General features: G+C 41.4%; 5 protein-coding genes across 8 annotated transcripts in view; 3 read left to right on the top strand and 2 right to left on the bottom strand.

Moving 5' to 3' along the window:
* Positions 1–20601, top strand: part of phactr3a (phosphatase and actin regulator 3a) — a 47526-nt gene extending 26925 nt beyond the window's left edge. Inside the window, exons 2-12 of one of the 2 annotated variants that reach the window (XM_050066151.1) lie at positions 832–996; positions 5764–5931; positions 6489–6701; positions 9554–9782; positions 10019–10269; positions 12088–12241; positions 18047–18102; positions 18541–18602; positions 18754–18894; positions 19206–19282; positions 19731–20601. In XM_050066151.1, the coding sequence (XP_049922108.1) occupies positions 832–996; positions 5764–5931; positions 6489–6701; positions 9554–9782; positions 10019–10269; positions 12088–12241; positions 18047–18102; positions 18541–18602; positions 18754–18894; positions 19206–19282; positions 19731–19746 (1532 nt within the window). In that variant the 3' untranslated portion in view covers positions 19747–20601. Of the gene's footprint in view, positions 1–831; positions 997–5763; positions 5932–6485; positions 6702–9553; positions 9783–10018; positions 10270–12087; positions 12242–18046; positions 18103–18540; positions 18603–18753; positions 18895–19205; positions 19283–19730 lie in introns of both variants that reach the window. The other variant, XM_050066150.1, reaches the window with a different exon arrangement.
* A 16075-nt stretch (positions 20602–36676) lies between these two features.
* Positions 36677–38797, bottom strand: LOC126403108 (protein phosphatase 1 regulatory subunit 3D-like). Its single transcript, XM_050065569.1, has 2 exons — positions 38544–38797; positions 36677–38221 (listed from the first exon to the last, which is right to left on the bottom strand). The coding sequence occupies exon 2, from the start codon at positions 38191–38193 to the stop codon at positions 37282–37284; it is 912 nt and encodes a 303-aa protein (XP_049921526.1). The 5' UTR covers positions 38194–38221; positions 38544–38797; the 3' UTR covers positions 36677–37281.
* A 230-nt stretch (positions 38798–39027) lies between these two features.
* Positions 39028–42901, top strand: fam217ba (family with sequence similarity 217 member Ba). 2 transcript variants are annotated; one of them, XM_050065567.1, is made up of 4 exons: positions 39028–39509; positions 39607–39753; positions 39892–39956; positions 40063–42901. In XM_050065567.1, the coding sequence occupies exons 1-4, from the start codon at positions 39438–39440 to the stop codon at positions 41486–41488; spliced, it is 1710 nt and encodes a 569-aa protein (XP_049921524.1). In that variant the 5' UTR covers positions 39028–39437; the 3' UTR covers positions 41489–42901. The 2 variants fall into 2 exon arrangements, with proteins under 2 accessions (XP_049921524.1, XP_049921525.1); XM_050065568.1 differs by having other exon boundaries at positions 39030–39544; positions 39654–39753.
* Positions 42902–43214: 313 nt separating this feature from the next.
* ttll9 (tubulin tyrosine ligase-like family, member 9) lies at positions 43215–48443 on the bottom strand. Of its 2 annotated transcripts, XR_007571268.1 has the most exons (15): positions 48326–48443; positions 47943–47989; positions 47763–47855; positions 47563–47674; positions 47236–47421; positions 46656–46724; positions 46455–46545; positions 46266–46306; positions 46093–46180; positions 45792–45850; positions 45502–45698; positions 44935–45048; positions 44463–44587; positions 43487–44305; positions 43215–43314 (listed from the first exon to the last, which is right to left on the bottom strand). XR_007571268.1 is itself a non-coding variant. In XM_050065208.1 (14 exons), the coding sequence occupies exons 1-14, from the start codon at positions 48338–48340 to the stop codon at positions 44235–44237; spliced, it is 1308 nt and encodes a 435-aa protein (XP_049921165.1). In that variant the 5' UTR covers positions 48341–48443; the 3' UTR covers positions 43264–44234. The 2 variants fall into 2 exon arrangements, 1 of the variants encoding a protein (XP_049921165.1); XM_050065208.1 differs by having other exon boundaries at positions 43264–44305.
* A 12736-nt stretch (positions 48444–61179) lies between these two features.
* edn3b (endothelin 3b) lies at positions 61180–69909 on the top strand. The gene is made up of 4 exons (XM_050065052.1): positions 61180–61600; positions 61690–61894; positions 66352–66510; positions 66703–69909. The coding sequence occupies exons 1-4, from the start codon at positions 61561–61563 to the stop codon at positions 66755–66757; spliced, it is 459 nt and encodes a 152-aa protein (XP_049921009.1). The 5' UTR covers positions 61180–61560; the 3' UTR covers positions 66758–69909.
* Positions 69910–70851: the final 942 nt, after the last annotated feature.

Raw genomic sequence — 70851 nt, 5'->3', positions numbered from 1 at the left:
CTTCAAAAAGTGGTCTTGAGACCGATCATGAGTATTACAACACTGGCTCATCATCCTCAGACACACACTATCACCATGGCTTTGTGGGATGAAATGATCCAAACACGCTGCATGCTCCCCATGTTTGGCTCCTGTTTCAGAGGCATCATGGAACATATTGCAGAGATATGTGCACCTCCTGACAACACTGATCACTTGACTGAGAGCTGGGACAGAGAGCATAAATATGTAGCAGAGGAGAGAGCTGTACATTAGGAAAAATAAGGCTGACACAATAAAACAATCAGTTCTTTTTTACCAGGCAGCCGAGTCTAATGCTGTTTCTGGGAAAGCGTCGAGGCTGGCACACCTGTTGGTCTCTGGGGAAATGCATCTTTTTGTAGTGTTGTGAGGCTGTCTGTGTCTGTGTCTCTTATGTTCCCTCCAAATTTGGACTGTGAGGGATATTTATTTTGATACGTGACGCGTGGCTCTGAGGGAGGGGATTCGCGGGGATATAACAGCCGTGAGGGAGTGTGCCTTGATCAAATTAGTCTTTCTAATTCAATCTGTTCAGCACTTGGAGTCCATCATGGTTTATTCAGTAAGGTGAGCATACTAATTGTGCTCTCTCTCTCTCTCTCTGTCTCCTCTCACGCTCCATTTTTCTTTCTTCATCCCTGTATTCCCACCTTCATACTCTCTCTCCACTTTGTCCTCTCTTTGCTCTCTTTCCCTGCTTTTGATCCCTCTCCTCTACAAACCCACACCCACTCTTTCTTTACCCCATCTCATCCTCCTGCACTTCTTTCTCCTTCTTTCTCCTCTTTCCTAACTCCACTGTCACTGCAGTAGAGCTGGTGGACCAGCAGAGGGTGCTGAGGACCGGCTGCCTGGTGACAGGGGTCCACACTCCACCCATCCGACGTAACAGCAAACTGGCCACCCTGGGGCGCATCTTCAAGCCCTGGAAGTGGAGGAAAAAGAAAAATGAGAAGCTCAAGCAGAGTTCCACAGGTAAAGTGTGGGATGGGTGGATGGTGGGTGACATTAATGGAGAGGGGCTGTAGATTTCCTGGTTCACATCCACACACACACATTCAAATGCCCACAGTTCTCCTCATCTCCTCTAATGAATTAGGTTAGGAAGAGATAACGAGAGGGTGTGGGTGAAAAGATGTGGCAAGTCATGCTTCAACTGTTTGAATTAAGTCAGTCCTCTACAATTTATAATGATGTCGGAAAAGAGTTTTATACTTTGTTAAAGCCATTGAGATGCAGCACCATATTGTGCACATAAAAAACTGAGAAGAAGCCCCATCTCAAAATGTAGCACAATGTAGCAAATCTACACAAAATCACACATACTGAAATTTAAGTTTTTCGCCATGAATTATGTTCCAATATTATATGTTTCATCAGACACAGCTGCTGTCTCTCATGTTTTACTATTACATTTGAGTCACAAAGTTAAGTATCCAAATTTAAATAATAAATAACCAGCAAACTTTGAGATAAACATAAGGTTGTTTACCTCTAATCTTATCTACACTCTGAGGGTATTTCCAGATCCCAAAAAAAGGACTTGTTAACCATCTGTATATATATATAAAATATATATATAAAATATCTGGTGAGCAACACAAAGGATTTTTAACCTGTTTCTTGAGGGATTACTGCACATACAAAATGACTACTGTAAAACTTCAATTAAAAGCCTAGTCCCAATGAAATGCCCAGTCCCTTATACTAGCCCAGTGTGGCTACACATTTTGACAAATAAACTCCTGGTTGCCATGCAGTTCATTTTTATAAAAGTTCTTCAGATGTGTAAAAGCAGGTTGTTGGCTACCTCAAATTATGTGTCCATTCCTTGATTACCCTGCAAGTTATTCATATTCCTTTAGTGCGTAAGGCTCCTCAGATCTAAAGAATCTAAAGGGTTTTTCATAAAAAATAATCCAAGTTGTGAGTACTGTTTCAACAGGATAAGTGGTGTTGTGTCGGTATGTCAGGTGCCGTAATCCTAGGGGGCTGTAAAACGAGTGTTTCTCTCTCTCTGATGTGCTGTCTGTCAGAGCTGGATAAAATGAATGATTCATGATTGATATTTTATCTGAAGCCTAATTCTTAGACAAGTAATATTCATACTGGTATAAATGATTGTGTTTCCTGTACTTTGCTGAGCAACAGTTTTGTGTGACAGGAAATAAAAGCCTGTCCCATGTAGACTCCTGTCCCAAATATAGGCCTGTTGATTTCAGTGATTTAAGCAAATAATAGCCCAGGCTATTAATTGAAGTTTTACAGTATTTACTCATTCTGTGTTACGCCTTATTTGGGAAGAAAACTTGTTTTTCTTGCATGCCTCCACAGTGAACGAAAAATCCAAAAACAGATCAAATTCTTGATGAAATGCTTTTAACAACAGCAAAACTGTATGAAAACATCTGTCGACAAACTGTCTCACAACTTGTTCAATATAATCCAAGTCTCATTTATCCAGTTGTATACTAAGTACTTCCTAAACACATGCATTTTCACTAAAGTCTTACTGTTTTTTGTTTTTTTTAACACTTTCGCATCTCACGCACGCACAAGTGGTGTGCCTGGCACATGTGTTTGAACTCCTGGGCGCTTGCATATTACTGGTATGTGAAAGTGTTTTAAATACTAAGGTTTAAGTAAAAATGTATGGTAATTTTGTTGGTGAAGTATTCCTTTAAGTTGTGACACTATTTCCTGTCCACAAAGTCAGAAATGACATACGTACTTACTATTTTTTGGACAATACAAGTAAATTATTTACACATTATTTGCGCTTGAAAATATGGCATACAAGCAACCAAATGGAAGAAGCTTTACGTTTGATTAAAGTTGTACAAAATGAGCATTAACATATGTTGTTTCCGGCGAACACCTTTGTCTGGATTAGTAAGCAGTCACAACTTGGAAGAGGGGATTGAAAAAAAATGCATCAAACTGAACAGTTTTTCATCCAGCTGGTTAGACAAGTCTTTGAGTATTCTGGAAACACCCTCAGAGCCGCAGTAAGCCTTCTTAAACGACCTTTGGGGCTTTTCAAATGTTGCCTAGTATTTATTTTTTGGAAGATTGTATGCTTAGCTCTGTGACTGGAATGTAATGGTAACAGACACAAGCTATCAGGCTAATCTTAACTACTGTGCTCTTTTAATCATTATTATGGACAAATAAATTCTGTAAATGATAAAACACTATCAGATCAGATGGTCATTGTATAAGTCACCTTGTGTGCTTGTGTTTTAAAGCAGTCATAGCAGGTACCTACAGTGTGTTGGGCTTATATTTGCTGAACACATGGCTTAATGTGATGCTCTGGCTGTAATGGAGAGTGCTATCACATCAAGGTGACATAAAGAGTCATTTCATGAAATGATGACAGTTGGTCACATCAGAGGTCTGTTGCAGCTTGTCTCAGTCTGTCCTCCCAGTAGCTGGACCTGCCATGGCCTAATCCTCCACCACAATATATACATTTATTGAAAAAAAAAATCATTTACATATCTATTCATTAAAAGGTCTGGTGTCACTTCCAAATCAAAGTGCAAAAGGTGGAAATAAATCCTCAAACCAATAAACCATAATCTGTTATTTCTGAATAGCAAACTGCTGCTGTGGACGCAGCTCTGATCACGGCAGCCCACTCACTGTATCCTGTACGCTCGGGTTGGCTGGCTCTCTTTACAATTTCCTAGACTTTTTCATTGGTATTCTCCTGAACACAAAGCTCTTCTTGGCCTACTTCCAGCATACTTATGTGTTTACATCAAGCAAAAAATTGAAAATGGCTATGCTCTGCGTTCTCAAAACATGTTTTTATTGTCTGTGCCGAGGGTAGGTACGGAGTTTGGCAAGCTAGCATTTATGTATGCAGCTAAAGTTGCACTCTTTGGTTCCTTTCAGCCGTTTCAAAGCACTGTTGCAGGATTTTTGTACACAGTCTTCTATATGCCAATGTCACGGTGCATCTCAGCTGGTCTTTGTCATCATGTGTAGTTGCCCTTTTTGCATTTTTATGGTGCACTTCTATTATATATTCACATGCTCTTTGGCTTTTCTATGTAGTAATCCTATTTTGTGTTTTATATTGCTTGTTTTAAAGCTGTACATTTTTATTCTGTGTTTTTGTTCTATGTTGTCTGTAACATATATAGCTGCCTGTCTCGGCCAGGACACTCTTGTAAAAGGGATTTTTAATCTCAAGAGGGTTTTCTGGTTAAATAAAGGTTATATAAATACATACATAAAGAATGAAAGAAACACTGGCATTGTACATTTCACACCACATATGTTACATTTGTACATTTCATATGTGTCATATCAACATTTCTAAAGTGCCATAGTATATGAGCTGAGTTTGTCATGTGGAGGTGGAGGGGGTGGTGGATGGCGTGACACCTGACAAGCTGCAGACCATTGTTTGAGACCACAGATAACAAAGTCAGTTGTGTTTTATCGACCCATCTCTGTTTTTCACTGAGAATAGTGCCATGACAGCTGGTATTTAAACCAAATCAGGATGTTTTCTTAACCATAACCAAGTCGCTTTTGTGCCTAAACAGATAACATAATAACATACAAATGTAACCTATATGTGGTTTGCAGAAATGTAATAATAATAATAATAAACTTTATTTATATAGGACCTTTCAAAACACAGTTACAAAGTGCTTTACAAAACCAAATAAAAGACAAAGCAATAAAACAACATAAAATCAATAGTAATAGAATACAAATAACATAATAAAAACACACAATAATAAAAAAAGTTAAAATCATTGAACAACATTTAACATTTAAACAAGTAGGTTTTTCAGAAGTGATTTAAAAGATGAAACTGAGTTTGCGGCCCTGATCTCCTCAGGCAGGTCATTTCAAAGTCGAGGAGCTCTGACTGCAACGGCTCTGTCAATTTTGTGAATTAATCGAGACCTTGAACAACAAGAAAAGATGCATCTGAGGCTCTCAGGGTGCGAGACTGAACGTAGGGCAGTAATAGATCTGTTATATAACTTGGAGCAAAGCCTCTCAGGGCTTTGTAAGTAATCAATAAAATCTTAAAATCAATTCTAAAAGCAACAGGTAACCAGTGTAGGGAGGCCAGGGTCGGTGTGATGTGGTCATGTTTTCTAGTGCGAGTCAAGGTTCTGGCAGCAGAGTTTTAGATTAGCTGGAGGCGTGAGAGGGATTTTTTTTTACTGATGCCAGAGAGCAAATAATTGCAATTATCTAAAAGACTGGTTATGAATGCATAAATAACAGTGTCCAGATGTTTGATGGAAATGAATGATCTGATTCTGGGGATATTTCTGAGATAAATCAATTAAATAATTTTTAAATAAAATGTGTCAAATTATTGATTTATTTCTTACGTAGTGGTGTAATAAGTAGGATAATGTACAGCTAGCAGGTCATTTTTGCTAAAATAAACTTTGTCAGGGTGTTGCAGGATCCTGAATCATCCTAAAGGGGTTTATATTATCCCTTACTTAAATAATTCCTTCCCAATTTAACAGGCAATACTCACACAGAGGAAGTAAGATGGTCCCAAAATGCTGTTTCACTGTAACCATATAGATCGGCTGTCTGAGAAGAGAAACATAGAAAGAGATGAGATTATTAACAAAAGGTTCAGCACCAATATGAGAAATCACCTTCTATTCCTGGAGATAATTCATATTTATTTTGTTTATCCACAACACAGAAATCATGACATACGTCTCTACCCTTACCCTCTCACAGATGTAGCATTATCCAGCGGTCTTCTATGCCACGACCCCAACTCCCCCACCCAGGGCTGCTGCTCAGACGGTGCAGTCCTGCTCGGAGGATTCGGGGGACCCTTGAACCCAAACCTCACAGTGAGCAGTGTGGAGTACCTTGGTCCTGAGGAGGAGCTTCCCCCTCCAGGTAAGGACGAGCCCTCGCTGTAGTCAGAGTCAGCTGATCAATAAACATTACAGAGCTGCAAAAGCAACAGATGAGGGAAAAATGGATTAGTAAAGTGGCTGAGTGTCTTTTCCTCAGCTTAATTGTAGATCAATATGAGAGTGTGTAAGATTGCTTTGAAACCAATATGAATGAAGATGGAGAGATTTTACTGTCATGATATAATTTAATAAGGTTTAAATGTATGTATCATAACTAAGGGTTTGAATTAATTAATGGTGTGCCTTTTTCATTTTTTATGTAATCCACAAAGCTTGATGAAACATGTGTGTGTCAGTTGTCTACACATATACCATTAGAGGGCAGCAAAGACATTTCAATGATGTTCTTTGCCTCAACTCCTATCTGCCGTAAGAGGTCTACATTATGCATATTTGTACACAAAACCAGCACAATACAGTATGTTCCAGTGTGACATATTAAAAAATGTCACAATGCAGCTTGGCGAAATGTTGCAGCCAAACCAATTATACCTACATTTTAACTGCTTTTTCCCCTTTGTTTATGTACTTCAGTAGCTGCCCCTCTTCAGGACTGTGAACGGGTGGAGGAGAATGTACCACTAACGGAGGAGGAGAGAGGCGAGGAGGTGCACCCTGAAGGAGATTTACCTGAGGGGCTGCAGGACATGGGCGAGCAGCTGGAAGACAGACCAGAGGAAGAGATTCCTCCAGGAACGTCCCCACCACAAGTACCTCCGAAACTTTTGCCCCAGCTGAGTGCTGGAGATGGTGAGTGCTGAGAGGTTAAGGACAGGTCATAGAGTAAGTGTGCATTCACAGAGAAGCTGTGTAAAAACTGTTACCGCTCAGTTTGAACTACAGATAGATGAAAAGTTAAGAAATGCTGAATAAATGAAAAGAAAGATAACAAATGCAAATGTTTACATACAGAGGGTCACTGGATGGTTTAATGTGTATGAAAATGATATAAGTCATACCTTGTGCACATCACCAGATCTCTGCTTAATGTAACAGCTATTTACTTAAGTTACATAAGTAAAACCACAATGTAAAAATACTCCATTACATGTAAAAGTCCAAATTCAGAATTCTGCTCAAATGAAAGTACAGATGAGCAAAATATACCTAAGCTATCAAAAGTACTCTTTTAGTACCCCTGTGACAAATATATTATAATTAGATTGTTGATACTGATACATGAATGTATAAGCAGCATTTTACTGTTACTGCGACTTAAAACTATACAGTTTAGTTTATGCAGTTCAGTCCAGCGGTTTCTAAACTGGGGGTCGGTAAGATAAATCTGAGGGGTCATGAGATGATTAATAGGAAGGAATAAAACAGAAATTAGGTCTGCTACGCAAAGTTGTACTTATTAATGTGGACTTTTCTCTTATATTTGCTTTTTGGGGGCATCAGTGGCTTAGTGGATGGAGCAGGCGCCCCATGTACAAGGCTGTTGCCGCTTCGAGTCCAGCCTGTGGCCCTTTGCTGCATGTCATCCCCCTCTCTCTCTCCCCCTTTCAAACTTACCTGTCCTGTCCATTATTAAAGGCAAAATGCCCCCAAAAATATCTTTAAAAAAATAATAATAATTTGCTTTTTTGTAAACTATTGGACAGTTTGACCTCTTTGGGCCTCGAACAATTATTTTCAGAGGAGAAATATCACTTCTGACATCTGAAATTTAACAAGGAGCCCCAACTAGAAACTGCTTCAGATGAAGAGATCACAAGTCAAAAGGGTTCACAACCACTAATTTAATGTTTAACAATGTGCTAGGTTTTATAAGGTTATCACTTTTTATTGTCAGATCTTAATCTGAAAAAATAACTAGTAACTAACAGGTGTTAAATAAATTTAGTGGGGGTGAAAGTTCAATAATTAAATGAAATGTTGGCATGAAATGGAAATGCTTATATAAAGTACAAGTAAGACAAACCTTTATTTCTCCCAGGTGAAACTGCTGAAACAGATATTTGTTTTGTATAGTATAGAGAGAACTGGACCCAAAAGTGTGAATCAGACAACTGTTTAGTTTAAAGTGGATTTATATTCAATAGAGCAAGAAGGGGTGTCTTGGGTCGATCCAGGGCAGGCAGGCTGAGCAGGGCTGGAAACATGAGGACTGAAGGAAAGGCACAGACTGTGACAATATAAGGAATCAACAGCTAAGGCACTGCTGGGATATGAACCCATGATCTCCGGTTTATTAAACAGGAATTTAATTTACCAACTAAGCCACAGCACCTCCCATAAACTCAGAAGTGTACTTAAAATTTAACTTTTGTATTTTTCTACCTGCACCTTATTTCCCATGTTTTGTGTCAAAGTGACTAATGGGAACAACAATTTTTGAAACTGGTTCAGGACTGAGTGAGAGGGCTGCAATGTAACCACTCGGGGCATGTTCACCTGTCAATGTGCATCCACCAAAAGTTCTAGTTTTTGCCACTGACATGCTCAGATTACAACTATAAGCCTCTACATTATGGAAAGGATCCCTACAGAGATAGACCCTTTTGTTTAAGAGTAAGATCATTTTTGTTTATACACAACAGCCCCGAGATCACCATCACCAAACCCACCACACTCTATTTAAATCAACAATAATTTTAACGTGTATAGAGTCAACATATTTTCACATCCATCTGGGTGAATTAAGAGTTTATTTCGACCAAACCAGAAATGGCGATTGTTGGAACAGTTGAAAGACGAACCAAGAGAGCTTTTATGAATTTTATTTTGCTTTTGTTGACTGAGTAAAATTACTGATTGTTTGTTAAATCGAGTCTCTTGAATTTGGCAAAGGCGATTTTGGGGCTGCTTTCTGCTTAAACAAAAAGAATCTTACTCTCAAATCAAAAGCTCTATCTCTGTAGGGATCCTTTCCATAATGTTGTCAAACACTTTTAATAATAATCTCAGCCTGTCAGTGGAAAAAACAAGCACTGTTTTGCCGCTGTCGTCTGTAGCCCCCTTGCTCATTACTGGACCAATTTAAAAAATCTTAAAATACCAAAGTTACCTTTAAGCACAGCACTGGAGTAAATTTCTTCAGTTCCTCTCCACCACTGTCTAAAATCTAAATGAGGTAATATCTTTTGGAAGAAGGATGTTCAGCCCTCCAGCTAGAATTCCAGAGCTGCATTAAGCTGCTCTGGCTGGTCACAATGGCTCAACATGTTACTAATTGTGTACTTTGACAAATTCTAAATCTGGTACCACTTTGTTTGAAAGCCAAAGTTGAAGTAACTCAGGTTAGTATAGCCTCCTGTGCACACACTGACTAGGTTAAGCCACACTTTTAATAGAGCATAGATACTGTACATACACTGCAGATCATAGATTGGGAGAGTAGTTTGCTCTCTCGTTTCTCTGCAAGAAAACTGGTGGAGTTTGTTTCCCCTCATATGAAGCAGATGTGCCAGTCAGGTGTAGTGGAGAGTCTAAATTCCCCTAAGTAAAAATGTAAATGTGTTTCCCAAACTTCAGCTCAGTATCAGTACGATAAACTCCAGCCCTCATGAGCCTGCAGATGAATATCAGGATAAGACAATGACAGAAAATAGAGAGAGATTGTGTGAATTAACCTCCAGTGTTTATCTGCTCCCTTTCAGATTCAGGCCCTGTGTCACTCCCCACTCACCTGCCCAACTCCTACCTCCCCAAGGAGCCTCCACCCAGGGCCACAGAAAGCATGGTTTCAATGACCCTGCCGCTACGAGGGCCCCTGGCCAACACCTCAGGGTCCCCACATTTAGGCAATATGATGCACCCTCCCATGCCCCCTAGCTGCATTATGGAGGAACTGCAGAGAGCCTTCGCTTCCAAGAACAGACAGGAGAGGTGAGTCCTCAGGTTGACCCCACACATCTGTTCTTATTAGCGTCCTCACTCTGACATACTGGGACTGGGAAAAACAAATATGTTGCTTCTCTCAGTCTGAATGGTGAAGATATTGCTGGCTTTGATGGATTTGGTGACTGTAATGAAGTTTGCTCCGAACTGACACCCTTGAAATCTTGTATATTTAATCATTACTACATTAATACTATGTTTCCCTCCTCCCTGTGTCTCCTCAGTGTCCACGAAGGGTGTGAGCAGGGCTCACCGCCAAGGCTGTGGTGTTCAGACGGCCGGCTCTCTCGCTCCTGCAGCTCTGACAACCAACACACATCACCTTTTGGGGGCGGTTGTGTGGGGGGCGGAGGGTCTGACTGGCCCAAGAAGGAGGCGGAGGAGAATAAGGAGAACATGCGGCTGGACCAGTGCTTCTCCAACACCTCAGGCCTCCCCACCGACTTGGACGGCTGGAATGACTCCGTCATCTCTGGTGGGTTGGAGAGCTTAAAACTATGAATCACAATGCAGTCTGTGAGCACTTTCACGTAGTTTTTGTTTTAGTTCTGGCTCTTTGCTGCATAAACTGGATTTAAAGTGGAACAATGGCTATGAGGTTACAGTGCTGAGTTTCACTTAAATTTGTGAGAATTTTCACATAGGGAGAGAGTGTAGTCCACCTGGTTACTACCGTCTCCCGTCAATTAGTTTGTGGAATTTAATTAAAACAAAAATTTGTTTGGAAATCTGCACAGTATAAAGCGGCATGAATTATCTCATCAGTGGATGAAATGGCTGTTTTCAGACTGAAAGTGAAAGTGGCCCAAATGCATGTAACAGGCAGAACTTGACACTGTGTCCCAGAATGTGAACATGGAAAGTCCATGACCAAATGTCAATATGTGACGAGGTCGGAGAATGTGTTGTTTCTGTGATTTGGGCCACTGTGGCTATGTTCAGACTGAATGCAAATCAGATTTGTTTCTCAAATCAGATCTTGAAGACAGACCGTCCAGACTTTGCAATTAATCAGATCAGATTTGTGTGTCCAGACATCACCAACCTGTCTGCATGAGTTGCTGTGGTAACAACAAAGGTGTCAGTAGCTTCGTAGCAACACTAGTGATGCTGCTTTCCAACACAGACACACAAGAAATGGAGGTCCATTATTTCTCCCTACAAAAAGTGTTTCTGTCTATAGACTGTTGTTCCTAGTGTTTGCCTCTTTAGTGCTGTTGATAGCAGCACGGAGCTGCTCAGCTCTTCTGTCACTCTGGATTTAATGTCGTTGTTATGTGTTGCGTTCAAAGACACTTTGAAATCTGATTTGGACTGCAAGAGCACCTGTAGAAATCCAATCTGAATCACAAACGTCTAAATGTGGTTTGTCCAGACTTCCTAAAATCAATGTGGCTATAATCTGGATATGCCTAAAAGCCATTTTGTGTGTTTATATGTTTCCTTAAATTGATTTTTTGCAGTCCTTTCAGAATTCACGCAACTTTTACGTCACTACAGATTGATGTTAGTCACAACTCACATCATGTGTAGTCACACTAACAGACGTAGTTAAATATAACCCTTTACATCCTGAAATTTGGGATGAAATCAGTTCCTTTGAAGCCATTCATGTCACAATCCCACTACTGCTGGCTCCCGCTCCGCATACGCCCACACCTCCATACAGACGTAGCAGCCATTGCTCAACAAAAAGCCCTAATTAAAAATTCAGCACTCTTTCTCCTCATCTTCATCCTCATTCTCATCTGCTCACGAATTTGCTGGCTTCATCTGCACATCAACGTATAAATGCAACCTTAACTGACAACATAAGTGGCCTCTGTGTTTACGTCCGTACGACAGGAAGCTGCATGCGATGTCCTTGTCATTGTTCTTTTGCACATCCAGCTCAGTTCATAATCATGATCAGTTTACACAAGAATCTGATATAAGCCGCACATTTAAAAATAATTACCTATAAAAGGGGCCATGAGTGGTACCGTTATATAGATGTGAACACTCTCAAATGTCCTTAAAGTTGCGAGCTAGCACTTACTGTAATCGTCATTGTTTAATTCCACATCCAATTTGCTGCAGCACAGAGAAACAACAACAGAAAACACATACGTGTAAGTGACAGTCACATGGTGTGGATGTCTGCTCAGATTAAATGGTCATGGACCCTTTTGTGATGAGGAATAGGAAAGATGATTTCATTCATTTACATCATGATGTTCCATACATAAAAATGGAAAGAAAGGGTGATAACAGAGTTTCCTGTGTGTTCACGCGTGTGTACGCATGGTTGCAGGCACACTTCCTCGCAGGCTAAGGAAGGAGTTGCTGGCTGTCAAACTACGAAACAGGCCCAGCAAGCAGGAATTGGAAGACAGGAATATCTTCCCGGCCAGGAGCGACCAGGAACGCCAGGAAATTCGCCAGCAGATTGAAATGAAACTTGCCAAGTAAGACATAAAATCTTCTCTACATGTCTCTGAAGTATTAGTGTGAAATGTTTTAATAATATCAGTAACAGAATTCCTCTTTGTCCTTGCTTAAATATAATGTTACTCTGCAGTTGGTTAAAGGGGACCTATTATGCTTCTCCTTATTTTCTGTTAATGTATAATGCTACAATGTTGAATGTTCATGTTAAACAGGGCCAAAATTTCAAATAGTGAGGTAAACATGTGCTATGTAAAAATAATCCCTGTGACCAAAAACCTCAGGCTTCGGACGAATTTCTTTATATGGTCATCTGTTCCAGGCACACTACTGCACGTTAACATTACATACACTGCTACATGTGGCTACATGCTAACATCAGGGAAACATGTAAACTTGGTTGCAGATGTTTATAATTTCTCCCAATTCCACATCATATTCCTGCTGGAACATGTCAGGTTATGAAGATTTTGATTATTATAGGTGATGTGTCATGATAATAAGTGCCACTACACCCTGTAATAGTCATTCCCCGGCTGCAACATGGATGTGTAAAGAGACCTGATACAGCATTGGAGGTGCCCCCCCGCCCGTTCATTCCTGCGCATGAAGCCAAAAAAGCTCTATTTCCGTGGTTTTGAAATAACCCGGATCTTTTGCAATGTGGGGCCAATAGAGCAAGCGCACTAGAGACTTACGGCAACTGAGTGCAGCTGAGCAGCTAACTTCCGCTAGCCGAACAGCTAACTTCAGGTTTAGCGCTCTGCTAACTTAAATGGGGATAAAATGATTTTATCATGTGGCTCTTCTAGACTTTCTAAATTTTATCGGACCGAATGGATCAAATCCTGACAGTAAAATGAATCATTTTGCAGGAGTTGTGATGCCCAAAAAAATGTATCCACTGATTTACAGACGTCTGTTTCCCAATGTAAGTCTATGGGAAAAACTCATTTTGGGCCCAATGGCATCACATGATGGACCTTCATCGTTCATATTCTGTAACCGCTTATCCTGTTGGGGGGTTGCGGGGGGGTGGAGCCTATACCAGCTTACATTGGGCAAGAGGCAAAGTACACCCTACACAGGTCACCAGACTATCACAGGGCTGACACATAGAGACAGAAAACCATTCACACTCACATTCACACCTACGGACAATATAGAGTCACCAATTAACCTGCATGTCTTTGGACTGTGGGAGGAAGCCATAGTACCCAGAGAAAACCCACACTGACATGGGGAGAACATGCAGACTCTGCACAGAAGGGCTCCTCCGCCCCGGGTTCGAATCAGGAACCCTCTTGCTGTGACACAACAATGCTAACCACCGATTCTACCGTGCTGCATGGGCCACATGATGGACCTGTATGGTGTAACTCCACTTTTGGCCACTATGTAAAATTGGGTTGAATTGGAAACGCTGACCAATCAGAGCAGACCAAGCTTAAAGAGACAGGCACTAAATTGGAGCTTTGTCAGAAGGAGGGTGAATACAGGTGTTCCAGTAGGGGGGGAAATAAATTGGTTTTTGAACATTAAAGCATGTTAACATGTTGTAGTAGAAACACAAAATACAAGTGAACCTGAAAATGAGCATTGTAGGTGCCCTTTAATGATGTGTGTGTTAAACACGGTGCAACACTGCAAAACTGGTTCAGGTGATGCCTTTTGCATGGTAAACATGTAAGCTTAATTGCTTCAGTTACATAATATAACAGTAGGAGGTGAGATAAAAAAATGACCTAAAGAGATTATCTCATTGTTTTGCACAGACTTTATGTTGTGTAATCTGCTCAGAGGAGACTGTTTGGGTGTAGGCCTAATGCTTTTTACTCTGGGCCAATCCTCATACTTGGAATCCTTTATTATTTTCCAGAATAGCACTTAACCACCAAAACTGACAAGATTCCCAAATGTGGGAAATGGTGTATCTATTCAAACCACTGAGGCAGACAAATGGATTTAAGTCCCAGAAGTCCTTTGGCGCACACGTTCTAAATAAACACCTGGATGCTTTCAAAAGAACAACACTTGTTTCTGTAGTGCAACACGTACAGACACATGCTGCTTCCAGGAAAACTCCCTATTTAAGATGCACCGCTGGTGTTTGTATCTGCGCTCTCCCCTGCCAGGACATTAATAGAACAACTGGCTTTTCTAATACAACTGAGAAACTTGACATGCAAAGACTGATGGCAGCAGTCTCGTGAGCCAATGTGTCACAAGACCCAGGTTTTTTAACACCAGCGTATCAAATCAGGGGCACACCACCGCATTACATAACCTGCTGTGCAATAACTCACAGACAGGCAGTGAGTGCCGCCCACACTTTCTAGAGAATGAGATCTATCGTCTGCCTGTGAGACAACTAAGAATACTGACTCTCGTCTATTCTTAGACTCACTGGAAGAACATTTTTTAATTGTTGTTTGTGAAATGTATAGGTGTTCACAACAGCTTACATAAAGGTGAGGACGGAGCACGACTGTGTCTTGCATAAGAGTCAGCGGGGTCTGTGTGCTGAAGACAGAGGTTCCACATATAGCACAGCAGCGAGAGAAGCTGCTCGTTACATAAAGATCTGGATCTATGGTTGTTTAAGTGTCAGAGTAATAGATCTGAGGATCAGCGATGATTCTTACAGCAGCTCTGTTTGTTTGCTTCATGCTGATGATGCTAAAAAAAAGCCTTAAACATTTGCTGCATGATTACGGAGGCTGTGGTAAATGTATGCACATGTGAAAGCCATCTGGCCGCTGTTCAAGTTTGCTGCTTTGTCTGGTGTTATTATCTGTAAAGCCTGAAGCTCTAAATAACTTATTTGAATATTATTACTTCACCCACGGTGTCAAGCATATGCAAAAAAGGCCTTTTCATCCTACAGTGTGCATAAATTGAAGGCATACTGCACCATTTTGGAGGGAACTCCTAGCTAAATATAGCTCAACATGGTAAGGAGGAGGGGAAAAAAGCTTATTTCCCTGGAGTATTCAGAGTGAATGACAAAACAATCCATCACACAATCCTCTGGATTTCTCCGGTTGACTCCCACCATAGATTCAATCTGCTCATTTTCCCATCCTATCTGCTGCTCACAATGAAATCCTACTGATACGTTTGCTGCTTATCAAGCAGAAAATCCCATCAGGACGTGTGGCTGATAATGACACCTTGTCTGTCCATTGTGTCAGTGATAGATGACCTTTCTATCTTTAGAGACTCCCCACCTGGCACTGCTGCAGTTGCACTCCACTGTTTCTAATCTTAGTTCCTGACACTGTTCAATAATGCATTTCACCATGCACTCCCTTCTCTCCACAAATGTGTTGTCAGGGAGTTATATCAGCAGAAATAAAAGTGTGGGAGGAGCAGGTAGGGACCTGTTACCGTACTAAAAGGAAGAAAGCTGGGAATGGCCAATTTTATCTCCTTGGCAGCTGAAATAGAAGAACAGACTGAGAGCCTCTGCCACCCACTCGTTGCTTCCTTATTCCTTTGTTTGGATTCTTCATTCCTCCCCTGGCTGACATAGTTAGATTCTCTATTCTAACTCATTTTGTTGATGAAACATCCTGAGTGGGAAATGGAAACCCTCACGCCAACAGGCCTTTATGCGTCATCATGGTATTCTGGGGATACCTTTTCAAAATCTTATTTGTGAAATCATATCCTAAACCAGGATGTAGAGACACAGGCACTATGAGTCAATGTGTGGCAGTGATAATCTCACTTATCCCAAATAAACCATCTTCTGTCACCTGAGAGCAGCACCGTAATGGGGCTTTGTCATCATGTGGCTCACAGAGAACATCTAACTGTGTTACGAAAATAGTGTCAGCGATCTCTGATTTATTCAGCTCACCAGCAGAGAAAGTGGTCCCTTTCTAAAAATAGCCACAGCCTTTCAGTAAAGCACATACAGCTCTGTGTGCAGTAGTGAAATCCCCATTAGTGTGTTGCTAGGGAGAAGTGAGAATTTCTGCGGGAAGACTCTATTGTCTCGAAGATACCGAGTGTAGTTGCTAAGCAACTCAGCGGCCAGGTCAATAATACAGCGGATGGTTGTATTCGCTGGGGCTTTGGAAGTGATTTTCTGTTTCATCTGTTTAAAACGTGTTACTGTAACAGCTCTGAGAACACCTCGTCCCTCAGTCGTGAAGCCAAAGAGTCGCTGTCGTCGTGCTGGGCTGTTCCCCACCTGATGAGATTTTAAGATAGCAGCATAAAACATGCCTGGTTTGATCAAAAAACTGCTTTGATGAAAAGGGGAACTTCACAGAGAAGGAGGATAAAAAGCCAATAGGGAGAAATGAGTCAAACTCCCACCTGCTGATTACGTGCTAAATGCAGGAAATATTCAACACCACCTTCTGGGTATTTGTCTTCCTTATTTCCCAGAAGAGGGGAGTCAAACTTTTGAATTATTCCTCATGCTATTCCGGGATGTTGAGTCACACATGTGTTAATTAACACAGACTGAATTCTTGTACTCATTACTGTATGGATAACTACAAGTGTGATTCTGTGTCAGTGCAGCCAGCTCTCTCTCCTCTGCCAGTGTAGAAAAAAGAATCTAAGACAAATGCTTATTACATAACACAGTGAAGCACTGATGCTTTTTTTGTTCTGCTGGTGGCATCTGTTGTCACACAATTATGGTTTTAACTTGGTTCAAGTCCCACTGAAACAGTTTTAACAGGGCTTAAAAGACTAAAATGGTTTTAGTAGGTATTCAGTGCCCATGTTCCTAGTGGTATACACACACACACTGGGCCACATGCCTTGTGGGTGTCCAGGTCTCAGTCCCTGTGACCTAACTTTGATCTTTTTCAGGACAGAACTATAAAGTGTCTGGTGTCATCTTGGGTGATGGGATAAAGAGAGTCCTGCTGCGTGGCGGCATTCTGCCCTCTCTGTCCTTTCCACCTCTGGAGGTGTGCTGTGGAGTGTGCCACATGCTGTCTCGGGGCTGGGCTCTGTTGTGCAGCTCACATTTATTATTTATGTGGAGTATGAATAGTTCACACGCATGCAGGCGCCTCCAGGAAAACATTTGATTTCGGAGACCTTTTGGATGCTTTGATGGAGAGGGAACATGACAGCTTGAAATGAATGTAGGCTATTACTGTAAGTGTGATGTGAATATTTAAACTTGGTCATTAGAGAAAGAAAGGAGATTGGAATTGTATCAGATCATAGATGAGGCTACAGTGTTTTCATCCATGAAGTGTTCTATTCCCAGTTTGAGATACATTATTTCCCTGTCTTTAAAAAAGGTGTATTTTACTTGGATAAAAATAAACTGGTGCAACAACGTGGGTAAAAATGACTGTGCCACTAGCCCAGAGTACACCAGGAGGAGGTTGGGGATACCGTGAGTGGGAGCCTGCCAAGCTCCGCCTCCAACAAATTATGCATGCAGTAACCGGGGAAACTAGAGGAGTCGCGCCCCAGCAGCCCATCACGACCCAGTTGAAAAGCGCCTGTACTGTAGTCTGTGTCTCATAGTAGAGAGGAGGCACCTGAGATGCAGCAAACTGACATCGCAAAATAATTTGGTGGGGAATTCTCAAACGAGAGAATTGCGCTTCTGCGACTATTCCAGATGTGGGGAGCGCCTCTGCCCAAGCATCACAGCCGCGGTTTGGATGCGAGATGGAGACGTAGGGGATTCCTCTCGAGAAGGCACAGTGAAGAAGCTACAGCCGGTTTACAGAGGACAGGACAGGGACAGGGACAGGGACAGGGACAGGGACAGGGACAGGGACAGAGACAGCTCAAGCCACAATGGTTCAAAACGTGGTTTTGGTGTTTCTCCGCAGGAGGCTGAGCCAGAGACCGAATGTGGAGGAGCTGGAGAGTCGGAACATCCTCAAACGTAAGTTCACTTTCTGTCTCCAAACTACCATTTCTTCACCCAATTACTCATATTTATGATTAAAAAAACATAAATGTGAAAAAGATCCGCTCAAACACAGCCAAACCAGGGCAAGATGATGCATTAATGACTGCACAGTGTGGTACATTATTCAGGAGCAGAAGAGCGCATGAGTGCACATTTCTTGTCTTGGTAGGGACTGAATTTGTAGAGACTCTGCCTGTGACTTATAGAATTTGACACCAAATTTATCAACATTATTGGTGATAAATCCACCCTGCAGTGCCTTTATATATATATGTATATATATATATATATATATATATATATATATATATATATATATATATATGTAGATGTATATGTATATTTCATGTTTAGGCCAACTTGCTGATGTAGTGTAAATTTCTAATTTCCCTGTTTTGCTTTTTTCCCCAGAGAGAAATGATCAGACAGAGCAAGAGGAAAGGAGAGAGATCAAACAGCGGCTAAACAGAAAGGTACATTGTGTGTTAATATATTTTCCATTTATTTAAAAGCATTTGTTTCTGATAACACCAAAACACTATCAGCTCAGTGAACACTGTGCACAAAGCTCATGGAGACTCTTCTAGCAGCCTGTTGTAAATGTCCAATATCTTGTGTATCCAGCTCAACCAGCGGCCAACAGTAGACGAACTACGAGACAGAAAGATTCTGATCCGCTTCAGCGACTATGTGGAGGTGGCCAAAGCTCAGGACTATGACAGGAGAGCAGACAAGCCCTGGACTCGGCTCTCAGCGGCTGACAAGGTGTGTATTAGTGTGGAACACAGAGACAAATATTTACCAGTGCCGTGAAACATCTGAACTTATCACCTTAATGCAAGCTCAGCATTTAGGCCAGTCTGATAACACAATTACCCAGTCTGTGACCTTTTCTCATCAAGACTATTTGCATGGGGATGTTATCAGCTTATCTCCCCAAATCCCCTGTTCTCTTTAGTTTTTTAGGCTGAATATAAGTCCTCTTCCTCCTGCTGTCACTTTGCTGTCCAGAGGTTGCAGCACCCCGATGGCTCAGGATGTACTTAGAACTAATGTTGTTTTCCTCTTTCCCACAGGCTGCAATCCGAAAAGAGCTCAACGAGTTCAAAAGCACGGAGATGGAAGTGCATGCCTCAAGCAAACACTTAACGAGGTCAGTATTCTGTATGTTGTTGTGTGTATGTCTGTGTGTATGTGTTTGGGAATGCATGCGTGCTCTATTCTGGGCAGCAGTGGTCTAAATTTAGCTCCCCTTGCTCATCCAGAGAGCACCGAGGAGCTAAAGATAGATGGGAGTGCTTGTAAACGGGGGGTAGGGGAGGTCGTCCTCTGAAGGGCTCGTACAGCCGAGCAGAGAGAAATGATAAAACGCCACGGTGTCCTTGGCTAAGCTTGTTTATAATTGTTGTGAGCTGTAACAGTGACCCAGAGGGAGGACTGGATGCGAGTACATGTCCAGCTCCTCAGCACATGTAACCACTGAGCTAAAAAAAAAGCCCCACAGAACTGCTAATAGCTGCAATAATAGCTGGATGACAAAGGCACCTTCTGCTCTCACGGTTCCCCTTTCTCACACGGTCTCTACATGTTTGTCTCTCCAGGTTCCACCGGCCATGAGAGCGGAGAGTTTCTTCTGTGAAGAAATGCTGAGCTTGGAAATGTTCTGAAGCTGCTCAGCGGTGGACAGTTCAAAGAGCCTGGAGCCTTTTCGTCTTCAGCGTGTCTTTAGCATTCTTCCAGCACCCTCGACTATCATATCATCTGTGTGAGGGCACAGGGTGTGGGAGAGAAGATGACGGTAATGTTTGTGGCAGTGTGTCCTGGAGACTACTGAACGTTGCCACATGGAAGCTGGCTGCTGGAAGAGGACTCTGGTGGAGCTTCTGACTCTCAGGTTGAGAGCGGAGGAAAAAAAACAATCTTGTCATTCAGTCAGTGTTTTTTTTTTTTTTTTTTTTGTACTATTTCATGGACTCCTTTGACAAGGCGGTGTGAATCCGTGTAGTGGGAAGAAGTTGTGCATGTGACCAGCTTCACCTTTTCTTAACTGATGAATAATGTGTCACTGGGACTGTGTAAAGACTGTGCAGTCTGGGGGAGGTGGTACTGGGGGTGAATTTGATATTAACTGTACATACAGTATGTCAATCTGAATGGGACCGTCAATGTCTTCACTGAAAAGAGAAATACCTTTGTAAGCACTACTTGTCTTCAAAATACAAGGTCTTTTTTAAAAAATGTCTTCTCTTGTTTTTAAACTGTTTCATTTTCAATTAATTGAAGAGGAATTTAAACACAAAGACCTCTCTTCACACTCTGGATCTCCCCCTCTCGCTACAAAAGGTACACAAGCACAAAGAAACATTTATGAAAGACACTTCATTAAAAACAGGACACAACATCATCTGAGTCATAAACTGCAAGGACTGAATTTTCAAACGAGCCCTGTTGTGCTGACAGAGTGAAGGACACACAACGAGCCCTGTTGTGCTGACAGAGTGAAGGACACACAATGAAAGCCGGCCTAGTTGTTGTGCTCTGACCCACGCTGAAGGGCCACCTGTGTGGCGTCTACTCACCATCTCACTGAGGAGTCTGTCCTGAACTGACTTCATGTCTTTTCTCATCAGGCACATCTGAGAGCAGCAGGCAGAGCAGCGGGGTTGTAGGGGCGGTAACATAGAGTATGACAGAGTCAGGACGAGCACGGGATGAGTTGACACATGAGACAATGAGATAAGCAAAAAATGTGACTGAGGCCACTCAGCGAAAAATCACTGGACAGACAGGCTGACAGGCAGAAGTGACATGGTCTATTTAAATAAACTGTGAATGAACAATCTTCATTCAAAGCCACCTGAGCTCTGGATTTACACACTAATTATGATTCTAAAACTTGGGCAACACAATGAAACACATATTAGATATGAAGTGAAGTTGTTCAGGCTCTCATTTCTGGAAGGAAGAAAACAAGACAGTCACACAGCCAAAGGAGGGAGAGCCGAAGACACTTGCTCAAGGTAAAGGACAACTGTAAACACGCTATATGTTAAAGGGAAACACTGATACATTTAGATTTCTGGTTTACATGACACAATTGTAGTACTCAGTGATTCAAAACAGATTAGAGATGAAAATAATAAAATTTGCTCTACGTATTTTTTATGATGTCTCAACAACTTCAAAATTCACAACCACCTCCTTCACTGGAGGTCAGTGACTCAGAATCAAACACATTTCTAATAAAGTCTGGTAAAGCAGAAAGCCTACAGTAAGTCTACAAATGTGTTAAAAATGGATCTGATCAAGGCCGCAAAATAAATACTACAGTGTTGGGCATCTATGTGAGTGGCCAAAAAGAAGCAGCTCACCCACTGAACACCATCACGTCTCTGAATCATGGAGAAAGTAGGACAACATACGTGCTGATTTTCAGCAGAAAGAACTGAGACACTCATATATAGACAGAAGGAACAATGAATGGGGTCAACTCAAAAACTGCTCATTTTAGACAATGTGAAACTTAAGAATAATTTGTTATTCTTGATCTTGTCAAGTAATTTTGTGAGCAGCCTCACATGAATGAGAGGACACTGCTTGGATCATATGTCAATTTAAGCATGGAGAAAGGAAAGGCATGTAGGTTCTATATCATCATAAAAATCAAGTACTTCTGTAGCCATTCATTCATTTCTTAAAGCAACAATAAACTTTATTTAATCACAGCCTTTAAGGAACCTGGGTATGACAACGTGTCCCTGTGCAGCCAGGGCACCAGAGCCTGGCTGGATAACAGCAGGGAAAAGCTTGCTGAGTAAACATCTGTGAACTCGGCTCAGTCATATGAAGAAACACTGGACACATCCTCTCAAAGAACAGCTCAGGGTGCATATCTAGCTTATGATGATAAGCCTGAGGAGGAACTTATTTTCAGAGCTTTGTAATCCATGTTCCACCAAATAAACAAGTGTGTTATTCAACCTTTTGCACAGTATTTGGGCTTAAAGCCTGTGGGAGCTGCACTGATCAGAGTGCGGCAGGAAATCAGCATCAGACTAACAATATGTCTCTTTCAGTGCTCTCTCTCACACACACAGTCACAGAGAGAGAGAGGCCTAAATTTCACCTCATGGTTTCCTATTCCTGGTAAAAATGGGAAGCCACAATCTGATCTTTGCAGTACATGTGTGAGAGGACAGAACAGGGACAGAACAGTTATGAAACCAGTCAAATCAACAACAAAAACACATTGCATCAACAGGACTTTCATAACATTTATATCAATGATTTTCAAAACCTTTTCACACCTTTTCCATAATATTTTACCCCATTTCCATGACTTTCTTTACGTAGTTTGAAATGGGTAGGCCTATATAGCGATCTAGGCCATACATGATCACACGTGCACCTCTGTGGATAAGCAAACTGCGAGTACCTGCTAATTTTACTCACTCGTTAGACATTCCTGTCACCAATTAGCTGCATATGCTCACAGCCAATAGACCACACCAGTACATATGTGTAGTTCACAAAACACCAAGACCACTGGGGATGGAAAACCAAAGATCATCTAGATGTCAATGCAATTTGACACATATTTCAGTGATAGTTTTGACAAGTTCGTACACATTTATTTGTTGTTTACCAAAAGTGTCTAATAATCGTTTTGTGACCCTGCCTGAACCTGAGCGCACATGATACCTTGACAAATTAAGGTTGGTCGCTGTTAAGTCCCTTCAGGCTTCCCCCCCATCCAAGTGGATCAATGACCCATTGAATACATACTGTATATGCTGGCCCCCTGATCAGCTTTGGTCCTTTGATAAACAATATGCCAAAGGTGTGTCCTTCCTGCCTTTAATGATTAATGCCCTTCTTCCTGCTTTTCACATACTGTCTGACACTGTATGGGTGTCTCCTTCAGGTCTGAGTGGAAATAAATGCAAATGCCCTCCACTTCCCACTCTTTTGTTTCCTTCCATTTGATCACTGCCTTCCCTTTACACCCCCACCACCACCACCCCCACCACAATCACTACTATTTACATACTGCCTCATCACAGCTTTGGTTCACTGTAAAAAATGGCTTCCATTTCACTGGCTGTGGGTCACCTCACTAGCTCAGATCCACTTGGTGTCTATGAGTTCACCTGTGTGCTGGCATACTTACATAACTGCAGCAAACTTCGGAACTGGACTTGAATGATTTCTACAACAACACACTCACACACATTTAAATCAGGGTCAGTAGAAAGTTTGCATGGTTAAGTAGATTCCTGACCCACTTGCCTGACCGACCGGGGCTGTTGGAAGAAGTTTGCCTTGACTGCTTTCTGCCAGAAGGGGATCTCTTGGTTGAGGATAGGAATAAATATGTGGTTTGAGTTAAAATGAATTGATTTCTGCCAGAAAGGGCTCTTAGCAAACTTCTCCTGTGTGCTCCGACTGGGCCAGTGGCAAAAAAAAAACAAAAGAAAGTTGTTGGACTTGGGAAAACACACAAGTACCTATGTACTAAGAGAGTAATCTCAGAACTGCTTTGGAAAATGTACACTGACTGCTGACTGTGGATTGTGCAGTTGTTTTCTCTATAAGAATCATTTCGGTGGGCAACCAGCCATCAAATTAAGCTCTATCATGATGGTCAAAAAACAAACCAAAAAAATCACATATTATACACATATTAACTTTTTAATCTATTAGCCAAAATTACTGGACGAGATGTGACGCTTACGACTGGGTTCTGTAAGAACAACCATCAGTTACAGTACATTACATTACAATACATTGGGCAGCAGTAGCTCAGTCCATAGGGACTTTGGTTGGGAACAGGATGGTTGCTGGCTCAAGTCCCAATCTGGACCAAATATGGAGTGTGGACTGGTAGATGGAGAGGTGCCAGTTCACCTCCCTTGAGCAAGGCACCCCCAACTACTCAGGGTGCCCGTCCATGGGCAGCCCCCTTGTCCTGACATCTCTCCATTTGATGTATATATAGGTCCTGTGCATGTGTGTATTTCAGGCTTGTGTGTATGTATATGCCAAAACAGATCAGTGGTTTGACTCCAGAGCACCATCTGAGGGACTTGTTTAGGTGTAAAGGTGACTGAGCTGCAGGGCTAAAAGGTCAACAAAAAAGGTCTTTTAGAAATGGAGCTGTCCAGACTTTGGGTTTTGGTCTGTAGATGGTGTTTTCTGTCAGGATGGACAGTAATGCATTAGTCGTTGTTTGATGACAACAGCTACTTTAAAATGATAATAACTTAGTAATCAGTGGTTTTTCAGTGCATCTGTCCATCCAGTTGACGACGGCTAAGCCCCGCCCTCAAACGCGATGAGCCAATCACAGTGCGTATTCCAATACACTCGGACATTCTCTGCCTGGACGTTCATTGAAATGCATTACAGAAAGTCAGTTTCCTTCAGTTTTATGAGCTTTTTCTGAGATTTTAGGTTTAAAAATGGCCAAACAGTGTGCATGGGGTACATGCAACTCTGACACAAGGTATCCTGAGAGGCTGGGCGACAGGGTGTATTTTTTTACTTTTTCCTAAACCACATCTCAACCGAGAAAAGTGTCTCCTTTGGATAAAGCTGTGCAGTAGACCACAACATCAACTCAACGTGAATAAGATTAACAAGGATGTCTACATCTGTTTTAAGGTAAGTCAACATCGTGTTTGAGGCAACATATTGTCACTTTGTTGGAAAGAAATATTTGTTATCTTTAACATCTCTAGCTAACGTTAGCTAAAGTTAGCCTAACGTTAGCTCCTAGCTGCGTTGTTCATCATGTCACCTTGTTTGCTGGGAGTTCATTAGCCTATTTTGTTCTAGTTTTGTACTTTGGTGATCGTACATCATTGTTAGCTGTTGTCCAAAGGGCTCTAGTTAAGCTAACGTTAACTTCTGGAGCTTAGCTTCATTAACTTATCTGTAATGGCAGAGATAACAAAGGTTGGCAAACGTTATGCTGAATGATTCAGTGTAAATACTGTAGCACCAAACTAACGGAGAGACACTCTTGGTAAAGATGGTAAAAAGGCCGTTATCCTTTTCTCATATTCTGAGCCAAAAACCTTAACTTCAGTGGCACTTTAACTTGTTGTCTTTGATGGTGACGGCAACCAGATGCGGTTCACAAGCGTACACTGTGACCTGTAAATTTTGGCTTGTAATTTAAGCTTTTCATCGACCTTCTCAACAATAAAATGATGAATATATCCCTCCAATGCGTAGTTTAGGCCCTTTTGGTTACTTCTCAATGACATCTGATCGTTATGTCCCCAAAAATCATCAATTGCCTCCTGCGAAATGCCGTGTACTGTGACACCTGCCATAGCGCCAGTCACTGAATGTTGATATTTTGTCCGAGTAAGTGGAGGGCGTGGCTTAGCCATAGGTCAATTATTGTCAGTTTCTCATGACACATAGTTTCTCATGAAGCCATGGCAGTTCCCATAGTTGGCCGTGTCTTCAGGGATAGGAGACAGAGGCAGAGAAGACAGAGACAAAGGAGATGGAGGTGTGGAGGGTAGACCCTGCTGGACTGGACTTATCTGGACACAAATAAAAGAATGGAGAGGGACAGAAAGTGATGAGAAAATGGTGGGCAAGAAGAAATATGGCTCCTCATTTAGTGGTTATCTATTCACCATGTCTGTCATGGATCAGGGACAGTGGAGAGATAGACATTTTCAACAATGCATTAAGAGGCACAGATGAAGTGTTGCAGCGCTATTAACTGCTCTGCTTGGACTTAAATAGGTCATTTCAATCATGCTGTTTAATCCTTCAGATCATGGTGTGCTATTCCAACATTTTCTGTGTAAGTATGAGATGTATTTATCAGGAAAAGTTGAATCTCTCAAATGGCCACTTCAGACTCATGGTTACACACATTTACCCCTGAGAAAGGCTTGGGATAATCTCAGTCCTCTGTTAGCAGTTGAGGGTTGGGCACTTTGAGATTCAATGTAACCAAAGTGCTTAAAGAGAGAACCTCAAAACTCAAAAATGATTGTTTACAGAGGGAGATGCTGCTTCTTTACTCTCTCAGCCCACGTTTTCTCAGCTGGTCTGAGAATTTCAACCAGCCATGTTTAGGTCACAGACCTACTACCTTAAATTCTAGGTTACTCATTATGAAGGCCTTCGGTCATCTAATAATTCACACCTCCATTCCACTCTAGTGATTCTCACGTGACTGTGGAGTGACGTCAATGACTTCCATGTAGTGTAAAGGTGTTTGAATCCCTGGAAGATGCTAAATGCCAGAGAACTCCCTACAGGTCATCAGAACTGATGAAGACTCTGAGGTGAGTAGTTAAACATCTTAAAGATAATAAAGTGACTACTATAACATATTCTCAGCTACACTGCCCAGATACTGTATCATTGGGGTGGTAGGTAATGTGGTATGTTACGCTATATTAAAAATGTCTTAATGTGACTGTCACCTTAAACACAGAATCCATATATGGCCATGAGACGTACATAAAGTGTCAGAGAGGTGCTGTTTTACCTTTGCTGCACTACGTCAAATGGGAGCCCCTGCTGCAGAGGTTCGACCAACGGGGGTCAGTGAAGGCAGAGAGGGGCCAGACTGGACGGACTGAGTCTTGGATTTGCTGTGCTTCTTGTCTGCACTGTAGAAAGAGGAGGGCCTGCAGTTTTCTTTACTGCTGACTGTACAGTGAGGTCTGGGTAGCAGCGGGATTGGCGAGGGGGTGTCCTCGCTGGGAGGGTCGGGGGAGGCAGGGAGTGGGGATCCCCGCGGGGTGAGGAGAGGTTGGGGCTGACCTCTCGGCAGCTGTGAGGGTCCAAAATAAATACAGATGTTCATACAGCTGGCCTCAAAAGTTGCACAGAGAGCACAAGGTCAATATATACATGCTTTTCTACATATCATTTTACAGTTAAGAGACTGGGGAGCAATAGGGTCACTTATGTAACAGTTTCAAAACTTTCTGCACGAAGGTGAAAATGTATCTGATGCAAACATAGATTTATAGCACATTTAACACTTTTACAGGGTTAATACAAAATATCTTATGAATGATACTGAGCAGGCCAAGTAAATGCTTGACATACAACCACAGACTGTAAAAATAATGGACGGGGTTCTGGCTGAGAAGCGAAGGACACAATCTGAACTCAAAGCCTGTCACTCACCCTGTCACTCAAAGATGCCGGCCCATTATTATGTGTACCTTTAGGCCTTAATAAAATGTAAACAGGTTAGATACATGCAAATCCATTGGACAAATTCAAATCTTCTCTCTGGCCGTCGAAATAAAAGTGATAACTTGCTCTTTTTTTTAAAACAAGGTTCCACTTTACACGTCACTTGGGGAATGACTGACATGCAGTCAGGACCTCCATCAACCAGGATAATCTCCAAAGGCAGACCTTTGATTAATAGTAAACCTGCAGTGTCTCTACAATAAGTGAGAGTCAAACATTATCTTGCTAAACAATCTTTTCAATGATGGGAAACAAGTTTCAAAAGTGTCAAAAGGGCTCTTAGGTAATATCCCATGTGGCCACTGTGATGGAATAAACAAATCATTTGACCGACTGTGAAACATTAACTGATGTAAAAAAAAAAAAAAAAAAAAAAAGTCAAATGACTGTTATCTAAGAGCTGGTGAGTGGCTTTCCACAGTCTTGCATATTATCCTCTCGATCAAAGGAGGGGACAGACAGAAAGAGGTCTGGCCGGCAGCCTGGGAATCCTTCAATCCATTCATCTGTTCTCAGGCAGGGACATTTTTCATACTCAACTTTGTGGAAGTTTTACAAAGAACATACTCAGGAAAAGTGTCTCTTGATGATACTTGATTATTACAGCAAAAAAGTAATATCGTGACACTTTCTCACCTTTTGATTTTAAATGATATACAGTATGATGAATCTAGAAATATATACATTTCTGCTGAATCTGCTTTAGGGATGTTTCTAATGTTTTACCAGACATTCAGATACACCAAAATATTTTGCACTAACCAGCACATCATGTTTTCAGGCATTTTTCTTTGCAGAATTTCACTAATATTTTCCAATCTTCACAATAAACCTTGTATCATTAGATGTGGTTAATTCACCATGCCCTATACTGTTAAATGGAATGACCTGAATAGAGGACTGGGCTCCCACCTTGAGACCAGATGGCTTTTTCAGATCTGTGGATTGCTCAGAGGAGGTATTATTTCTTTGCTTTACCTCTGGAACCTCCAAACTGGTCTTCTCACTCTTTCCCTGCTGGCCTACAAAATATTTCTGTTGGCAGACAAACGGAAAAGGAATTTAAAATTTCTGCAACAGGCAACTACAGCCATGATGTTAAAACGATTTGTATATACTACAAAGATCAATGAGAGTAGAGTGGATTCTGGACTATCTCACCAACTGACACCTGTGAGGATACAAGACTGTGAGGCGTACACAGTTCTCTGCAGCACAGGGGCTCCGCAGGGAACAGTTCTGGCTCCCTTCCTCTTCACTCTCTACACTGCAGACTTCACACACCACTCGGCCAACTGCCATCTACAAAAGTTCTCTGACGATTCTGCAACTGTCGGCCTTATCACAGATGAGGATGACAGGGAATACAGAGAACTGATCCAAGACTTGTGGGCAGGTGCTTTTTGTGCAGTTTACTTATTTTACGTACTTATATATTTATATAGATATATTGCTGTGTACTTTATTTTTTTCTACAGATGATTCCTGTTTGCACTATCCTTTTGCTGCTGTAAATGACAATAACAGTTGCTGTCTATCTCCAGATAACTTCTGGTTGGTTGTTTTGTTGGCAGTGTCCTTCTTTGTCACTTGAGCAGCCTTGTGAGTTTTCTCAGCATTCTGCAGATGATGTGTGGAGGAGTGCTATTATTATGCAGACAAAGACAGTGTGATTTTAGTCTATTTCCAACAGCACTATAATTAACCGCTGTATTTCTTGAATAGAAATGTTTGTGTACTTGGCATGTGGAATCTGCCCAACTAAAAGTTCGATCTACCATACTTAACTAAATACCCATGCTGGTGTCAAACCAAACATTTGCAGGTATTTGCCTTTGCTGGAAAGGAGACTCTGACCGATTGTTGAACCTCGGATTCAGGAAAGAGCAATGCGTATTCTGTTCTGGCCATGGAACAGAGGACCAGCTGGGATCGTAGGAGTTTGCCCATCCACCCTAAATGTGTTTTGTGGACTTGGAGAAGGCTTACGATTGTGTCCCTTGGGGAGTCTTGTAGGGGGTACTGCAGGATTAGGGGGTACCTGGGTCGCTGCTACGAGCCATCCGGTCCCTGTATGACCAAAGTGAGGGCTGCGTCCGCATACTTGGCGTAAAGTCAAATACATTCTCGATGGGTTTTGACCCCTGCCAGGGTTGTCCCTTGTCACCAATCCTGTTTGTGATATTCATGGACAGGATCTCGAGGCACAGACCAGGGGAGGAAGGGGTCTAGTTTGGGAACCTCAGGCTTGCATCTCTGCTTTTTGCAGATCATGTGGTTCTGTTGGCTTAATCACAATGTAACATCCAGCATGCAGCAGAGTGTGAAGCAGTTGGGATGAGGGTCAGCACCTCCAAATCTTAGGCCATGGTTCTCTGCCAGAAACTGGCGGATTGCCCCCTCCTGGTTGGGACAGAGTTACTGCCTCAAGTGAGAGAGTTCAAGGATCTCAGGTCTTGTTCACTAGTGAGAATGGAATGGAGCATGAGATGGATTGGCGCTTTGGTGCGGCATCTGCAGTGATTCAGGCGCAGGGCTGGACCATCATGGTGAAGCTGAATTGGAAGGCAAAGCTTTTGATCTACTGGTCCATCGACGTCCCAACCCTCACCTATGTTCATGAGCTCTAGGTAGTGACCAAACGAATGAGATCAGGTATACAAGCAGCCGAAATGAGTTTCCTCCGTGGGGTGGTTGGGTTCAGCCTTAGAGATAGGGTGAGGAGCACAGACATCCAGAGGGAGCTCGGAGTAGAGCCACTGCTCCTTTGTGATGAAAGGGGTCAGTTGAGGTGGATGATTAGGATGCCTCCTGGGTGCCTCCCGTTAGAGGTGTTCCAGGCATATCCCACTGGTAGGAGGCCCCAGAATAGACCCAAGACACACTGGAGGGATTACATATGTCATATGGCCTAGGAACACCTTGGAGTCCCCCAGGAGGAGCTGGAATGCATTGCTGGGAAGAGGGATGTCTGGGGTGCTTTGCCTGCTTCCCCACAACCCGGCCCCAGATAAGCAGATGAAAACGGATGGATGTCTTTCAAACAAGTAGTCCCTACCACTCACCTCTTCAGGGGAATATTTATTTCAAAATGATTATTGTTGCTCAAGCAGTTTATACAAATATTGACACAGTTTGCTTAACATTTTCATTAAACGCCTTATTTTGTGTATAAGAGAGTGAGAGATCAAGACTGTGTGTGGGGAGGAGTAGCGCTCCCTCTAAGGTGTTCAATTATTTATGCGTGCTTGGATCCATGGTGTGGTTTGCTCTTTTTTTTGACACATTTGTACAGAACACACTATACTGCAACTGCGTGACAAAGTACCTAACACATTTTTGACTACATGAAAGGTAATATCATTATTTGTTGTGCTATTTGTTGTTAAGATGTCTGCTCCATTGCAATGCTGACCTTGATCCCACTGATCTGTAGAATTCCTTTAATTAACAAAACACCCAAAATTCAATCGGTATGGGCAGATACAGCTTCTTTCTGCACTTGTCAGAGGACTGAATTCCCCTTGCTAGCAACCCCACAAGTCCGCATGTACTGGACTGAACTTTTCTGGACTGTATTGGTACATCAACAATGGTGCTTTTTTGCCTGTTGGGCTACTTAATACCCTGAGGAACTGACCTGAACATATTATATGTTTTTCACTGTACATATTTTCATACTCACGTGTTTCATTTTTTTTTGGTTTGCTGTTGTGATAGTTTATGGTGTCTGTTGCTTGTTTCTCTTTCTTTTCTCTCTTTCTTTGCACTGGAACTGAGCCACCAGGCTGTACCAAAACAGTTTCCAATAATAATAATAAAGTATCAAGTACCAGCATCAAGTATCAAACCTTGTGTCATAGGCACGTGCATACACGATAAGAGCAATGACTAGAGGGCAGCGTTTCACACATACTGATTTATTTCCTACAATAGCAACACTGACTGCTACATATTGATTTTCTTTCTGTCTTTTTTTACCACTTAAGCCAGTAAAATAAATTGTTTGAAAATATGCCACTACAGCTCTGTCTGCAGTCACCACTTTGTAGCCTTGCTCATCAATGTCCCACCCACAGCACTATCTGATTGGTTACACATCACAACTAATAGCCAGTTAACACTGAAACACTGAAGGCTGCTGTTCTGCTGATGGGAATGTCATATGTATGGATGTAGGTATTACTGTATTCGCTGTATCACCTACGCTGAAGTTGCAAAAAACAAGAACAGGGCGAGAGATGGCACTTGGACAAGGTGAGATATGTGACCCTATATTTATAAAACTGCACCGACACCAGGAAATTTTATACACTAGATGCATATATTGTGAACCTGCCTATGTGCATTCAGCCTGCTCTGGACCCTTTCATAGCTTTTGGTAAAGGGGGCTGCAGTTTACTGAGGCCTCCTGCCTGCTGCATTTGGCCAACTGGGTTCTGCTTCTGGCTTCATTGTTGAGTGTGGCTGCTCCACTCTGTTCCTTTCAACAGGCTTCATCTGATGACACAACAATGACACTCTGTGGCCGACTGTGATAGTGCATCACAGGCTCAAAGCACATAATGTACAAAAAGCATTCAACACTGCATTACCTTATTGGGTTTGGAGTTGTTCTTTACAGGGTTTTGAGAGGTTTCTAAGTTTAATTTAGAAACAAAATACAAATTTGATGACTATTTTTTTAACTACCCAGGCTCCGTGAGTTACTAGCCTTTATTGTACAAAACATTTAGTGACGTAAAGATATTTGATGACTTCTTTGCTCACCAGGTCTTGGCAGAGAGTTGATTTTTTGAGTGGGCATCATCAGCATTTCAGAAACTGACAGTTTGCCCCAGTTCATAGATCTGCAATTTGAACAATGATGTACACTCTATACACACACATACTGTATCAACACAAATTCACAACATTAACAATCAGAGCATTGGCTGCTCTTATGGCAGCAGATTCTTCACAATGCTTACATGTTTCTCCCAGTTGTGGGTTGGGTGTCAGGCACAAAACTGGGCTCTGTAAGTAAATATATCAGTGGTGGGTTCAAGAGTCGTAAGAATTACAGTGTAGCTGTACTTTCAGCTTGAGCTTAAGTGTACAGTGAGTCACTATAGTGATACAATACCCAGAGACTGTTCCTCTCCCTGTCCAGCTGGAACCACATCTGCTGCTTTTGCCAGTGGTACGTTCTGTACGACAAGCAGAGACGACAGGTGCAACAGAATGATACGTGTTGTGTAAATATATCTTTTACACCAAATCATACCTGACAGGTTGTGACACCTTGCCTGTCACTGGAACGAACGATCTCCAGAGAAGGCTTCCCCTTATCCATGGCTGAAGTGTCTAAAGGGGAAAGAAGAGAACAGAACATCACAGCTGAGAGCTCAATCAACATGCCTTGCTTTAATCCATCTCTGTGAAAATTAAGAATGTAAAAAAAGAATAATATGATCTTAGTTTCATTTATTGAAATCTAACTTTTGTTTTCCTAGTAGGATGTTTCCTCCCCAACTACAGGGCACAGTTATGCACTCTTGAAACATGAAGCCCTGCACTAAGACACATAATAAAAGAGTCTTTTAAAGCATATAAGTGTTTGTATATTGTGCAGTTAACCCTGTATTCACCAAATTATATCAAAATACATGAACAAATGAACAATAAAAATGCAGCACCAACACATCTGTGATACCATTGCAAATAAGATGAAACTTCAAAACTGTTTTGAGTGCATTTTAATTATTTTTTATTATTTAAATTTAACCTATTTTAAATGTTTAGACTGTAAACTGCTGATACAATGAACATAATATTGGTCTTGATAACTTCCTACTTGACGGTATAACAGCAGAGAGGGAACTAGCACAGTGCACACTTCCTCCTCCACTGCTGCTGATGAAGGTGGTCGATTCTGAAATCGTCATCTTGGTTAGGGTCACCATCTGGATGGAAAACCAAAATGACTGTCTGTGAATCCTTTTTGTGGACCACATAAATGATCAATTTAAATGTGAAACTAAAATTATGACCAGTATGGATTCATTGTCTTCACTGTCAGCAGTTCCCTGGTAGAGATTATACAGGTCAGCAAAAGGGTTGAACCTGATATGTTTGGTTCCCTTGCTCTCTACGCCCCCTACTGGCCTTGACTGTCAGGTGCATAAATTTACAGCAGAACTGCAAACACCAATTGTACTTTTTGAGTGATATATTATGTTTTTATGCAGCCATAACACAGAATGGCAGAAGACCATAGAAATAGCCAACTGTGATATACTGAAGCGTGCCCCCACTCAGGATTACCACCAAAAATAAAAAAGGAAAAATAACAAAGTGGCAAGATCTTACCTGCCCAGTGACTACCTAGTCAGGGTGCTCAAAACTAAAGTTTCAACTCAACACAGACCAACAACCACAAATGATTTAACAAAAGAGATTACCTCTACACAAAAAAGGCCACAAGATACACGCAAAAACTCACATTTACATCACCTCATGGATGTTCAATCCCGGATGAGCCCCCATTTGTTATCCGCTGTGAGGGTCCTAAGGACAGAGGGATGTCGTATGCTGTAAAGCCCTTTGAGGCAAATTGTGATTTGTGATATTGGGCTTTATAAATAAAACTGATTGATTGAATTGAGTAATTCTTCTCCTGTCTCCCTGCATCCCATTCAAGTTCAGAAACTTGCGACAGTCCTGAAATTACACACAAAATATTAAATTCTATGTAGCTGAACTCCTCTTGTAATATTATTACGATACATAACCACTGTAGTGCAAATCATGTACATGCAAATGAGAGGCAAAGGTGATTCACTTGTACTGTCTCAAACTCAGAATCACTGATCTTGACAAAGGCGCTGGCCACATGCTCCATGCTGAACCACTGATAGGCCAGCTCCTTCCTCTGGTCAGGAGCTACCATTCTGCACAATGCCTCCACCAGGGCTGTCTGCAAGTCGTAATCTGACACAAACAAACTGTGTTGTAGATCTTTGTGTCTATGGTATGTATGGTTCTTGGTGAAAAGAGATGATACTATTCATAAAAGATACTTATCCGACCAGCTAGCTTGATCCTGTAGAAATGTAATGAACAAGAAAAGTTTATAGTGTGTGGATCCAGAACAAAATGAGTAACAATAATCCTTACTATGAGGAAACTACTATGACATACATGATGTCTGAGGCCTCCTGTGATGATAGGATCTTCCTCTCTTTCTTGAGCTCCACTGGGATTTTGTCCAGAAGTAAGTTAAATTTGCGAATTGTCTGTTAGAACATTATTAGCGAGTGAATTTATGAGCACTGAACACTCAAATCACAGTTTTTAATGCGGCTCCAAAGTAGAGATTAAAAGTAAAAGTGGTTATCAAAAACATTCCAAAACTCTTTTTGGATCAGGATGTAGATACTGGGGTCTACAGGGTACAGGAAGGACTCTGTGATTTTGCAAGTTCCTGCAAAAAACATTGCTGCAATAGTGAAAGTCTTTTCTTATAAGATTCATCATTAAAGTTGATGTTTTAAGAAGCTTGTTTTGTATGATAAATGCTCATTATGGTCCATCTAAATCTGTTCCCACAATATTTTTGTCTCAAAAGACTGCCTGATTTGATACCCTCGTAAGTGCAATTTTTTACTCTAGTGTGTGGAGAATTTAATACTCTCCTAAATTTGAGGAACAATCATATAGAGACTCAAGGGTAACAGCCCACAAAATAAAGTGTAATTACTTAAGAGTTACAGCGTTATCTTTTGTACTAAGTTACTAAGCTATTATTTGCTTAAATCCCTGAACTCAACAAGGGACAGGCCTTTACCTCCTTTTACATAGAACTTACTGTTGCTCAGCTAAGATGGGAAACACAATCAGATTGTTAATTTGGTCCAGGATAAATATTACTTAAAAATTGGGCTCTAAATAACATATCACTAAGTTATGTGCTATGTCATGATACTTGTTTCACAGCACCTGAAGATAACGGCACCAACACAACACCACTTTATCCCGTTAAAACAATATATCTTGGATTAATTTTTACAAAAACACTTGATTCTTTTGATCGGCGGAGCCTTATGGACTAAACTTAGCGGGTAATCTTTATTTATGAAAGCTACAGAGAAAGGGAGTCACCATTTGTTTTTGTTTTTTTATGCTGGTAAATCTGAATGAATTACAGTCTTCTCTGGTGCTCATGGTTTCAGTAAAATTAAATGAACTGAGCTAATGATGTGTAGCATCTCTATATTGACAGAAGTTTAAACATATTTGTATGCGCAATTTAAACAGCTAACTAATGTTAGCTCAAGTGGGTTTGTGGGTTACAAACCAGTTTTATACATCCAAAAAACTTCTATAAAATTGAACCACTTGGTAACCAGACCAGGCGTCAGATTGAGACAGGCCTTTATTTGTTAGCTACACCAGGCTAGAGAAAGGTACAGGGCTTTTAACTGAGGTTTTATGGTATATATTAGTTATTAACCTAATTAGGCAGTCTATCTAATAACATAGGCATGATTTAACACTCCATAACTGGCTTAGTAGATGGGATTTTCGAACCGTTAACTTAACGTTAGCAAGATATGGTACGTTAACTGACGTTAGCTAGCTAACCAGTGAATAGCTGACCTTATCACATTTGTCAGTTGTTTTATGTAACTAACATTTCTGTTCTACACAAAATTTTACCTTACCTATACCAATGTTACTTATAGCTAACTAATGTTCAAAATATTGTCCCATTAATGGCTTTACGACTCCATAGTTTGCCCTGGGAAAAGAAACGTTAGCTTAAAGATAACTGCTTCTAACTTCACCAGTCTTTCTCTTGAAAGGTGAAACCTGGTTGAAACATGTCTGTCAGGGTTTCTGTGTGTATTTTATATGAAGCAGGCAACTGTCCGGTGAGCAACAGTGCTGGAGAGTACATTAAGACCAAGTCCCAATTTTCTTAATGATGAAACAACAATTATTTTGTTAGTATTCAGTCACTACATTTCCCATGAGTCTTTACACTTCCTGAGAACTGTTCTTGTTACAGTAAGTACATGTGGTGATAACCATATTTATATTAGCTGAAAACAAGCAAAAAAAACATGTTTTAGAATACTTTGTCACTAAGTATACATTATATTTAGAACATTTTTTCAGGAAGACTAAGTGAAAGCTATGACAAAACCTACTGAGTCACAGAAGTGGGTAGAAGATAGCCAGGAGAGCAGGTAGAACTTCAAATAAGAATATAAATGACACTACTATAATGTTAAATAATGATAATACAAGCTGAACATTTTGTGGAATTGTGCTTTATTGTTAAACAAAATACGCATTATTTTCTGATTCATCAAAATTGTATCTATTGCGTGGTTGTGGCATTTGGTTTGACAACATTTGACTCAAAAATAAACTCTGAATACAGAGCAAAATGGTTCAGCAGACCAAATTCCTGCTTTGTATAAAACTAGTTTAGGGTCAGTTACCCAACAGTGGACTGAAGTGCATTAATTTCACTGAATATTTACGCAACATTCGTGGGTGTTACTTCCATTTGATGTGCCCACTTAAAGTGCATTTTTAAAGTAGCCAGGAAAATCAACTCACAGAGTGCAATTTATAAGAAAGATAACACAAAAGTAAGACAGTGGCACCAAAGTTGGCATCAGGTAGAAGCACATTAGCATTTGTGTTGCTGACACTGACTACGTCTGTAGAGTTGACAGTTTACCTTGAATCCAACTTGCGTCAAAGAAATCTTTTGTTAGTCTAACAAAATCAACATTTTATATCACAAAGAAGTTCTGCATATTCAATTGGTCTTTGTGGCAACTGTCATAAAGTGCTCTAAATAGGCCTCGTCTACCCTTTTTTTAGTCAGCATCCTTTTTAGTGAGCGTCTTAAATGAAGTGCACCATGCTGTCCTCGCATTCTTTGGGCACAGCGAGCTTGTAGTTATGGCAGACTAACTTATAATTCTCTCCATCATTGTTGTCCCAGTATTCAGCCCCACAGACTCTGTATCGGATGGCAAACTGTAACACTGCCCCTGGCTGTAGGAATGGAGGAACAGGCAGGTGGAAACGAAATGTATCACAGCTGAACTGGCCCCCTCCTCCTTCCCAGGTCTTGGTGATGGTGGACACCCAAGAAGCTTTAGTTTCTGAGCAGCTCTTCCAGTCTGTAAACGAATAGCGGGCTGTGACATCTTTCTCAAAGTCCAAGTTCATGACCTGGGTGATTCCCATGACACCCAGCTCAAAACACAAGACTCTTTCCAGACACACTTTCTGCGCATGGAGGCGATGCAGGAATCCTTCCTGGTCACCGGGTTGTTGATTAAAAACCGGCTTCAAGTATGGCAAAGATATCTCAAGATGCTTTCCATCTGCCAACTCTGCATCCATCAGCAATCTGAAGGCAACATGATGTGGTATAAACGGATCCTCTCCAGATTTAAAAAGCTTGACGTCCTCCAGGTCGAGCCCCAAAGAGTCGACAAATCGTACGCCAACATTTCTACATTTCTTGTGTGTGGTGGAAGGCAGAGAGTGTGACCGCTGTAGGATGATGGGTTTAGGTATGGGTTCACAGGAGAGACTGCGGCGGAACTCTTGTTCCTTTGGCACAGAGACTCTGGGGCTTGGGGGGCGGATTGGAACTGGCTTCTTGACTGCATTAGGTTTGTCAGCTTGAAGCATTTGAGTCAGGTTAATAATCATACGGGGTCTTGAGACACTGCTGCATGAGCTGGACGCCTCCTCCTTTGCAGGGGGAATCCTCTCATGTCCAATGAACCACCCTTTATCCATGTTCTGTGGGAACAGCTGTCCTGCACACCTGCAAAGAAAGTTGTGAAACATAATATCAGGTTGCTTTTATCCCTGAAACACTCTTACCTAAAGCACAATGACCCAGTTATAACACCAGTGTACTCTTTTTACATACAAATGTGTGATATTATGATGCAAATTTTAAAAGAACAGCAATTTTTTGTGAATATAACAAAACATAAACACAGCAGCATATAAAGTGGGCGTGTTCTCTGAGAGTATGTGCGTAAATGCACACAGCCTATTCTGTCCTCTCTCTGCACACATACAGTGTTACACAAACTGCCTTTAATACGCTTCCAGAATATTAGACATTGACATCACCTCACCATATAAATAAATGGAGCGTTAGTTACACCTAAGTTGCAGGGTGTAGCCCAAGCTAGATCCTCCATTTGAAGTAGTATTTATTAGAGCTGCGCGTTTCCGTGCGTCACGGGGTCTCCGCTGTTGGCCACAATCACATAACCCGATCTGTAACTAGTAACCAGCTTCACAACTCCAAAAGACCCATGCATGATTGTGGCGTGCCCTCGATGGAGATCGGCTAACATGAGCGCAGTTAACAGGAAGCTTGAAACGGACCAGACAGCCCAGACGTTACATGGGAGATTGAGTGATTTGAGATGAGCAGTTGCGTTTGACTGCATTGTTTTTAGCTTGTTTTCGCAAACACCGTGTTGGCTTCTTCGACACATGCCTTTAACATTATTTATCAATATTAAGTTGTATTATTTAAGAGTGTTTGCGTATTTCGTTATAAAGAGCCACTGGTATGTTTTACTCCAAGTCCCATGATGCACCGCTGAGCCCACTCCGACACAAGCGGTGAGCCAGTAAGCAGCAGGTAAACAAACCTATCTGACTGGGACGGCGAGCCAAACAAAGCGTATGCGCCGTTTGACCGCCTTGCATTTTTAATGGCGAACAGGATGACAGTCGAAAAGGAGACACGTCTGCTGTCACCTCGTCATTGAAAATAACTGCCGGAATTTTAATTCACCAGAGAGGCGAGACGACGGCAACAGAGAAGGACGCGTTTAACCTGCAACGACTGTCGACATCTGCGCATGATGCATTGCAGCACTTTTGAGAAAATGGGTGTTTTTAGCCTCATTCTCAGGATAGAGTATCTGATCCGAGATGTCGGTTGGGTTCTTTAGCTACCGTGTCGTCTGATTGTGCTGGAGTCGAAACAACAATCCCCTCTGGCGACCTGCACCATGGGGCCCATCATGCAGGAGCGCACAGCATCCACGACACTGAAACGCGTCGTTTCCAAAGAAAAGATTCGGGTAAAATACACTGAAAACAGCGGGCCAGTAACCAGGTGGGCCTCATTTTACTGTCACACATCCAAGGCTAAATCAAATTTGTTATGTTTTGTCTCAGATGTGGATAAGAGGCGAGTCTGACAACACACTATCATGTTTCCACAGTTCAAAGAAAGGTAACAAGATGAAGAAAGCAGTGGGCCAGATGAAAAATGGCCTCCCCAGCCCAGGTCAGGATAAGGACACAGTGACAGCAGTGCAGAAGGTGAGTGAATGCCATCACGGTCAATTAAAGAGAGACAATGTCAACATCATGGTCACAGGAGAAGACAGTGATGCAGCATGTGTTGCTTCACAGAACTCAAGACATGAATAATCAATTTCCGTATTGATTGTCTTTCAGGGTGCACAGTCAAAAGGTGGCAGGGTCAAATCTGGCTCCACACGCAACACAAGCAAACTCTCCAGGTATGTCTGATGAGGAGTTTGCATTCTCACTGACTGCTTCCCTTCAAGTACAGTAAATCCCTAAATCCCCACCAGCTTTTCCTAACACTCATCTGTCTCCTTACAGCCCTGAAGAAGATGGAGATTTGAGACCTCAGCTTCGCAAACATTTATCCGTGCACAGGAAAGAGGAGCAGCGCGAAAATAAACGGGTGTCACAGTGCAGCAACGAGCTACACCCGAATCGTGGGGGGATGGGGAAAAATCGGCGAGCCCTCTCCCTGCCTCTCTCCCCAATATCAGGGCTGCGACACACGCCATCACAGCCCCTTACACACTCCCCAGCCCCCACCCCTGAGGCGCTACAGCAGCAGTACAACCAGAAGGATGATGACACTGACAGTGCCAGTGATCTGTCAGACTCTGAGAGGCTGCCTGTGCTGCCCTCTCCCTGCACCCCCTGCACCCCTCCTCACCTTAACCTCCGGGCGGAGGTCATCAACACTAATGACTTTCCGCCGGACTTCCCAGGACCACATGGGGCTGTGTGTGATGAGGATGAGAGTGAGAAACCCAGCTACAGCTACCCAGACTTTCTGCCTCCTCCCTTCAACAGCTGGAGCCTGAGACAGCTGGCGGTGTTTCTTCACACGGAGGGCCGTGGGGCCCCCCGGCCCAAGCCTGTAGGCCACTTGGAGAAGTACCTGGAGAGGCTGCTGCAGCTGGAGTGGCTCCAGATCCAAACAGTGCAAGCGGAGAGCAGCCGTCCGCCTGGGACCCGCTCAAGGCCACAGGGCTTCCCTTCTGCCACCACCGCTCACCCCCCCAGGCCTCACACAGCTCCACCATCCCGACTCAACTCCCCTAAAGGGCTGCGGCACAGCCAGCGAGCCTTCCCATTTGCACCTGTCAACAACCCCCCATCCCCTGCTTCAACCCAGCAACAGCACTCCCGCTTTCCAGTTTGCCCTCACTGTCACATTCGCTACCCGTTGTGCAATGGAAGCTGCTCTGCCTATGCCTACCAGCGTCACTCAAGGCTCAGCCCGCTGCTTGAGCGCAGAGCCAAACCTGGAGCACCAGCGAAGAGGAGCAGCAGCGAGACCCGGGCGACCTCAACAGAAGGCCGGAGCCCTGGAGGACAAGGTGGAGGAGCCCAGACCCCAGTTAGCCCCTCGGCTGGAAGGAGTCACCTCAGGCACATGCAGGCCGCAGGCAACGCCCGAAAGCAACCCCAGGAATCTGGAACTAACGCAAACAGCAGAGGTCAAGTGAGAAAAAGCCGAATCAGAGCTAACTCTGAGACAGATGTGAAAAAGGAGCCTTGTGGGAGTAAAACAGCTGGTGCAGAGAAACGGGTCTTTGCTGCGAGTAAGCGAGAGGTCATCACCTCCAAGAGGGTAGAGAAGGACTGGCAGAGGACAGAGGCGGTGGGTCAGGCCTCGAAAACTGCCATGAAGAGAGCAGCTAAAGAGCCGCAGTCTCTCTCCAAAGCTCCACTTGGTAATAAGCAGAATGGCAAAACAAAAAATGTGCACTTTGTTGCGAAGTAACCCCTATAAACCTACAGTATACTGCTTTATTAGCGATTACCTGGTACAGGAGCTTGAACCTATGCCTGCTTTCTGTGTACTCTGTGTAATACTAACATGTTGTAACTGTTGTACAGCGGTCTAAATCAGTCAGTGGCATACTGCCTTCAAAAGGTCACAACTAACAACAGGTTGAGCAGCTAGAGTAGAGATAAAAACAGCAATGATTTAAAAATATGACACTTAAATAGAACAGAATTCTACACGCTGTATTTCATCTCAAATGTACAGTAGGTATACAGTCATAATGTTAGACTGTGTTTTGACAGGAGGCTCATTATGACCTGGAGCACTACTAGGATTTAAACACAGCTTTTATGTAAATTGAACTCTGCTGCACTGCACATCATCATCTCTCAGTATACTACTAATAGGCATAAAATAAGCATCTACTCTACCACTGGACAGCTTTCAGCATAAGTAAACCATCGTGAAGTTTGACAGAGATCATTACATTTTAGTCAGCCAATACAACCATAGCCGTTACTAGTGGAGTCTGTGATGTTGGAATGTATTTGTTTTCAATGCTCTTACTTTACTCGATGTTGCATTTTATATTTTCTTTGGTGCCTCATGTTTTTGAGACATATGTTCTGTTAAAGCATCTTTTGGCTGAAAAGAAGGAGGCACAATAACTGGTGGTGTACTGCAGTGATGTAATTTGTTTGACATATATCTGTGCAATGGTTTAACATTTTTGGTTCCAAGGGCTTTTCATGTTTGAACAGCTTGAATTGTAGTCTATGATAATATACTGTATTTTGCATAGAGCTGAGCTCTTTCTATCATTGAAGACAGTGTAATGTTTGCTACGAATGTAAATGCATATTTTTCCAAATTTTATATACCATAGTTATATTTATGAAAAGTGTCGTGGTTGACTTGTAATCATCATTGTCATTATTCTGTTTACATCGTCACGCACAAAAACAAAAATATTTAGTCAAAGAGCTGAATGTAACTTAATGTCCTCCGTGCTGTACCATTGGCCATCCCTGTGATTCAATGGAATTCCAACACAACATAGCTGTTAACGCTGGTAATGTCATACATATCACCTCCATATCACACTGCATACTTGAAGTCTTTAGAAGATTGTGTTTACATTAGAGTGTCTTTATCTGTTTGTTGTGATTTACCATGTGCACTTGATTCGTGGAAACACTACATCAGTGTAAATAATGTGATATGTATTCAGATTGCACCTCTTAATAATCCTGTAAAGTATCAAAGCCATAGATAAGGGGCCAGGAGGGGCGGTGTTATTATAAAAATGTACATTATGTCAACACGCACGCAGAAAGATTGTGGTATGTATTTTCTCAATGTTGAATGCAAGTATTTGTAAGGCATAGAAATAAATGTTTTGCACTCAAGAGATATTGACCCACTGGTTATTCTTTGGAGACACTATCCCAAACTTAACCAGCCTTATACCCCTTTTCGACAGTCATGTGCTGGCTTGGATTTGCTTGGTCCCAGCACAGCAGGGATGTGCATTTCTATTACAACGGGACGACATTCGTGAAGGTGTGTCTTAGTCTGATGATGGCTTGTCTTGAGCGATGATGTTTAAAGGCAGCACTCTGATCCATGGCTTAAGTCCTGTTAATTTTGTTGCACGTGTTTTTCCATCACACAGCAGGACAGGTAAAGAAAGTTTACCTGTTGGAGGTGAGCTGTTTGCAGAGGTGCAGTAAGAGTCTGTTGTCTGCAGCTCTTCATCAACATCTCACTGTGGCTGTTTCTGATTTTCCTCTTCCTCCCTGCCGTATTATTAGACCTGTCTTTATTAAAGAAAAGGCACTAGCAAAGTTAAAAATGCAGTGACAGTGACATGCAGTAACGCATTTCATTCCCTAGGAGAGAAACTCCAAACCACATAGATTCAGTTAGAAGCTACAAAAGTACTGAGAGTTGAACACGGAGACTTTGAAAAACGCCTTCCTCTCTGGTCACCTGCAGACAGAGGTGACTAGAGTCTCGCAACACACACGTTTGTTTGTGCGGGGGGAGAATGGGGGTTGTCGAGGGCCCAGCTTTTGGATCTACTTCGGAGAAGGTCCATCTCTGGCGCAGCTTGGCGTGGCCAGTCTTAACTTGCAATTGAAACACAAATCAGCAACATGGCTTTACTCAGCGCAGCCAAGAGTGACAATGGAAGAAAGGTATTAGAGGTCCAGTGTGTAGGATTTAGTGGCATCTAGTGGTGAGGTTGCAGAACTGAAATATCTCCTGTGTGCCAAGCGTGTAGAACTACGGTAACCAATGCATAAAACATGGATGGCCCTATCTAGAGCCCATGTTTGGGTTGTCTGTTCTGGGCTACTGTAGAACAACATGACGTACTCTGTGGGAGAGGACCTGCTCTGTATGTAGATGGTAATGAATTGTTATTTTCAGGTGAATTCAAACCAATGGGAAAATAGTTATGACTATTATATTACCATTTCTGCCAATAAATTCCCCTAAATCCTACACACCGGCATTTTAACTCTGTAAATGAACGTACTACACCATTTCCTGTAGTTTTACAAATGTGGTTTTCATTCATTTGCATATTCAGATTTCATCCTAGGTGCACAGAAAGCTCATTTTGTATGAATTATTACTTATGTTTTTCAGTTATTTGTATTCACTGCCCTCCCCCAAACACATATACACATACAAACTACTATAATAGTGGGACATAAAAATGATGGGTGTGTTACATCCTCTTCTGGCCTGGAAATGGTTTCAGAAGCCGGCGAAGCTGCTTCTCTCTGTCGTTTACACACCCTGCAACAGAACATGTACACCATACATTTGTTGCAGTTATTAAAAATAAAACGATAAAGGTGTTTCCATGTTTAATTACCATAGTCTTATTTACATGTACTGTTGCACATGCACCTGTTTTACATCTCAATAAGTTTGCATTAACAACGCAGGTTACCTAAGTGTGTGTTGGCAGTGAAACATGAACCGCCAATTGTTTCTAGGTTGACATCCTCTCTATAGACGGGCCCATCGTTCCACATGAGATCATAGCCACCCACCCTCTTCTCCTTGCCAGTCAGCCTAATGAGAAAAAACACACAGTTAATTAGAACGCAGCAGCAGCATGGTGGCAAAAGATAAAAGGGAGTCATCTTATCAGCTGTTGTACAGCACTCACCTTGTGATATGAGGGGGACTGTAGCAAATTGTTTATTGTAGCAATAACACAATCTGTTAAAGTACATCTTCCCACCCATGTTTATTACTTTCAAATATACCATAACCCAAGATTATACTTCACAATTTGTATAGAGTGGTGAATATCAATTAAGAATGTGACGTCTATAATGAATGGAGGGGCAGAGAGCTCTTGCATCTTGTTCCCTGATGACAAAAATGCAAACACACAGTGACAGAGATGCCTTTACCTTCCCTCCATATCAACCACGTTCAGTGTGTCTTCCAGGAGCCGGCACTTCATCTCGTAATCCTCTTGACTACTGGGTGTGTGCGACGGAGAGGCGTTCACTTCAATTAGCCACCTGCAAAAAGACGGAGGTGATGACATTCACCAAACATGTACTTAGCCTTATGAGCGGGCATTACGCCGACTCAAGAGCACATCCACATCCACGACTGGATTGTTAGGTGAGTACAAGCAATATGTGCACTGGAGAGAGGCACTGTCATTTCTGTGTTTTATAATTTACAGCAGGATTACATCACACCTGCCAATTGTTGAGATACACTGTGCAGATTTATGGCGTTATTCGTACGTTTATTTATGCAGTCTAACACTAGCAGATTTACTGCTTTGTTTTCAAGCATTCAGGATTGGAAGTAAACCCTTTGCCATGTTTACTTGTCTGTACATGTGCTTGTCTTTGCTTCGTTGTGAGCATGCGTGCCTTAGTGCATGATTGCAAGTAGTGGATATTTGTGGGCGATGATGCATTTTTGCTATGCTTGCAGTGTATGACTGTAGGAGCACTTACGGTTTGAGGTTCTGATCCAGTAGAATGTCGTACCCGTAGAGCTCAAAGCAGTGTTTGTCATTTATAATGACCTTCTGTACACTCTGTAGACTGCGGACAAAGATGTTATCCATCTCTTTAAACAGGGACTCTACCGTCTCTCTGCCGTGCTTTGCAGTCAGGTATCTTCGAAGCTGTTGCATCTGCCACTTACATCCCTGTTTAGGAGGATTAAAGAGGAGATAGAATTTGTTGAAAATATGCAGCGATACAATCTTTGACCTATTCTCTGAGGTTATTGAATTACACACCTTTTCAGGATCATAGTCTGGCGCTGTTTTCTGAACAGCCACATTCGTGAGGTGCATATCTGAAGAGTGGCATTAAGTAGAGTTTGGGAACTTAAGTGACGTAATCACGCTTTCCATGGGGATGTGGATGAAAGGGACAGAATTAGGAACAACAGCCTCGGAAATTGGGTCAAACCGGGCTATTTAAAACTGACTTTGCTTGAATATTTCATTAGACAAAGGCTCAACTTGTTAAGGCATGACTCAGAAACAGACTAACACATGAGTGTATTCAAATGAGCAGAGAGAAAGAAAAGGATACACTTGTCATCAATACTGCTGAGGGAGAAGCGGGTGCTTGAGAAGCGGCCAAAGCCATCTCGATAAAGCCAGGCCTTTAAGGGAACATACTGAAACACAAACACACATGCACAAACACTGCTTCACACGTACACTTTATATTAAACACTGTGATGTATAAGGTCCAGTACGTACGGATGTGACCAGCACATAGACCCTCAGATCAAATTTCCTGCCTGTGGAGACAAAAAGCAAGCAGAGACATATGTAATTCTATTTTCTCATTAATTCAAAATTTGTATGTTTTTATTTTTGTTAATTATTTGTTAGCACATTGGATGGTTTTTAAATTAAACATATAATTTTTGAAATTCAGTTTATTACCATTAATTAGGTAGGGGTTCTCTATATAGCGCTGTGCCACATAGCTTTCCGCTTGAGCTGCATCCTTCTGTTCCTCTGAGCGGGTGCCATCCTGTGTAAACACACAGTTATTAATCTGAATATGTGGGTGTGCAGGCAGAATTTCTGTTTTTAGGTTTTTTAATTTGCACCCAATTGCTTGACGAAATAAACATACATTACCTTCTTCCAGTCCATGATGTCTTTCAGTTTCCTGAACAGGAAAATGCCTTTCCCTTGAGATTTTGCTACCTAAATGAAAATACCAGTTAATTTTCATGACTGAAATGTAATTGGGTTCTAACTTAAAGGAGAACCATACAATTAAATAAAATATATATATGTTGATATTATGGTCTAACACAGTCCGAAAATATTAGTAAACATGAATAACTCTGTCCTAGATCCAAAAATATGAGTGCTAAAACTCAAATTTGTGATGCCATCAGGTATAAAGTCTGGAGCTGCTCCACGGGTAATAAATTAGGAAAGATGTTATTGATGACACCGAGAACACCCAGGAGAATGTTCTGAGTATACGAGTACATTTTCAGTTTCATGACTGAAAACACTGCAATAGAATAAAGCTCATTTGGGTATAAAAAAGCAAATATTGAATTAACCTTCCAAGGCTATTGGAATAACAAACTGGAATTATTTATTTAGGTGGTGTTCCCCTTTAACTTTAGTTTCTGAGGTCATCCAAATACTACATCAACAATTTTATGGCACTGCATTACACATATGGTCTGCTTTAGCTAACCGGCTTCATGATCCAAGTGCTGCCAGGGTTTCTTTTGAATTCCTCTACAAAGAGATGATATTCGCTGGGCAGTGCGAAGGTGCAGGGGAAAAAGTCACATTTGGCTGCCTCCATGCGGCCAACATCCCTTTCAAGAGTTTTCCGGTATCTTTTGAGGTTTTTCACCATGAGGTTCTTGCGAGTCAGCTGTAAAACATAGACACACAGAAACACATTAAAATACTACATGACCTTTGATGATATGAATGATATGTATGTGTATATATATGATTATTACTGTTAAAAACTCCAGTGTACAGTCTTGAAGCTAGACAGATGCTGCCTTACCTCATAATGGTTGCGAAAGTGGTTTATCCTTACATGTTCCTCCATGTAGGAATGGTCAAAGTTCTCCCTGAGCCAGCCCACATCACACCAGTTAAAGTCCCACTCTCCTTCACTGTGAGAGGAAGAGCAGATACCAGATTCAAGCCACAAATATGACAGAGGGGCTGATATAGTGATGATGAATAGTCAGAGCTACTCACTCTTTGACTTCAATCCAACCTGGCCTTTGGCGCAGGACATCCTGTATGGTGTTCAGCAGGCCACATTTGTAACGCACACAGCTTCTTCCCTCCCTGAGCAGACATTGTAACATGTCAGTAGTCTGTTGCCGTACTAGTTAACAGCTGTTCATTTGTGACCAACTTACAAACAACACTCACCGCTCCTCACTTTTGTTGTAGTCATATGAGCCTTTGTATCCGGAAGTCTGCAATGGTGAAGACAGCAAAACAACATTTAGCCCCATAGTTTAGGATACAATATTTAATTATACACTTTACACCTGCAATTTTCCTGGTTTGCCAACAGCTAACGTTAGCGTTTGTTAACCCTAAAACCACTACCTTATTCCTCCTAAACAGTTATATGTAGTCTTAAATACAACCCTGTACTACTCTTTATTAACTTAGGGGTACGCATTCATGCTAACTGGAACTTTACTAACAAACTAGCTAGGGCATTATTATGTTAGTAAGTAAGTGTTATTTTGTTAGTAAGAAAGCCTACAAGTCAACAAAATGTACACACAGTGCTTCCTGTTTACCTTATACTTTGACATAGAGGCGCACGCTATGTAATTTTAGAAAAATAGGATAGTAAACTAGCGTTATATTAACGTATGCGTAAGTAGCATCCAGTTAGCAGTTAAGCTAGCTAGTCCTAGCGGAGTTTGACAGCCGTTGTCATGGTAACCACATCACCGAGCGACAAAGGGAATGTCCTGATGTGCTTTCCGTAGAGTTCGGAATCCACATATAATCAAATTTGTAGTTTCCTTATTTTTAAAATAATGTAGAATTCTTAAGATGAATTACAGAAATATGACAACAACAATATATACGTTCATTATAATAAAATAATAAATAAAATAAAACATGTTTCACACAAATATCGAGAGCCTTTATCAATTTTAGAAAAAAAAAAAAGGGTGAACCTGTATTATTTTTCTTTCACTTGACAGATGTGGGTTTGGTCAATATGCTTCTTGAATTATGTTGACATTTAATTTTTACAATTTTTTTAAAAAGAGTTATTACAGTTTTATATTATGCAATTAGTCTTAATCCATCAGATTGTATTACAAATATCAGAACTTTGAGTTTACATTAACAGTAGTGAGTTACCTGTAATAGTAAAGGTACTGGCTTCATAAACATATAACATAAATGCAAAAACGTTACACTCATCATCATCCCACACCTTTACTATAAAATCACCACTAAGTGGCGCCAAAACCTCATCTAACCCAGAGGAATAGTCCCTTATTTGTGGCATATTGTCTGTTGATTTATTTTGGTCTAAAATTGATATTAGAGTTTAATTTCAGATCAAGATATTACATGCTTAATCACAGCAACCAACACATCTACTTATTTTCTGCTAATCCTTGTGTATTCTCTATTTTAACCCCTCAATTTGTTTGTTTGTTTCAGATATGTGAATGGATTTCTAAGTCGGCAAGAGGCCAAAATGAACCAAACGTGTTTTAACTTTGCAAATGCATAGATTAAGTTGATTGTCAACTCCACTCCCTCTTGGATTTAACTGTTAATATTCTGTGACTGCTTTATTCCCATCAGCCTATGTGACAGACCCATGCGATTACCAAAAGTATCAAATGGTAAATGTCATATCAACACACACAGTAACATTATTTTACATTTCCTTTTTTATTTTTTATATATGTTTCTAAATATTTAAAGCCGAATGTGATCCACCAATAACATAATACAAAGACAGAACATCAACATTTATAGATTTATGTGGCGAACATTGAACTCCTGTATGTAATTTAAGATAACAAAACATATGAGAGACAAATGGCCCAGTGATTGCACCCAGAGATTTACCATAACAGGAATATTATGAAAAACAACAGTCTAGAGTGACGGCGGCACGGTGGTGTGGTGGTTAGCACTGTCGCCTCACAGCAAGAGGGTTGCCGGTTCGATCCCGGGTGTGGGAGCCCCTCTGTGCGGAGTTTGCATGTTCTCCCCGTGTCAGTTTGGGTTCTCTCCGGGCACTCCGGCTTCCTCCCACAGTCCAAAGACATGCAGATTGGGGACTAGGTTAATTGATAACTCTAAATTGTCCGTAGGTGTGAATGTGAGCGTGAATGGTTGTTTGTCTCTATGTGTCAGCCCTGCGATAGTCTGGCGACCTGTCCAGGGTGTACCCTGCCTCTCGCCCGATGTCAGCTGGGATAGGCTCCAGCCCCCCCGCGACCCTCAAGAGGATGAAGCGGTTAGAAGATGAATGAATGAATGAACAGTCTAGAGTGGACAGCGCTGGATCGTTACTTCACCTCTGACCTCTGAAGGTTAAAGAACTCTCTACGGCACACTGCCGTGGATACTCAACCCCTCACACATTAGCTAATAATTAATGGCATGTATCATTTACTTTTTTTTTAGTGGCAGGTGCCGGCCTCATTTTGGTGTACATTACTTTCGTGGAGGAAATTAGCTGGTGCGTGTCTCGTTAATCCTTTGGTTTGCTGTTCATGTGATAAAACAATGGTGGGTTGAGGTACAGGGTAGAGGATTATTCCATTTTCTTAATGATGAAGCATAATAACTGCTCCATATATACCCTGTGCATAAAAACATTACATGTATTGCTTTAAACTGCTGGATGTCAGTTCTGTAAAAGGAGCTTACATCTGAGTCAGATTCCTGAACAAAGCCAAATAAATGGGTAGATTACCATCTCCTGTGCTGTTTCTGTGCCTTTTTTTCTTCCTCAGCCACCCACCACTAGTCAAACAATCAAGCGTACTTTAACTCTGACATAAATAATCACAACAGGCGAGAGTTAAGAGGGCTTTAAATTGAATATGGTTTGGCTACCTACCGAGGTGTCCGCAGAAGTAAAGAACATAAGCCAGAACTTCTCAGTGTAATAACAGGATCGCTTTACTAACTGAGCCAGAATCCTGTTTCAAAACTTCCCTATGCATATGAGCTGTGGGAAACAACTGCTTTTTAAGGGTAATTTCATGAAAATAACAGCAAACATGAAACAAATCATATGATTGAAGAACTGATTTTCTACAAACATATAGGAATTCGGTAGTATTTCTGATGATAGCAAAGATGAAGAACAGAAATGAGGCAGCGCAGTGATGATATATCTATATCAAAAACAGCTGGCTATAAGATGGCATCCGTTTCTATCAAATTTCATCAACATCATCTGCTTGGGCAAGCATCAGAGAAGAAAAATTTACTCTTCCTTTGATCATGTTTGCTGCAGCGGAGCTCTACACGCATCCTTATATAGTCTCCAAAAAACACTCAACTAAAATTTCTATCTCCTATCAGCTGTGCATGTCATATCTAATGATGGTCGGATGGAATAAACAAAAATGTGATTGCAGCAATCAGTCAAAATATCAAGCTTTGGCATGTGGGTGATTAATAAATGATGGAGTATCCAAATACATTTATATCACGTTTTCCTGAAACCTTATCTTTAAATAAGTGAAAAAGTACTGTGACAAATTCAATAAAATCAGAGCTTAACAATGGAAAGAAACTTGTGTTTAAAGATCACCCATGTATCTAAGCCAAAAGTTGACATTTCTCAGCTGCTCACAGTTATTCAGATATTTCTAATGTTGCAGAAAGAAAGAGATTTCAGCCAACAACACCACGCCCTTGTTCTTAAACACAACATAGTAAAGTTACTGCTTTATCCCTGCATTAAAATGCTATTGCTTTCAATGCCAGGAATTTATATTTACATCACCTCTACAAATTCCATGTTCAAATTCAGTGCTGTATGTTTCATGGGAGTGGTTTAGTCCTTAAGAATTCCCCCCTTCCCTTTGTCTTTCAGAACCTAGCCTCTGTAAAACTCTGTATCTTAAGCCCTATAATCAGTTAAACCATAGGTGCCGATCAGGCCGACCTCTCTGCGAGTTTTTATTGTGAGGCAGATTTCCTGCATTTGTGCTTGTGCAAATGTTTATGGTTTGGCAGTCATCCCTTCAGAGAATTTATATCAGTAGTAGCTGCACCTATTATGCTTATCTTTTTGGCTGACCAAATACGTTTTGTTCCTTATGCAACATGAAAAAAACAAACCGGTATCCTGGAATCCAAATTGTTTTTAAAGGATTAACCCCATGGGTTTAAAATTAACTTCCAAATTTATTTTCCTATTTAAGTGGTCATTTTAAATCTAGATTTTTATTTAGAAAGCCCTCAATAACTGGCTCAGTTTGACAATGCTGATTTTGCCATGGTGTGGGATTTGCATAAATCTCAACATCACCACTTACTGTGAAGCGTCCTGCAGGGCATACAATTCCCAGTAGGTGATAATCATCAGTCCCGGTGAACTATTTGCTCCTTAATGGCAACCACAAAGCAGGAAATCTGTGGTATCCAGGGGCATCAGCTGTTACTCATAATGGAGGCATCTCTCTGACTTACAGCGATAATCCTCACCTTGGAATGATGTGCTGTATGGTGGAAAGTTCAGCTCGGCTGTAGATGTTTCTGTTCAAAGCACCTCTCCACATAAAGAGGAAACATGTCGGGTATGTCACAGATCAGGTCAAGGAAGCAAACGTAAGTAAGGATGAAGCTTTGAAGCACAAAAGGGCAAAAGAGGCCATTGCCATTGAGTTGATAAATGCCATCTGTACACTATAATTTGCAAGGAAATGGCATAGTTTGAGGTCAAGCCTTCCATTGGCACATGACAGATCAGTGCCGTCCTGCGTATCATCACTCTGTATACTTAACAACAAAGAATAGAGTTTGAACATGACTGACAAAATGTCAGAAAATTATTGTCTTTATAAAAGGTGTTTTCAAGTGTCTGTGTGCAGTAGTATCCTCTAATTTAATCTAATTGAGATAAATACAGGAAGTGATAAACATGATCCTGGTCTTTAAGGGGGAAGGGCAGAAATACAGAGCAGGTAGTGTGGCTTTTTCTATTGACAAAAAAAAACTTTTCATGGAACAGTGGCTCTGTATCACAGTGGAAATCAACTTCCTTTCTGTGCTTGATTTTTTTCCCCTAATCAATGTGAAGAGCTGTTTTATATCTCAGTTCCTCGTGTTAATTTCAATGGGCTTACACTTCTGCAGCCTCTGAGATGTTAATGCCACCTGTTTATTGTTTCTATGCTCCCTACCTCAGTAGCTCCAAAGCACTCCGGGGGTAATGACTCCACAAATCCCCAGGTTCTGCACAACCTAAATGTTTTCTGATAAAACATACGTAGAGGCCAAGAAAAACAGGACAGAGTGGTAGCTGGAATCCTCCTGAAATGTAGTACATTCCCACGTCTCCCAGAATATCTGAGAATCCGCCGCAATGAGTTTCCCTCCACTATGCGGTAATCAACACTTTACAAGCAGATGTTGGCAGGCAGACAGTGGACATATCTCCATGAGTGGATAATTGGCAGGCAGAATGTGGACATATCTCCATGAGTGAATAATGAGACAATAGGCCCCTGAACGCAGATATGCAAAGGGCCCCACCAGGAGCAATGACTGTTTTTTGTCTCGTTGTAGTCCTTATGCATCTTTTTGTAGTTTTGTGTCTGTTTATGGTCATTTTGTGTCCTCTTCAGGTTATTCAGTGTCTTTCTGTAGTCGTTTGGGGCTGGTTGACGTAGTTCTGTGTGTTACTGAGGTCATTTTTTTGTCTCTTTGAAGCAATTTTGTGGATTTTGTTTTTTTTTTGACGTTTTGTGTTACTTTGTATCAATCAATCAATCAATTTTATTTATAAAGCCCAATATCACAAATCACAATTTGCCTCACAGGGCTTGACAGCATATGACATCCCTCTGTCCTTAGGACCCTCACAGCGGATAAGGAAAAACTAAAAAAAAAAAAAAAACCTTTAATGGGGGAAAAAAATGAGCAACAAAAAGAAAAAAGAGCAACTGAGGAGGGATCCCTCTTCCAGGACAGACAGATGTGCAATAGATGTCGTACAGAACAGATCAACATGATAAATTAACAGTAATCTATATGACACAATGAGACAGAAAGAGAGACAGAGACAGAGACAGAGAGAGAGACAGAGAGAGAGGGATGCAGGACAGACGGTAATGGTAATAGCTTACAACAACATTAATGAAAGTAATAATATTCTAATTGTAATTCTGGCTATTGTGGTACAATATGTTGAAAGTATATATTAATATCTGATAGTGTACATATGTAACAATAATCATGTGTATAATAACAGTAGAAGTGTGACTAATGATAACAGCAGCAGCAGGAGGCATCTGGCAGGACCACAGCAGCAGGACAACCTCACACGTCACACTATCCAGGCACCACTGTGATAGAACTTAACCTGAGAGACAGTGGAGCACAAAGGCTCCGGAGAAGAAGCCAAGTTAGTGACATGCAGTACGGCCGAGTTAGCGAGATGCAGTAAAAGGACATGAGAGTGAGAGAGAGAGAGAGAGAGAGAGAGAGAAGGAGAGAAGGTGCCCGGTGTATTATAGGAGGCCCCCTGGCAGACTAGGCTTAAGTCAGCCTAACTAGGGGCTGGTTCAAGGTAAGCCTGAGCCAGCCCTAACTATAAGCTTTATCAAAAAGGAAAGTCTTAAATGTGGAGACGGTGTCTGCCTCCCAGACCGCAACAGGAAAATGATTCCGTAGGAGAGGAGCCATATAGCTGAAGGCTCTGGCTCCTGATCTACTTTTGGAGACTTTCGGGACCACGAGTAGCTTTGTAGTTATTTTGTGTCTCCCTGTCGTTGTTTTGTCTTTTGTAGTCCTTGAGGTCATTTGGTGTCTCTTTTGTTGTTTTATGTCTCTTTGTTGTCGTTTTGCGTGTCATTGTGGTTGTTTTGTCTTTTTGTAGTTTTTGATTTCCTTGAGGGCATTTTGTATCTTATTGATGTAATTTTTTGTCTCTTTGCACACATTTTGTGTCTCCATGTGGTTGCTTTGTGTCTCTTTGTAGTAATTTTGTGTCTCTTTGTGGTTGTTTTGTCTTTTAGTAGTTGTTACTGGTTTCTTGAGGGCATTTTGTGTCTTATTAAGGTCATTTTGTGTCTCTTTGTAATCATTTTGTGTCTCTTTGTGGTTGTATTGTGTCTCTTCATAGTCATTTTGTGTCTCTTTGTGGTCGTTTTGTATATGTTATTAGTCATTTTGTGTCTCTTTGTGGTTCTCCAGCCCATAGTTGTAGTTATTTTGTGTCTCTTTGCAGTTACTTTGCATCTATTTGTGATCATTTTGAGTCTCTTCTTGGTTGGTATGTATTAATTGGACATTTGAGATTTTGCAAGTGAAGACCAGGGGACCCCCTGACACTTTGGGCCCCTGTGCCTGGTAAGCGCGTTCAGTAATCCATCCATGAGTGTATATGCTGACATATGACATATCAGAAGTTCCCTATTGGGAAAACATGGTAGGCGTACAGAGGATTTTTATAATGGCAATACTAATGAACATGAGGTTAAAAAACTTTGGTTGTAAAATGTGCTGCACAATGAAATGAAAAAATAACGTGAGGGAGATCTAATGAAATGAGGCCTTTTATTTACCTCGATCCGTTTTATTGCCTTGATCAGTTTTGCCAAACCAATGTATCCATGGAAATGTTTTTATTGTGCATTTACATTTTTGAGTGTAAATAACCATCTGTTCATCATATGAATTCTCACAGCAGTATCAGATTCACTGGACTAGGTCCCTCACAGAAACAACAAGAATGATACCTTGAAAGCATGCATGTGTCATGTGACCTCTTCCCCACACATGGTCAATCTTCTTTAAGTGTTCTGTCTCAACAACTCTGGTCAGGAGAAAGAAAACAGAATATGGTCTCCATTTATCTGGAATTCTGTCTTTTTCCTAGCTTGGGGAATGTGCCAGGGAATTGGGGTATGGCACAAAACTCAGGCCTTGGGGAATTTGGGAAGAAAGCAGAGGGCATTCATGAGTCAGACAGATTTAGGTTTACTGGATGCCTCAGTAGCAAAGTACAAATCCAGGACACTTGCTGTATATAACCCAGGGAATGAGAAGGTAAACAGCATGGCCAAATCTTCTAAATAAAAGCCACAATCTTTCCATAACAGTTTGTATCGGTTTCATGTCAGTGCATTTGCCTTTTCTATGTTTAAAGTTTATCTGTGTGTGTGTATGAGGATGTATACTTCAAACTCAGCAGGAAAGACTTTTATCTCAAATGCTTACATTTGGATTTGCATGCTACATCTATCAGTTAATCTTTGCATAATTATGTCCACATGAGATGGAGAAATAGTATCGTCAGACAAGAATATTACAGGTTTCCTCTGTTCCAGTCTTTTATGGCAGTCTAGTGTTTGATATAATGACCGCCCCAGGAGGCAACACAAAGTAAAAGGAAATTGGAGTTGGAGGCTCAGTGAGTTAAGTTTGTTTTCATAACAGTGATCTGAGAACTGTAGGTGCACCCTCATAAAACCTCCTGCTGGCCTTTTTTCACTTTTCCTATGTGTACACAATATTCACACAAATTCCTGCAGGCGTTCCAATTCAGCCTCCATCATTCCCTCAGCCAGCATACACAAACTCATACCCCACAGTGGTTGGATCAATTAAAATGAGTTACATTGAATTTTAAACAACTTCAAAATAATTTGACCAACATTTTATTGACACCCTCTTGGGTTTCAGGATGTCGTAAATGTCCCTTTAAAAATTTAACTTGTAGTCCTGTAGTGCCAGGAGGCGGGCAGGGCGGGGTTCCTTATGTAATCTGATTGGCATTTTATGTGGGTGCAAATCAGTCACTGACTCCTTGAGGTCTATGTCTCACATATATCATGAAACACCTCATGTTCTTTTGCTTGTCAGCTTGTCTGGCCGCAAGTAAGAGAAACACATGCTAAATCTTATTGAAGTCAGGTGATCGGCATGATTGGTCAATATTGTTTAGACTTAAAAAACACATTGGTTGTGTGGCCAGTGCTGAGGGTTATTGTCCTGCAGCGTGACTTCCTCCACCTTAATGTCTGAGAGATGAGGTGGCGTGCCCTGAATTATGAGCTTTTTATCCCGCCATGCTTTTCACTTCAAGTTCAAGTTCAGGTAATTTATCATATGCACAACATTTAAAGGAAAGCAATCGTCTCCGAAGCTGTCCCTGAGCCTGGTGGCACCAAACTGGATGCTGTGGTACCATCTGTGTCTGGTGATTGGGGTCTTTGATAATATTTTCAACTTACGTCCTGCTCCGCTGGGTGTAGAAGACCTTCATGGATGGCAGTTCCACCCTAATGTGCTGGGCAGTTTTCATCACCTTATGTCATGCCTTAGGGTAGAGGGCAGTGCAACTGCCACACCAGGTGGTGAGGCAGCCTGTCATGATACTCTCGATGGTGCATCTATAGAGGATGCAGAGTATCCTGGGGTACATGTTAACTGTCCTCAGCCTGGGGAGGAAGAAGAGCTGTTGTCTTGGAATCCTGGTGATGACTGCAAGACATTACCAAGACAGGCCCTCACTTATTTGAACCCAGAGGAACCTGAAACTGGTGACTCTCTCCACTGTAGTCCTGTGATGGAGATGAAGGCATGTCCTTCTCCCTCTTGCTTCCCACAGCACACAATTAGCTCCTTAGCTTTGTTGATGTTGAGATGAATGTTGTTGTCCTGGCACCAAGATGTCAAGGCTCTGATCTCGTCTCTGTAGGATGTCTGGCTGCTTGAGCTGTTTTGGAGCTGCCTATGTGGCCATGCAGTCATCATACTGAAACAAGATGATCTTTGTCTCATCTGCCCAAAAACCTGTGAAATTGTTTTTGTATTATTTACAGGGGTCTTGTGAAATTTTGCTGGTGTTTTTGGCACACCTCTGCCTGCATCCTGGAGTGTTCTTCATCTGTGGGACAGTGCTGCTGTCCACTATGCCAGTCCTCTGTGAGCTACCAAGTCGTTGTCAAGTGATGATTTCATATTCCTGAACCGAAGAATTCAACACAGATGATCATTTTGGCTGACTGATGAATTAAGATTGTTCGGCCTCACAATGGAAAGTTTCACTGGCATTGAATCATATTTTGTCAAAAGCTGTTGAAAGGCAACATCTGAATCCAAAGGCAAAACACCCCAGGATCAACTGCAGACCTTTGTGCAGATTAGTGTAATGATGAAGAGAAACTCAGCAGGAACTCATACAACTACATTTGGGAATCTTATGGATGAAAAGAAAGAAAGAAAGAAAGAAATAGACCTATAGTCACTCCCCTGAGTCTGTGTCCTTGTTCCCAAAATGCAGATGAAGATTTGTAGAGACTTCGGCTTTCTGTAAAGTCTAATTGTAGTCATTAGTCACTGAAAAAACTTTTAGACAATCACACTAAAAGTCAACAGCCATTTACTATAAAAACAGGCCCAGCCCCCAGAGACCTCTAATAAACTACAGATTTTCCTGCCACAGTATATCAATTACATTTTTTTTTATGACACCATTTAAAAGCAAAATTAACTTATACTGTATATTCCCACAGTTAAGAAAACAATGTGCACAATACTAAAACAGAAATGCAAGTAAAATAATTAACCATAACTGCTTAAACATCATCTGACCATGATTAATGAGAAACTTGAAACACTTTGCATATAGCCTATAGCTCTCCCTAAAAACAAACAAAGTAATATTGCAGATGGACTGTTGAGGGAAAACAATCCTTTTGGCAGCAGCACTGTGTCAATGGCCTTGGGGCGATTTTGTCCAGATCAGAAGGGTTACAAACCTCGAAACCATAACTGCTGGAAAGTAATAATAGATCGACCCTGTAACCTTGGAAACTGTTCCATGAGTTTAACCTCAGAAATGATGAGAGCCTTTACATGTTCTCAAAACAGTTCCTCTGGATCACTGTAGCACTGACCCTTCAGTCTCCACTGTCCGGGCATGTTAGGTAAAAGTACCTTCATTAAGGAACTTGAGAGGCAGCCCCTCATCTTTACCTTAGGGGCAAGCTGTAATTATTCCCAAACTGACTCTTCTATAACAGACAGGTGTTCATATGTAACAATAAGATTATAGGTGTTTGCATAACCCCATTTTCCACACTCCCATTTTGGAGCATCTGGAGTGATTACTGTGAGGTGTGTTTGTGCATGTGCTGTGTGCACCTGTGCTTTTAATTCTCTGTTGATGCAGTGAAATGGATAGAGTCCTATCTCACTATAAGAAGACAATGTACTAGAGTTGGGAACAGGACCTCATTGTTTATTGATTGCTCTGTTGGTGTTCCACAAGGCTAAATCTTGGGACCTCTTTTGTTTAGTCCATATATTAATGATCTGCCACCCACATGTCCTGAAGTAAAAAACCCAAATGTACACAAATGACATGGTCATCCTCGCACATGGGAAAGACAGATGTGAAATGGCAGTTAAATTAACAGCAGCAATAGCCAAAATTTCCAGCTGGCTGTCTGAGTGTGGCCTGACCTACATGTAGGTAAAACTGCTTGGATGTATTTTTATATTAGGAAAAAAAGAGGTCAGCCAGATTGTAAAAGGAGGAAGGATCCAGACTGTGTCACATTTTAAATATCTAGGAATAAGTACTGATTTATAGCTGACTTTTAAGAGGCATGTGAAGCAGGTGTGCAAAACTGTAAAATTCAATTTAAGGAACTTTAGGTTTATTTGAAACCAGCTCCCCTTAGATGCAGCAAAAATATACATGCATTCAATGATTTTTTCACATATTTCATACTGCATTACAAGCTGGTCATGAACTGGAAAACAACACTAGCTCCACTGCAAAGACTTTACAAACAAACACTCAAGGTACTGGACAAAAAAATTATTTTTAATTTAATCTAAATCTATCACCACTGTGACATCATTCTTTTTTTTCTTTCTTTTTTTTCTTTTTTCTTTTTCCTTTTTTTTCTTCCTTTTTTTTTCTCACTCTTACTGTGACATCATTCAAAGCAACACATTCTCACTCTGACCTCGTCACATATTGACATTTGGCCATGGACTTTCCACGTCCTCATGCAAAGTGCAAGGTACCCTGGGTGCGTTTGTTGTTGACGTTCTGGGACACTGTGTCAAGCTCTGCCTGTTACATGCATTGTCTTCTTTCAAAATACACTTCTGTTTTCAGAGGAAATTTAACGTTTACATACAGTCTCTTTCAAAATAAAAGTACTTTGTCAGCACAACACCGCAATTTTTTTTCCTTCAAAAGCTAATGCTCGTAGTTGGGTTTAGGCAACAAAAACATGTAGTTAGGTTTAGGAAAAAAAGAATCAGGTTTAGCTTTAGAATCTTACAGGACGAAAACACCACTCTCCTGGGTGAAAGTCCGTGTTTGTTACACCCATCCACCACCCTTCCCACCTGCCTCATTTGGACTTTCGCCACCTTAACTTTCGTCCTTGTCCCACCGCGTTTCTCCCTGACACTGCTGGACGCCGTGAAACTATAACGGCAACCAGCCACGTATCATGCTGACAATAAAGGATGGCTTTTTTTCCTTGCTGGATTTCGATGACTTCGGAGTGAGACCAAGCACTTCAAAGGCATAATCTACTGACCTTTGACAGCTTTTGGTGCCTTGCTGATGCCAGTCTAGTGTACAAAGTGATTAATGATCTGGCTGCTCCTCCATTAAAAGAGTTCATACAACTGCGCTCAGACAATGGGAGGACATCTATGGATGACCAACAGAGGCGACTGTGCAGTTTGGTGGATCAGTCTTCGGTCTTCGGTCTTTGTTAGAGCTACAGACTATTGGAACTCAGTACCAAGTGAGATAAGACTTTGCTGGTTTTAAATTCAGGATAAAATCACGGCTAAATGAACTGAAACACTTGATATAACAATATGAGATCTTCATGCAAGTTCTATTGTTGTTGCTGTTTTTATTGTTGCGATGACTTGATGGTGTGTTGTCTTGCTATTGTTATTGCTGAAGCCATTGTGTCATGAACATGTTCTATTTTGTAACTGTGTTTTTTTATATAATAGTGTCTTTTAGCAGAGGAGTTATTTTCTGTTTCCTGCCCAGGGACTACAGATAAAAAGTAGCGGTGCATTGTCCCTGTTAAATAAATAAAATAAACGAATAAAAATCAAATAATTAAGTGTTTATAAGTAGGCTAAATTCTAAAAGAGATAAATGCCTCATCATCATAAAGTTGGGTTAATGTGTAGTGTTTAAGACAATATAAAGTTCTATGCTGTTAAAGTGTTGCTGACTGATATCTTTTATTATCTTTAAACAAGACAAGTCTCCTATATTTTAGGTTACACATAGTTATGCAACAGCAGGAACTCAAGTAGTTCATCTCAGTGCACACACACGGTGCATTTGACTGAGTGGTTGTTATGGCAGGCGTGGGCGTGTACCCAAGCCTCTCCAAAGCTCTCTACCTTTGATTCCGGGCGTTTAGACAGAGAAGTCGTTAGAGGAGCATCGTATCTGTCTGTGCGCTCCACAGATCCTCTCTACACATCGCCGTGTGACTGGAGAGCAATTTGTTTTACGGGAAACCGCAGTTTCCTCTCACCCCGGTGTGCGTGCTACAGGTGTGATTTACGACGAGACGCCATAAATATGAAAGGAAGCGCGCGACAAACATCCTCTGATCCGTTATTTGACGCGTGGACCGTATGAGATGAACTGCACGTGGACATCGACGCTCAAGTTAATGGATTTTTACTCGGTGCTGGAGGGAGATTAATTTGACAAGTGCGCTGCATCCTCATCGGGCTATGATTCACTTTGGGAATATCTGACATAACAAGGATACTATCCATCCTCGCCAAAATGATGCTTTTCAAAATCTTGGCGTTAATTCTCTTACAGGGTACGTTTACTGTCGGCAACTAAACTACTCATTCATTTATTAACTTGGTCATCACTTTTTTTTCCTAACATGTTTCTCTACCATACAAGGTGCCTTCACGGTCACATCCGAGGTCAGCCCCGGTGGTCTCCCAGCCTCCAGCAGGGTGATTGGCACCGAGAAACCCGCGGGTTCACAGCTGTCTGAGGCAACAGAGGGAAAGTCCAGGTCTAAGCGCTGTACCTGTTATTCCTACAAGGATAAAGAGTGCGTCTACTACTGCCACTTGGATATCATCTGGATCAACACTCCCGAGTAAGATATGCTCTGTTCAATTAAAACAAGAACATCTTCTCCTGTGATCCACCCGGACGTGCTACTATATTGTGCAAGCATCTCCGGGCTTGCACAATATCTTTTTTTTTGTCAGTGGGGATTAGAAGCTGCTATTAAGACTATTTAAAACGCAGATTGGCATGTGGCTGGTTTGTGAATAAGCCAACACAGTGTAACAAGTCACGCCCGGTAAATGCTTCCCTGGGGCGCCAGACGCAGTCATGGTTCAAGTGATGGCAAGCCCAGCACAATCTAACTCACTCTATAAGGTCACAGTCTAAAAACACATAGGTGGAGGTTATTATTGCAACTCTTTTCTTTGGTCTGCAGTCAGGCTATTCTTAATTCACCTTCTGATCCGGGACTGTTGTCTCACCCTCTCAGCAGCCCACACATGAAGCCATAATCTGCAGGGTTATACATCCATATCCTCTAATTATGTGTTTTAAAAACACAAAAATGTTAATCTAATAGTAAGAAGAATAAGCATAAAGATAAAAAAGGCTAAAATCTGTGCTCCTGTGCCCCTGGCAAAACTGAATCAGAATGCGGACATTAGGTGGTTGCATGTGTGACAGCTTGATGTCTTAATCAAGATGGTTCTTGCACCATGATCGAAAGACTATTACTCCAGTTGCGCATGCTTCAAATGCACCGGTATTGTGTCTAAATCCATGGTTTATAATAAAAAACAATGTAATAATGAATGGTATATGTTAAAGGGTACTCAAAGGCACTTTTTGCAGTAATAACCACAGTAACAAAGCAGTAAAAGCATTAACAGTTTAAAACCAACTAGCCTATAACAATGAAAAAAGGAAGGGGCGACTAATACTTCACAGATTATAGGATTTAAATAGACAGGTTTTGAGTGCGGTTTTGACAGAGGGGAGTGAGGGAGATGTCTGAGGAATGTCTGAGCATGGGCCGATTATGAGACAAGCCCCTGGGCATATGTAAAAGACCCCAATGCCTCTGCCACCGTTCACAGGAGCACGGCATACAGACTTTGTGTCATTTTTTAGAGTATTTTTTGTATGTCTTTGCAGTTCCTTTGCATCTCTTTATGGTTATTTTGAATCACTTCATGGTCAGTATGTGTTTGAGTTGCATTTCGCAGGTGAAAGCCAGGAGGGTCCCTTGCACTTTGGGCCCCTCGGCCTGTGCCTGGTCGGCCCGTTCAGTAATCCATCCAAAGTCGAATCCTTTTTCTAAGCACTCACAAGTTTGAGGCAAACATGAACAAGAATCATTGATAACAGATGTAGCAACTGGATAACTTCTCTGTCATGAGCTGAGCAGTTAAAATACTAGAAGGATTAAGTTGTGACACTGAATGGACTGAGATCAGAGACATCTGGCTTACAAACCCAATAGTCTAAAGGGGCTGATGAGGTCAGCACTCACTTGGGCTGGATGTGTTTAGATGGAGATTTACTGTGTTGTGGTGTGAATTTGTGTTAAACTGGATTGTTTTGTTGATGCTCTTTAGTCTGCTTTTAGACAAAACCGAAGGAATTCATTAAAAATAAATAAATAAATTACTCACAATTTAGATTAATTAGCTTTTTCTTTAGAGAGAGACAGAGCTGGCCCGTGGCGTAAACAGCTTACGCTGTCGTGTATGTACAAACACTGAAGAGGGCAATATAATTAAGGCGTTATTGATAATTTGGTGCCCCTAACGCAGTCATGATCTGATCCCCAAAAGCCAGGGGCCTGTCCAGACGTACACCAACTGCACATCATGAGTTATTTATGTTAGCTCTGCAGGTGAAGAAAAGTAAACATGACCATTTGGAATAATCACAGTGTGCAGCCGCTTCTCACACTTGTGGCTAAGTGTGTTCAACATGTGGCCTAGCACACCACAGATTAGTGACAATACTCTAACACATAATTTCCAACACGTACTTGTTTGGAGGAATCTGTTTTTGCCACCTTGTAACCGCATATTAAAACCACTGGCAAGACAGTAGGAAAGCATTCTTTCTTCCTCTTTCTTCCTGTGCCAACACTGCTGTTGGCTGTTTAAGCTAAACAGCGCACTTCATTACGGCTTAGCAAGTTGAGGCAAATTGACATAGTTTTAAGACTGAGTAGGATATTGAAAGTTACTGCAACATTGATATGAAAAAGGTAGGTGTGTTTTCAAATATATGCACTTATAGTGTCAGGAGCACCGCACTGTGATAGAAGATAAACTCCCAAAATTGGCTCTTCCAGACTAAATTTTCATAAAATCTCAGCATGGAATTTCAAAGAGGGGGTATCATCTTTCAGTCATGTGAAGCCCCCCAAATGCTCCTGAGAAGCTGCTCCTTATTGGCTCACAACACTGTGGTTTAGCCTCTATGTGTCCTTCTCTTTTGACTTCTCCCCAATACTACAGTTATAATTAAAGTGCATTTACTCAGTTTGCCATATTGTTTAAAATGCAGGTTTCCAAGAAGAATTGCTCTCCTAGCCACTAGCTGATGTCAGCATTCCCCGATCCTGTTGTGATACATTGAGGCAGAACACTGATCCGCAGCTACTCCAAAATGAAAAGATATGAGTTTAAATGCCTTTCACCCTAAGGTCAAGCAGGTATGCAGTCCTGTATAAACAGACTGCGGGATCAGGCAAACACATGGGAAATGGCAGGTACTCAATCATATGCAGGCAGCAGGCAGTCTGACATAATCTGGCAAATCTACGGGGGAACGTCATTTATATATTTACTGTCAATATTTTATTTGTACTATGAAAACGGACTTGATGGATCAGGATAGTATTTTTGCCCTGGTAGGCAGACCTTTCTCTCTGCTATGCACAAATCTTGCTGGCATACTCTGATTGGTTTTAACAGACTCTCCTTCCTCTTTGGCCTTTGTAGCTCCCAAAGCCACAAACACCTTTGTATTTGTTCTCAAATCCACCACAGACTGTAAAAAACAGACAAGTGGAAAAATGAGAAAATGGAGAGCAGATAAGCAGTGGTCAGTCTTACACTAAGCACTAAAAGTGGTATCCAGATGTGGGGATTGGGTTTAGAGTCAGATATATACAGTCACGGATTCTCTGACTTTTGATTTGATCTATGGAAGATATATTTCAAGTTTATTATACACTTTCTGGCTGCCTTTGTTTTTTTCCATTTCCAATACCCAGTGGTCACTTAACTTGAAACAAATGTTCACAGGCAAAATGTTTCATCAATAACAGAACATAAAACACGAGGCAGATTCAGTGAACACAAAAGTGTTTCTGGACAATAACACAAGCCTTAATGCAGATCCTTTAAATGGATGAATGTGTGGCTTCTGAGACACCTTTTTGTAAGGTAACATTAAACAAAGAGAATGTCTGCATCATGAAATAGGCCATGTATCATGTGTAGGCTTTTCACTCAAATCTAAACTGCTATACAATGTGAACTTGTCAGAAGTCTCACTGTCTGGTGTCAAAATAAAATCTATATGACAACTGGATTCGTGGCTACAGAAGATTCATGTTTGTGCACTCTCTAAAAATATCACTATTAAAGGAAGAGTTCATGTTCAAAATGATCATATGTATATCAGTTACTCACACCATGTTACCTTTAACTTGCAAGGAAAACTTTTTTTTTTCCGCATGCCTTTCGGTGAACGAAGAATCCAAAAACAGAAAAAATTCTTGATGAATTGAAGTGAAAGGGGGCCACGTTTAACAACAGTGAAACTATAGCAAAACATCCGTTTACAAACCCTCACACAACTCGTCCAGTGCAGTCCAACTCTTGTACATCCAGTTGTATCCTCAGTACTTCCCAAACATGCATTTTTGCTAAAGTCGTAATATGCAAAACACTTTTGCATACGTGAAAAAGCGCCTGGGCAAGCACATGCTTTCGAACTTTGCTTTGCATTCCATTGAAATTCTGCCTCCCGGCTCGTTCATTGTTTAGGAGTTCTGTTGTCACTCACCCGAGCCTGCCGCATTCTGGCCAATGAATGAGCTGGGAAGCGGGATTTCAATGGAATGCAAGAGCAGAATTTAAATGCACGCGCTTGCCAAGGCAGACAACTCGTCCTGGCGACAAACTGTTTTAAATAGTAAGATTTTAGCAAAAAATGCATGTTTTTGGGAAGTACTGACCATACATCTGTATAAATAAGACTTGGAATACACTGCACAAGTTCTTTGAGAGTTTGTAGATGTTTTTTTTTTATGTAATTTTCGCTTCCATTTCATTAAGATTTCTTTCCGTTTTTGGGTTTCTTCGTGTCAAATTTTTCTTTTACGATTTCAAGGTGACACAGCGTTACTTAGTTACTGACATACAAATGATCATTTTTAGGGATAAAGTAATCCTTTAAATATTTGTTTTTGGGGTCTTTTTCTCAGTCCCCAAGAATGCGATTATCTAACATTTTTCTGAAAAACCTGGCTGTGTTTTTTTATCTTCTCAGACGCACTGTGCCGTATGGAATGTCGAGCTACAGAGGACCTCAGCGAATCAGACGTGCTGTCGGTGGACAAGCAACAGAACGCGAGGGAGCAAGGACTCAGCGCTGTGTCTGCACTGTGCTTGACGTAGACCCTCAGTGCCATAACTTTTGCATGTCAAGGTCAGTCTGTAAAAATGACATTCATTGGATCCCTTTCAGCCTCCTTAGGTATATTTACATCAACACATTGATCTAAGTATAAGTGAGGAGTGAAATGAATTAACCCTCTTGAAAAGAGGGCTTCTTACAGTAAACAAACACTGGATTAGCTGTGTAATATTACGGCTGTAATGTGAAATGTTCTCTTCAAAGCACCCTGCAGAGAGTGCCAATCAGGAGTCTCCATAGAGCGCCTGGTCCTGGATGACGGTTTGGTCCCTCTCCATCGTCCGCTGTTCTCCTCGGGGGAATGGACCCTTCCCTCCTCTTTGCCCCCTTCATTCGCCGTTCTGCACTCTTGCCTCCACAGGTAGCACACTGCCACATTCAAGGAAAAGACTCAGGAGTTTGACACCGCAGACATTCCTCAGCATTACAACTATTGGAGCAAGTTCCATCAGGCCGAGCAGTTTCAAGAACTCTTCAGAAAATCTGGTACAGATCCCTGGAGGCTATCCCCATTTTGTTCCCTCCTGAGAGCAGCATGAGGATTACTTCCATCCTGATATAATAGTCAATGACCTTGCATCTGTCAAGCTTGATCAGACAAACCCTTTGTTTTCACACCTGGTAGTGTTGAGGACTACACTTGACCTTGTCTTTCAAACGAATGAGATAAGCTAATCTAAAGGGACCAACAAAAACATTTCTATGACAATGTTGGAAAACAAAAAGCCCAACAAGGAGCCTTGGAAAGTAGGAGCGGGCATGATATTGTGATGTTTTGCCTTAAAAAATATCGAAACATGCAAACGATTAAAGGGGAAAGCTTTTGGCCACCTGTGTTATGGGGCATATTATTGAGCTTTGGTTTATGAGCCTATTTCAGTCAGTCTGGAAAGCGTTCACACCCTCACGTCACTTCTATTAGCAATAATATATCCTGCTCTTTGCAGCTCAACTATCAGTCATATTCATCGTGCTTTTACCTCAACACCGCCGACTAATACTGACTCTAGAAACTGTATGACAGCTTTAGCTGGAGTGATCTTTATATTAAACTATCTACTGTTGAGTCTTTTTCCGTGGAAGTTAATTTCATGAGGCTATGCTACTAATAAAGTTAAAGATGAGTGATTGTGATCTTTGCTTCTGGGGCCACATGTTGCCTCCCACTGACCAGGAGTGGAGTTCTTCCAGTTTTTCTCTGCTGTGTCTCCATTACTCTATTCCCCTGTCCAGTTTTTCCAGCCCTGTCACCTTGAAATTGTTATTATAAACAAATAATTTGAAACAGTCAATATGGTTTTAGGGAAATGTAAATAAGTAACAAATTCAAATTTCTATTAACATAGATAAGAAATGTTGCTAATTAATGCACATGGCAAGTCGCAAAAAAGTTAATACTGGACCTAGCAGCAAAATGTTCACTAACAACCTATGTAATTTGTCTTATGCCAAAATAGGCAATCTTGCAATACGCTATCCACTCCAAGACACCAGAGTGTGACCATTTTGGTCATACATGCAACCTAAAATCAGTCAAGTTCAACTTAACAAATTTAACATCAGCATGATACATGGAAAACGGAAGGTATTTTGAAAGAACGCAATGCATGTAACAGGCAGAACTTGACTCAGCGTCCCACAACGTCAACAACCAACACACCCAGGGTACCTGTCATGTCATATCTGGAAGTGGAAAGTAGATATGTGACGAGGTAGGCGTGAGAATGTGTTGCATTGATGCATGTAATGTAGAACCAAAGTTCCCCATTGCAAGCCTTGGCTTTGGCCTAGGCTGTTGGCAACAGGTGCTAAGGTTAGCACATTGAGCGGATTGGCGTGTAAATCACACCATGGCGAGCACAAATAATACCGGAAGCTGTAAGACTTGCCTGTGGGTCCTAGTCAGCTACAGCAGCAACAGAGAGAGAGTTGTGAACAGGATGAGGATGGTGTTTTGGCATTGCGTCACTGTTGTAGGGTCTGTGAATGGAAGCACATCCAAAATGCTAAAACACATTTGACAGCATCACCCAGATGTGCCGATCACTGGGATGAGGAAAAAAACAACCCTTAGCCCTATCCTTATCCGGGCTGCTTTCAAGCAGCCTTAAGATGCAAGAGCAGAATGGATTTAGGACAAAATACTGAAGCAGTTGGCATTTACACTGGCATATAGCCAAGATGTGACAAAGTTTAACACTACTCCTAATGCAGAAGTTTTATTTTTCAATATTTTATTTATTTTGTATTTTTAAATTTCCAAGCACAAGAGATGGGAAAATGTGTGTACAGTTAGGAAATCACTAATACGTATGGGAGCTGATAAAAAAAAAGGTAACATTAGTAAAAATTATGTGCTGGGTGCGCCTAAATGAAAACGTTAGGCACAACAGTACAACCACTGTCAAGAGTTGGTCTGGAGACCTGCACTCATAGTGACTACAGCATTATCATTAAAATCAATCAGTCTTTCCCTGACCTTAACCAAAGTGCTTTTGTTGCCTTAACCTAACCACAGACAGGAGTCTAGATGCTAACCCGGGATGCTGGTGTCGTTGTCCTGCACTTGTATGCCCGCCATCCACCCAAATCACCTCCCTCAAAATCCAGGTACATTAATGTAGTGTTTCATTAATTCAAATTAACTACATGTCTTAACATATTCCAGGCAGCGGTTGCATTGTCACTGCAATGTAATTGTGAATGCAATGTAGTAATTTACAAACGTAATTTCTTGGAGACAGGGTTGGTTTGTTCAATAATTTGTTTGACTAATACTAAGGTAACAATTTTTTACTTGTTTATATTATTAAAATGATTGCACCTTGTATAATTTTCCATCAACAGCAGCACGAATGCTTTTGTCACAAGAATACTACAGACAAGCTTTTGTGTTGTCTCTCTTTTATGTTGGGTATTGTTGTATCTCTCTGCACCAAAATGTACCTAATCATGCGGTGAACTCTCTAGTAAACAATCAGGAACAATGAAAGCAGTAAATGGAGAAGTATTTGTTCACGCCTGTTGGTTTGTTGCCTTTGTAGTTACGGTGCACTGAGAGCATTCCCATGAAACTGGAGTTTAATGTGTGGAGACAATTCAAGAAAACACACTCTAAGTTTGGCACAACTTTCCAGTGTGCCCTGAAGCTTAGACTGGGATTACAATTTTTCTATATTTATAGGCTATTGATTTGACCAATTTCTTGCCAAGAATGTATCACCACTTGAAAAAACATTCATTGTTGCTAAATAGATTAATAAAAACACGGCATAGAGAATTATAGCTGTTGCCTTTTTGAGCATATGCTACAGCTTGGATCAAAATGTTGACATCAAACATGTATTTCCATTCTGACAGTTTCAGTGATGTTATGTGACATAGTCATTCTGGTACAATAAAAGTAATGACTTTCCAAAAACTGCATCATGGGTCACCTTGTGCACAAGACATATATGTTGACTTCATGTAACATGAGAAACGTGTCTATGATTCAAAGATTGTCTGCACTCTGCTCTCAACTTGGAGGTGGCTGAGCCGACAGCTAACAGCGCTAACAGGGCAAACAACACTGACAGATGTTAACCAGGTGGATTTTGGGGGGTGGTACCGGAGGGTGGGCACAAAGCTCACACAACATTGCCATCCTGTGTTGTATAGCACTGTGCAAAGCAGTGCTGAATAGCTAACCAGTGGGATACACACATGAGACTCACATGCACTAACATGTGCTAACATCATAGACTGTAAAAATAGAAGTAGCTACCGTGACGTCACTCATTGGATTGTGGACACCTGTTTTGAAGTATCGGGTTTGGTATTTCAGCCATCGCCATCTTGGTTTTTTTTTACCAGGCTGTAAACATGTTCACTTTTGTTGTCGGGCATTTTAACACGAGTGTTCATGGGGATATACCAAGCGGCAATCCTCAGGGGGCTGAAAAATTAAGCCAACGCAGAAGTGCAAGAACTGCAGTTCTTTGAATGGCCACTTGAGGCTGGCTCCAGAGGCCAGTCAATTCTCATAGACCCCCATGTTAAAATGCCCAGCTTTACAGCAGAAATAAACATGTTTACAGCCTGGTACAAAAAAATGGTTTTGGTTTCTGTAGCTGATTTCCCTTTTCATGATAACTGGAGATAAACTCGCCTGATTACATTTTATTAAGGCGTAAAGTTATCTTACTATATAATGACGAAAACTCTGTCTGTGTGTGTCTGTGTGTCTGTTCCACGTTTTTCTCCTCACTGACTTGGTCAATCCATGTGAAATTTGGCACAGTGGTAGAGGGTCATGGGAGGATGCTAATGAAGCAATATTACATCAATTGGCCAAAGGGGGTCGCTATAGCA

The sequence above is a fragment of the Epinephelus moara genome, chromosome 16, assembly GCF_006386435.1.
Source record: "Epinephelus moara isolate mb chromosome 16, YSFRI_EMoa_1.0, whole genome shotgun sequence".
NCBI classification, from domain to species: domain Eukaryota; kingdom Metazoa; phylum Chordata; class Actinopteri; order Perciformes; family Serranidae; genus Epinephelus; species Epinephelus moara.
This window is presented reverse-complemented; position numbering and strand designations above follow the sequence as displayed.

Bases quoted from the DNA above. Each gene is read 5' to 3' on its own strand.
- LOC126403108 (XM_050065569.1), bottom strand. From the start codon at position 38,193: ATGGATAAAGGGTGGTTCATTGGACATGAGAGGATTCCCCCTGCAAAG.
- ttll9 (XM_050065208.1), bottom strand. The intron at 47,675-47,762 runs GTGAGTAGCTCT...TTCCTCTCACAG, and splicing joins GGTTGGATTGAAGTCAAAGA to TGAAGGAGAGTGGGACTTTA. The intron at 46,307-46,454 runs GTAATAAACTGA...TTGTCTCCACAG, and splicing joins GAACCCCTACCTAATTAATG to GCAGGAAATTTGATCTGAGG.
- edn3b (XM_050065052.1), top strand. From the start codon at position 61,561: ATGATGCTTTTCAAAATCTTGGCGTTAATTCTCTTACAGG. The intron at 61,601-61,689 runs GTACGTTTACTG...CTACCATACAAG, and splicing joins GGCGTTAATTCTCTTACAGG to GTGCCTTCACGGTCACATCC. The intron at 66,511-66,702 runs GTCAGTCTGTAA...TTCTCTTCAAAG, and splicing joins CATAACTTTTGCATGTCAAG to CACCCTGCAGAGAGTGCCAA.
- fam217ba (XM_050065567.1), top strand. From the start codon at position 39,438: ATGGGGCCCATCATGCAGGAGCGCACAGCATCCACGACACTGAAACGC. The intron at 39,754-39,891 runs GTGAGTGAATGC...ATTGTCTTTCAG, and splicing joins CAGTGACAGCAGTGCAGAAG to GGTGCACAGTCAAAAGGTGG. The intron at 39,957-40,062 runs GTATGTCTGATG...GTCTCCTTACAG, and splicing joins AACACAAGCAAACTCTCCAG to CCCTGAAGAAGATGGAGATT.